The sequence below is a fragment of the Solea senegalensis genome, linkage group LG1, assembly GCF_019176455.1.
Source record: "Solea senegalensis isolate Sse05_10M linkage group LG1, IFAPA_SoseM_1, whole genome shotgun sequence".
NCBI lineage: Eukaryota > Metazoa > Chordata > Actinopteri > Pleuronectiformes > Soleidae > Solea > Solea senegalensis.
The window spans coordinates 30,271,009-30,330,163 of record NC_058021.1 but is presented as its reverse complement, the minus strand read 5'-3'; the positions used below and the strand labels follow the sequence as shown (position 1 = coordinate 30,330,163).

General features: G+C 41.3%; 4 protein-coding genes and 1 long non-coding RNA gene across 7 annotated transcripts; 1 reads left to right on the top strand and 4 right to left on the bottom strand.

The window, feature by feature from the left end:
* Positions 1 to 2,840: 2,840 nt before the first annotated feature.
* bdh1 (3-hydroxybutyrate dehydrogenase, type 1) lies at positions 2,841 to 7,619 on the bottom strand. The gene is made up of 5 exons (XM_044040128.1): positions 7,174 to 7,619; positions 6,361 to 6,471; positions 5,660 to 5,801; positions 5,419 to 5,571; positions 2,841 to 4,600 (listed from the first exon to the last, which is right to left on the bottom strand). Exons 1-5 carry the CDS (start codon positions 7,384 to 7,386, stop codon positions 4,134 to 4,136), a joined length of 1,086 nt encoding a protein of 361 aa, XP_043896063.1. The 5' UTR covers positions 7,387 to 7,619; the 3' UTR covers positions 2,841 to 4,133.
* Positions 7,620 to 8,441: 822 nt separating this feature from the next.
* On the bottom strand, positions 8,442 to 18,791 carry gyg1b (glycogenin 1b). Of its 2 annotated transcripts, XM_044047112.1 has the most exons (8): positions 18,687 to 18,791; positions 16,304 to 16,439; positions 16,054 to 16,228; positions 15,809 to 15,971; positions 11,403 to 11,529; positions 9,732 to 9,948; positions 9,463 to 9,504; positions 8,442 to 9,243 (listed from the first exon to the last, which is right to left on the bottom strand). In XM_044047112.1, exons 1-8 carry the CDS (start codon positions 18,691 to 18,693, stop codon positions 9,058 to 9,060), a joined length of 1,053 nt encoding a protein of 350 aa, XP_043903047.1. In that variant the 5' UTR covers positions 18,694 to 18,791; the 3' UTR covers positions 8,442 to 9,057. The 2 variants fall into 2 exon arrangements, with proteins under 2 accessions (XP_043903047.1, XP_043903054.1); XM_044047119.1 differs by lacking the exon at positions 9,463 to 9,504 and having other exon boundaries at positions 18,687 to 18,789.
* LOC122782680 lies at positions 16,225 to 20,514 on the top strand. Its single transcript, XR_006361947.1, has 3 exons — positions 16,225 to 16,283; positions 16,761 to 16,952; positions 20,438 to 20,514. It is a non-coding gene; the product is annotated as an uncharacterized LOC122782680 (long non-coding RNA).
* A 311-nt stretch (positions 20,515 to 20,825) lies between these two features.
* On the bottom strand, positions 20,826 to 26,735 carry cpb1 (carboxypeptidase B1 (tissue)). The gene is made up of 11 exons (XM_044050600.1): positions 26,651 to 26,735; positions 25,184 to 25,259; positions 24,776 to 24,900; positions 24,591 to 24,690; positions 24,403 to 24,504; positions 24,196 to 24,300; positions 23,998 to 24,108; positions 23,794 to 23,884; positions 23,161 to 23,363; positions 21,382 to 21,466; positions 20,826 to 21,199 (listed from the first exon to the last, which is right to left on the bottom strand). Exons 1-11 carry the CDS (start codon positions 26,707 to 26,709, stop codon positions 21,012 to 21,014), a joined length of 1,245 nt encoding a protein of 414 aa, XP_043906535.1. The 5' UTR covers positions 26,710 to 26,735; the 3' UTR covers positions 20,826 to 21,011.
* Positions 26,736 to 27,010: 275 nt separating this feature from the next.
* Positions 27,011 to 33,396, bottom strand: agtr1b (angiotensin II receptor, type 1b). 2 transcript variants are annotated; one of them, XM_044032617.1, is made up of 2 exons: positions 33,300 to 33,396; positions 27,011 to 29,062 (listed from the first exon to the last, which is right to left on the bottom strand). In XM_044032617.1, the coding sequence occupies exon 2, from the start codon at positions 28,937 to 28,939 to the stop codon at positions 27,848 to 27,850; it is 1,092 nt and encodes a 363-aa protein (XP_043888552.1). In that variant the 5' UTR covers positions 28,940 to 29,062; positions 33,300 to 33,396; the 3' UTR covers positions 27,011 to 27,847. The 2 variants fall into 2 exon arrangements, with proteins under 2 accessions (XP_043888552.1, XP_043888469.1); XM_044032534.1 differs by lacking the exon at positions 33,300 to 33,396 and adding an exon at positions 32,735 to 32,939.
* Between the last annotated feature and the right edge of the window lie 25,759 nt (positions 33,397 to 59,155).

Sequence of the window (59,155 nt, the reverse complement as noted above, 5' to 3'; positions counted from 1 at the left end):
GATCACAATGTCTGCGATGATGAGTTCTCCAGCTGGGGCCAGTTGGACCCAAGTACAGTGAAAGTAAGAGAGGGGGGGAAAGGGAGGGGAGAGAGGGATTTCACAGAGGAGGAATGGAAAAAAAAAAAAAGTGAATCAGGATCCAGGGAGGAGGCTTGGAGAATCTGTTCCACAGGATAAGAATATCTGGATTATTGCTCCCAGTCAGATTCGGGTGGGGGAGAATGAGCGGAGGCCAACTTTGGACGTTTTAATCAAAGCGTTCAAGAGACACTGGGTGTTTTCTCTCTCTCTCTCTCTTCATTCCCTCAGGTGATTGACAGAGCGATTAATACAACGAACGCTGTGGGGATGGACGACGACGCGCGTTTTCTGTCATTAAGTCACTTTTCAGTTTCATTTGCGGCAACTTTTCACATCCACAGCACGAGTAGTTTTTCTATATTAGAACATTCCGAGGTGAGAGCACGTGCGAGGACTGAACACATTTCTAAAACTATATATATATATATATATACATGTATGCCTTTCTAAGTGAAAATCACGTGATTGTTTTTCATATAACTTGAGTGATTTTCAGTCATTTAAGGTCACGCGTTACTTTTATTTCCAACATATTTGTGCCTGTTTTCCCACTTAAGTTTCCCAATATCTAACCCGCCGTGTTGCCAGATAAGTATTTAAAATTAGTTAAAGAATTCACGTCATGTATTTCACTCTTTCCCCCGCCCCTGGTATCGGTGCCATATTGCTGACACGTCGTGCAAAGATAGTATTTAGCGATCCACTGCTGTCAGCAATTGATTTTTATTTATTATTTTTGTTGTTGTGTGTCTGTCTGTGTGTCTGTGTCTGTGTGTGTGTGTGTGTGTGTGTGCGTGTGTGTGTGTGTGTGTGTGTGAAAATCCCCTCCTCTTGGCTTCTGTTTCTGCACTAAAATGACAAACGCCAACACAGTGTGAAGGATTTAGGACGAGGAGACGTTAATGTGCCTTCACAGCTCTCCGTCAACCAAAGGTTCCTTTTTTTTTCTCCATTTTTCACCTTTCACCTTTTCTTATCCGATTCTTCCCACTTGTCACCGCCTCGTGCTCTTTAGTTATAGCTTTTTGCATGTGGAGTCTGACCGGCGAGTGAATGTGTGCGACATTTTGTTTTGTCTCGACGTCCAAAACCCCCCCGTTAGCTGACGACTGTGTTGTAGTTTCAAGTGACCTTATCATAGATGAAAACTTCATGTACGGAATAAAAAAAAAAATACTTAACCCCGGGTGTAACCATGGCCTAAATCTCATGTTATTGGAAGAAATTGCTTTTCTTCTGCAGTTTAGCCACTTAAATAACTGAAGAAATGTGTTAAAAATAAAGTCAAGTATAAAGTGAAGGCCCGCATGAGCAGAGCCTTCTGCTGTACAGGCATGGTTTTAGATTTAACGTCAGTTGTGATGGATGTTATTGAGAGACTGATTCATTTCTTGATGATACTGAGGACAAGTGACCTTGTGCTTTTCCTGTCTTTGTTTGTTTGTCTCGTTTTGAAGCTTCAGTGCTTTTGTTTTTTTCTGTCTTTCTTCTGTGCTGCTTCCACGTTTCTTTGGGTGTTTCTTTGTCTCACCGAGCTTCCTTCTTCGTATGTGACGGTGTGACAGAGTGAAGGAGGACAGACGGGTGAAATGTTTTTGAAAAAAGTGACGGGATCCGATGCCACGGAACGATCAAGGCAGTGCTGTGAAAACGAGGGAGAAAAAAAAAAAAGCAAACAATGTATAATGTCATGCTCTTAATTACTGTTCTTATGGCGGCGACGATGTGTTCAGGTGTAATAATTTTAGGAGAGTTTATTATAGAGTGTTCAAAAAAAAAAGACGTAATAAAGCCACATAAAAATGACGATGTCTGCTGTTTTTATGGATCATCTCAAGTCGGCTTCTTTCAATCATAACATGACAAGACGAGGGCCACAAGGCGTGCAGTGGCTAGCATTATTGCCTCACAGCAAGAAAGTCACCAGGGTGGAGTTTGCACGTTCTCCACACATGGAGAGGTTAATCGGACACTTCTGAACTGTCTGTCGTAGTTTTTTTGTCTCTTTGTTTGCCCAGTGATGGACCTGGATGACCTGTCCCAGGGTGTCCCCTGCTTCTTGTCCTACATGTCAGCTGGGACTGTCTCTAGTTCCCCTTCAACCCTCACAGATCACTGTTGCCTCAGAACAAGTGTGTGTCTAGGTTTTCTCCAGCTCCCTCAATTGGACACTCTAAATTGACCGTGAGAGTGGGTGGTTGTTTGTCTATGTATGTGGCTGGGGGTGTCCCCAGCTTTTTGTCCTCTGTCACCTGTTACTGTCTCTGATTCCCCTTCAATCCACCCTCATGGATCACTGTTGCCTTGCCTAGTTTTTGGGGAATTTGGTCAAAGCTTTAGACGATGAGTGAAAAGATGACATGGAAAATGGCTAATGTAAGTGATTTCAGCAAGGGTCAGGTTGTGACGGTTAGGCGTTTCAGGGAAGGAACTACTTTAAGTCGTCCAAACGCTTCCGTAGCTCAATCTGCTTAAAGGTTAATGCTGGTTCTGATGCGGAGCCAAGTCATAAAGGTCAGAGTTATGTCACTGTGGTGCCTTTTAATATGGGAGGATATTGTCGTTCTGTAATCACCTGCAGGTTGATTTTGTTCTGGAAAACAGCTCAAGGTTTAGAGGTGTTTGAATGATGCTTCAGCACCACCCAGTGGCCAAAATGCCTCATTACATCACAGATGACACATTTGCTCACTTTATTTAAAATCATTTGTAGCAAAAAAAAACAAGAAACGACACTGATTATATCATTTTCCAAATAAAACACTTTTCATACACATTATTGCTCATACAAAACAACAACAAAAATGCTCATTAATCACTTCAATCAAACCCACTGTGGGAGTAATGCGAAGCGTGTGGGACAAAGTGTGATTGTGTTGCTGTTGCGCAACATTGACGGTGAGTCGAGCCAAATCTCACCACAGACTTACAGTAACTGACCTCAGTTTGTTCCGGAGGCTGTCACAACAGAACAGCGGGGGGGGAGGGGGCAGTTTCTGTCGAGCTCTGGTCCTCGTGCCAGTGTGGGGGGCCCCAGAAGATTCCCATGTTCCCATGAGGCAACATAAAAACACACGTTTTTAAAAAGTATAATGTCGCAGCAAATTTTAAAGACAAGGAGTGAATACTACTATAAAATGAGTGTCTGTAAGATGTAGAAAAGTGCAGCAGTTATGTTTTTTGCAAAAGTTTTAAGGCTTTATCAGTGAATTTCAAGTGCTGAGGAAAGATGTTGCAGAGTCTTATGTTTCTGTGAAGTGCGACGCACGTACACAACTCTGCAAACGTCTGCTTGTTTTTATGTCCGTCGGATTCTCTGATCGTGGACATTTGGATTGGAACGATGTGACGGAAAGTCGTCAACGAGTTTAACTCGCACGGCATGTCCTGACATCATAGACCCTCTTTCACAGCAGATATTTGTTGACATGATATCGCGGGAGAACCAGGGCTGTCGTGCTATTGTTGGAGTGTAAAGTTAGGTCTCACGTTCACCACTAGAAATGTGTGTTTTCAGTGTTTTTCTGAAGGTGTTAATGATAAGAAATAATTATAACATATGGTCACTCTAGTGTTGTAACATTCGGGGGATGAATATGACCTTGTTCCGTGTCATTAACCGTGTTCTTGCTCTCCCTAGTGTGTATCTTTCATTCCTGACTCTTCTCTCTGTCCTCATCTTGCAGGATCCAGGTCCATTTTCATTATTATTATTATTATTAATAATAACAGTAGCAGTAGTGGTATTGCTAATGTAGTATTATGATCGCCTGTGTGTCTAAATGACATTGTAGTACTTTAACATGTCATAACTGATTCAGAAGTGTTGTGTCTAAACCTATAACTTGTTATGACTCTACATATATCTGCTTCTTGTCTCTTTTTTTCTGTCTTTCACTTTCTCCCCCTCATTTTTCCTTTCACCGCAACCGGTCAAGGCAGATGGCCGCACGTCTTTGAGTCTGGTTCTGGCAGAGATTTCGTCCTGTTAAAATGACAGTGTGGAAAAGGAGAATCTAACGTGAGGAAAAGCTCCTCCTTTTTGTTTTTTAGAAGTAGAGCAGGTCAGATATGGCGGCGGGCAGGTGGGTCATCAGTTGCGCTCTGATCCACCAGTGTGGCTCTGTGGGGTTGTAGCGCGTGTAAGGGCGTTTGGACATAATGGCGTCGGTGATGTCATCCACAACGGGGCCCACGTCCTTACCGCCGCTGTTGCAGAAAGAACGCATCTGAGCCATGTGATGCTCAAAGTGTGCTTTCCCATAATCCTCCTTCACAGACGCGGGCGCCTCGTTCCACAGCTTGTTGGTCTCACTGGCCACAAATTCACGCGTCATGATGCCTGTGGCCATGATGAAGTTTCCCGGCTCGATGATGGACACCTTCACTCCCCAGGTCTTCATCTCGTAGCGCAGGCAGTCGGAGAAAGCTTCCAAGCCGTATTCGGACACGCAGTAAGCCGAGCGCATCACGTTTCCCATCCTCCCGTACAAGCTGACCATGTTCACGACGCGACCTGTGGACACAAGAACCAGGTTTGATCCATATTAAATGCCAGTTTTAAAGAATGCATATTTTTATCAGGTTAGAAAAATGAATGTCTGTAAGTTTTAAATGAATACGGTTAGTGAGTGTATAGTAGTTCATATTTTGATGGTATTATGTAGTAAGGCTCCATTTTGTTTTTAAATCTGTAGCACAGGAAATATTGAACTAAGGATTTAACGACAATTACAGTTTGGCTCATTTTCATTTGAATGACAATATTTATTTTAGTATCTAAAATGGTTCATTTGACACAACTTTGCGGTTTATGGAATATTGCACCTCCTGCGATTTGAACATTTAGATTACTTGTTTAGTTCTAATTAAAAAATGAAGTAAAATGAAGTAGCTTCAAAAACTTCCAGGTCCATAAATCAACAGTCTTAAAAAAACACCCACAAAGTTTTATTCATATTCTAATACTAATACTCATAAACTACCAGTCACTTCTTTGTATTATTATTATTGTTTTTATTATTATTATTATTATTATTATTATTGTTATTATTAATAATAATATTTATCATTTAAATTGTCGCCTAAACACATAATTTACAATATATTATGTTTCTGTTTAAACACAAATAAATGAATTAGAATCATTTAAAGTATAAAAACCATTACAGGGCAAGACTGTTAGCATTCCTCACTGAAATCATGGGACACAACTTATTGGATTTCTCCCTACCAGGAATTCTAACTATGTTAATAATCCACATATATATATAAAGGTATGATAAACTTCTCCAGTGTTTAATCTACAGTGCAGACACAGATACAGCTGCTGACCTTTGGCTCTGCGGATTAAAGGCAGCACAGCTTTGGTGACCCTGATGGTGCCCCACAGGTTGACCTCTGACACCTGCTTGTAGGTGTCCAGGGAGGTGAACTCCACTTCCCCGAAGGTCGACACGCCGGCGTTGTTCACCACGGCCCACAGACCTGAGTCACAGACGGGAGGAGAGGATCGAGTGTGTGAGTGATCCTCAGGTTTTTAGCTGAGGCAGTGTTGCTGTTGTTGTTGTTTTACCTCTTTCAGAGTCCTGGAGGTTTTCTTGAACATATTCGACGGCCTGGTTCACCTGCTCCTCGCTGCGGACGTCCAGCTGCACCACCTTCATTCGATCTGAATGAAACTCTTCCAGCTCCTTTGCACCTTCTCCACCTTCGTCCTGCAGGAACGACAGAACGTCACACCTGTGGTACGGTATATTTTTTTCGAAGGTCTTACCACTTATGGATCAAATATTTGACGGATCTTTTTGTTTTCTATATTGTACGTGTTATTTTAAGTGTCAAAAAGAGATTTTTGAGGACTTCCTGGGTAAATAAATGAATGATGAAGACGTGGTGTCGCTTGCGTTGTCTCACTGCAAGCTCGTCGCTGTTTCGGATCCTGTTTTCGACTAAGGGCTTTTCTGTCTGAGGGAATGTTTGTTTGTCTCTGTGTGTTTGCCCTGTGATGAACTGACAACGTCCAGACTAGTGTACCCAACCCTTTGTCCCTATGTCAGCTGGGACTGGCTCCAGCTCCCCCCACATCCCTCATGCAGAGGATAAAGCAGTAGAACACATGTCAAAAATGTGACTTTAAATCTGTCCCTGTACGCCTCAAATTAAACCTGAGAATGTGGGGGAGATATATATATATATATATATATATATATACTGTATACGGTGTAAATTAGAACCTGCAATACAGCACGTGTGTTCAATTATTCAAACCGTTACCTTTAAAAGACACCCAGCGAAGACGGTGAAGCCCAGACTGTGCAAATGTTTGGCGAGTGCATGTCCAAACCCACTGTCGCAGCCTGTAATAAACACAGCTTTCCCGTTCACCTGCACAGAGGAGCAACAAATACATTTACTTTAGCTCATGAAAAACACACATTAAAAACAGATACAATCGTATAGAGAGAGTATGCATTAGGTTATGCCCTTTGAATAGAACAGAAAGTCAGGAAGTAAGTAGAAGGTTTATAAAAAGCACAATGTAACCTTTTAAAGTAATATTCATGAGGCATATATTCCCCTATAAGTGTATATATCCACACAAGTTGTGGGGGACATAGTGATCACAAATTAATAACTTAAAATACTATAGTAATGTTCGTTGAAGGCAGAATATCAACTGATTTTAGATTATTGCAGGAGCGGTTTAGTCCACTCTCACATTTTACATATTTCTTGTGACGTATCATACGTCACGTATGAGTCTCCAGATTAAGTCTGATGTCATGTTCCAGCTTTACTGTTATATTATGAAGTTGTTTCTTTGATTTTAGATCTTACAGTTAAGTCAAATACTGTTAAATTCCCACTGTTTGTCCTCCCTGTGTCATTACAGCGTACTCTACACAGGTTAATGTCATGTGGACTAATAAGGACACAATTAATGACAAGGGATTGTAAGAATGTGGTTATTACGCAACATGTGGCCATGGTGTTGTAATACGTCCTAGTGAATGTGTTACATGTTTATTATATACAACAAAAACAATACTTCTCTAAAACATAAGTGCATGCAGATTTTGACGTTACCTCCACAAATCCTCTGGGAATTCTTGGTGTCGCGACAGACAGCACAAACGCCAAATAGAGCACGACTATGCACTCGGTGACGCTGCTCTCCGGTAAACCGAACATCCTCATCACGGAGTTCAGCAGCGCGGGGAGTCCGAAGCCCAGCAACAGCGTGAGCAACACGGAGAAAGACACGAGCAGAGCCGCTCGGAGCGTGGACACCGAGGCCATGTTGACGGCGGTGTGCGTTTACATTCCTGGCGAACGGAGCTGTCACATTATCCGCTCTGAGGTCACGGCCAAATACGCCCACTCCTAGCACACGTTATTAAAAAATAAATAAATAAATAAATAAAAGTAAGTGAGTGAGTCCTTTAGCGTTCTTCCCTTCACAAACATGTAATAGTAACGTTTCCAAACTGTCACGTAAAACCTCTCTAAGCTTATATTTAATAAAAATGAATAAAAGTTGAATAAAAGTAGTCGTTTCGTTTCCCGGAAGTAAGTGGTTCTCTTATAGGGACGAGACCGGAAATACACACCAGGGTACCGTCTTGGCAGAAACCCCTTTACTAGATTTTAGATCAAATACAGTAAATTAAACAGAAACTATGAACTATAAATATATCCTTGTACGAGCAGGCGATTAACTGCATTATTTTTCCACTATCTTCAGTAATCACACTTTTTTATCGGACTGGAAAAGTTCTTAATATGAATATTGACATGGAAAATGAGGGCACATATATTTAACAGTGATATTTGCATTAGCGTGGAAGCAGTCCCGGCAGCCCCCCCTTGTGGTTGCTGGAAACCCTGCAAAATGTATGTATGTATGAGTAACTTAAGTATCATATAAACTATAGTTTTTATTTGTCCACATAATTAGAGTTATAATGTATTAATGTAGTTGCTAATACATTATTTTAAAGGACATTTTAAGAAGAGTTAGGGTTGCACCACAAATGCAGCCATTTCCTCTTCAAATGATAACTTACTGACGGCCCCTATTTTACTATGAAAAACTGAATATCAGTCATGATTGGAAGAACAAACTCAAACAAACATTCATGCCTTGGTCCATCAATTTGAATATTATCTGTTTAAACAGATATTTCCCACCTGACAAATTAGGTAAACACTAGGGAAACGTTGTAGAAAACCCTGTATCGCTAACAAAAAGGGACTGGATATGTATGCATGTTAAATGCAAGGCTCAAAATCTAAAAACCCAGTGTTGCGCACACACAAACAAAATGAAGTGAAGAAAAGTCAGCTGAGCAAAACTTTTTCCATGTTTTTAATATACTACTATTGCAAGAATGTTTAAAAACCTAGTAACTCACTGAAAAACTCCAGTCAAGGCAGTAGAGCGTGCAATAAACACCAAAGGCACTGAGGATTTAGTGTAAACTATGTGACCAAATGACGGCCTTTAGAAACACTGTAAACATGCTTTTTATACCCATGTTCAAACAGAGGCTGTTTAACTGCAAAGAAATGAAAACTTGTGAGAACACCACGCCAGTACTAGACGACTACTCAATCATAGAAAAAAGAAAAAAATAAGAATGTACATGTAAAGAGACTGCAGTGCTTACTATGACAAACGTGAGACCCGGCTGAGATTTCAAGAAAAACTGCAGTTTTTAAATGAAATTAACTCCTTTTTCGTAACTTTCACTCCCAGTGAAGCAGAACAGATACCCGTGCCACAGTAAAGCGACATTTAAACAGCACTAACACTGATGTATGGAGAGGATATCGCTGGTGAAGTGAGTCACCTCAGATGCGAAAACCAGTAGCGGAAAAGAGACAAAAACAAACATGTGGTGCATTTGTTTTAACTGCAAGTGCTCTGTTATTTTTTTTTTATTCTGCTTTCTTTCTTTCTTTCTTCATTTATTTTTTGAGAAAAGTATCAAGCTTTTTCTTGATATTGTCAAATGAGTCCACTCCCATGTAGTCCGCCTGACCTTGCTCCCATTTCTCCCGCCGCTCGTCCGACGTCAGCTTCTCCGTCGCCGCCACTTCCTCTTGTGCCTGCGCTTGTGCGTGCGCTTGTACGTGAGAGGAGGAGCTTTCAACCTAAGCCAAAATAGACAATCAAACACAACGATGAGCCAATAGCAGACACGGAAATACGGAAAAGCACTAAGAATCGCCATACATAGCGTTTTTCTAATAAATGGCCACAGCCAAACACAAGCAGAAGCTACTCTTTCTATTTTCTTTTTTCTAGACGAGTAGTAGGAGCACTAAACCAGGCGCCAACAAGCTAGAAAAAACAGACGATTATCTCCATACCTGTTTGCTCTCAGAAGTGACTGTGTCACCACTATACTGGGGCTTTTTGAGATGAATGGTGGGGAATAGAAAGTGGGTACATCATCCAGAAACAGAGCAGAATGAATGAAGGTGACAATGCAACACATTTATGAAAACAGTATTCCTTTTTTCTTTCAGACTCTCCCTCTCCAGGAGTCACCACAGCAGGTAAATCAACAAAAAGTGTCAAATAAATCCAAATAAAAGTCACAATTTGAACCGCAGCTTTCCGTTTGCTCCCCATTTACCTCCTCGCATCCTGAGTGGAACGGCTGGTCTCCGTACTCCTCGTGCATCATGGGTACGACAGCGGTGGAGTACAGGTTCCACCAGTCCAGGAGGAAGGTGGAATGCGTATCGGCCTCCTGCACACTTCCGGTCACCCGTTTGGTTTTGGGATCATACTTGTAACTCCACGGCTTGGTCTTCCCTAAGAAATGGACCACCTTGGCACTGCCACCATATCTGAAAGGAAAGGTATTTGTTTTATTAAATTACTACTTAATTGTGACTTGATCCATTCAATTCAAATGTGAAAACTGATTTTCTACAGCTTTGCTTGAGGACATATTCTATTCATTCTCTCCCTGACAGCTCCTTAAGAGTGAAACTGATCGCCCCCTGGTGGATGACTGTAGGATAAGTTGAATAAGCACAGCAATCTCCAGGTCAGTGGACATGCAAACTAAAAAGAAATACACAAGAAATGTAGTTTTTTTTTTCAAAGTCTCAATCAATCACCAAGTGTTTTGATTTGTCAAGACAGCTGAGAAGATGACATCACATGTGGGAGATTTGTTCAGTTGTGTAACGTTTATGTCTCATCGCTGATGTTTTCAAATCCAATTTAAAGTCTAAGCTTTTCCACCCCACCTTTAGTTTGACTGTATATACATTTTTAAAAGCGTTATTTCTACTCTTATAAAGCGACGAGAGCTATAACTGACGACTATTTTCATAATCGTTAGATTCATAAAATGTCGGAAAACGTTAAAAAAATGTGTTCAGTGTTTCCAAACCTGGAAATGATGTTTGTCAAATGTCTTGATTTGTCCACAAACAAACACAAATTGTTTTATGGAGCAAAGAAACAAAGAAAATATTCCCATTTTAAAAGGAGCTAAAACAATCAGAAATCCTGTTTCAATAATGAAAAAAAGCCTAAAACTGATTAAATCTATGAACAAAATAGTTGACAATTTATTGTTTCAGCTCTAAAAGCGACATGTAGACGCCGCAGGACTAGATAAAGAGTTAGATTGGGCGTATAAAGCATTTCAATACGGATGTTTTTAAATGTGCTATGTTGGGAAATTTAAAAGAGCTTTGACCCAAAATGTGTCTCCATGGGATTCTTCAAACATCAGCAGTGGTGTCGACACCAAAAACATTTTTATTACCCGTGTCATTCTGATCTGGTTGCCAAGAAATGCCCATTGATGAGGATTGTTTTCCGTGATGAGAGGTTTCAATGCAGAGAGACAGATACGGGGGAGAAAGGGCTGCGGGGGCTGGGGGGTTTAAGATGCAATGCACAATGACGAGGCTTAACATTTAAAAAAAAAAAGAAAAGAAAAAGCTCTTTAAATAAACGGGCTCTATTTTAAGGTTCGGCATCAGCTGTTCGCAAGCTCATGCTTGGACATCCGACCCAGAGACCAGGGCCTGCTGGGCTCAGCCCGCTGCAATCGCGCCGCTTGCCTCACTCGTAACCTAATGTCATGTCACGATGTCACTACATGTTCATGTGATCAGTGTCCGCTTACACCTTGGCTTTGTGTCCCCACACAACAGTCTTTGAGCCACACTCACCGGCAGCCCCGGCTGAAATCTAATAACCATGTTTAAAGTATCATAAAGATATTTTTATTTCTTTTTTTCCTGTAATAGACACGTGACCTTGGCAGACTAACACTTACTGTTTGAACGCCGGGAGGTAAGTGTAGATGGCTATGCTGCTGAGGTTGTAGATGAAGGGGAGGTGTTTCGAAATGTCAGCCGTGGCCCAGTCGCTAAAGAAGCCATTCAGAACACCTTGGTCTCCTCCTGCAACACAGACAAGTGAGAAAATATTGACATAAGCTTCTTTTAGACCAACCTCATCAGTCTTTACATAGATAAAAAAAAAAAAAAGAAAATTCCAGAAAAAAAAAGGTGTTTTGAGATTAAACTCAAAATGTCGAGGATTCACGTGTATTAGGACAGGTTTACAGAGTATCCAGGTTTCTACGCGGTCGGCAATGCCACTAAAACGAGAGAGACTTGACCGCTTCCTGTCGAGAAAGAGAGTTTCAGCAGGACAAAGACTCACGTTCACAACATCCCAACCACGTCTGACACAGACACAGTCTGGATTCAACTTCGGCAGCAACTTCGCTCCCTCTGACGCGAGACAAAACGTCGGAGATTAACGTGGAGAACGTGAATCTCCACGCGTTATTCCTACTTTATCCTCGTCATTCTTCATGCACAGCCCTGATACTCCCGTGGTAGTTCACAGCAATTGTCACAAATATTAAAAAAAATAAATAAATCTATATTTAGGGCAACGTTAAGCTCAGCACTGCAAAAGTGTAGGTTTGCAAATTAAGTGGAAAAGGTAGAGGAGAACGCTGGTGTAAACCGCTTATAAAAAGGACCTCAGTTTCCCCTGAGTTGAGAAATATCTTCATTCTTTTCTTTGTTACGTGCCCACCAGTGACACTTGGTCCTGTTAGCATAACTGTTAGCAAAGATGGCGGACCCTGTTTACATTCTGGGAATGAGGTCCCGTACCCCTACGAGTGGGTCTAAAAAGCGCAGAATTAGCGTTGCAGTTTCAAGGCTTGGGCCAAGTGTCACCTGTGGGCACGTAAAAAAAAAGAGAAAAGAATGAAGATTTTTTTCAAGAATTTTTCAAACAAAGCTAAATGCAAATTTGTGGTTTTCCTTTAACTATAAGTAAAAAATGAATAACCATCACTTAAAAGCCAAGAATATCATCACACTGTATCTGGTTTAACAGCAAGTGCCTGAAAGAGTCACAGTAAAAAGCCTCCATTATACTTCTAATGCTGAGCTGACACGTGTTTGTGTGTGTACTTCAAATACTGGCAGCTGAAAGTGACTGTCGCCTGCTCAAAGTGCTCTCAGTTGTGGTTACAAAGAGAATCTTATCCTTTTACTTTTTAACTCTCACTGAGCATAATGACAAGCAAAGTTGAATTACTTGTTTGCAATAGTATAAACGCGTTTAATAACACAGTGAGACGCGAGTATTTAAAATATTTTGTGTGTGTTAGTGACGTGAATAAACATTTCCCTCTGTGACAGCGCTCGCTTTCAAGTTTGTACTTGAGCTGCCTCCAGTGATAGAGCCCCACTCTCTCTGGCTGCTTATTGAAGCGGGGCAGAGCTCATCATGGAGGTGGATTATACAAACACAGACCTCAGGACAGTCTGTGGAGCGCAGGGTTGCACAAGTAGGTCAGTTATCCTCCGAGTGTGAAACCAAAACAGATCTGGACAAATATGTGGAGTTACATCATCGACACAACACCGTGTTTTAGAGGCGGGCAAACACCACAAACCCCTTCACAAGAGTACGTGTCTGTTCCAATGCTGAAGTTTTTTCTGGTCGCGCAGAGACCTTTTTGACAGACGCACGTCTCCTCACAGGCACAGCTCTGTGCTCCCCGCACGCCAGAGATGGCTGTAGTTTAAAATAACACACATAGCTGCACTTTGTGTACGGACATACACACCCCCCGCACGGATTTCACAACTTCATACGACGCAACCGTCTTCATTTTGAGGGTCCGAGAATGTGCGTCAGTGTAGTCGTCTTCAGTGAGGTTTCCACTGTGACCCGCAGAGAGAGACAAAGGAGTGCACGTGTGTGCGTCATGTGTTCCATACAGTAGATATGTTAAAAAAGGTCAAAGGTCATAGCATGTACAGCTATTTATATACACACACACAGCTTCACTCATTAGCATACCAGCGGGCTTACAGACGCGACACATAAAAACTTCATGGACCGTTATTGACAAAGAGAGCACACTTTCCTGGAAGGAGGACAATGATGTCTTGTGTGTGGATGTGACTAATGAAAAAACATTTTGGCACAAATGAGCTGGACGCTCGGCACTTGAAAGCGTTGTCCGTTATTCAGCAGACCAATTGGTCCCAACAGACTCTCTCGCTCCTATTCCACAGTACTTCAACACAAGTGAAAAAGGGCTTTTTGTCATTTAACACTTTTGAAAGATCCACAGCTACTCAAGCCGGACAAGAAGTTTACAGTTGTCTTCCTTTTTTGGGACGTTTGTTATGTCGGAAAAAAAACAAGTTTATTTAAGTGGCCATTAAATTCCACAAAGAACCATAGACACGTATGTCGCAGCGTATTCTAATTTCCTCCGTTATGAAGTCTATGGGAAAATATCACATTTGATTTATAACAAGTAAACAAGTAAACACTTACCTGAGGTGCTAATGGTCAAAATTTTGTAAACAATGCTTCCATATAGGAGGAAAAAAGATTTATGCCACATGTGATTGCACATCAGTGTGATTGACAACTGGTTACAGGCTCTGGAGGCTTCAAAATGGAAATTTTAGATTCTTATTGGCGAAAATCTGAAAATAATGCTTTTAAATGTTGCAACGATCAGACTTTCGTTTTTTGTAAATGATCGGAATTGAAACACCAGTTTCGATTGTGTTTGTTTATCACAAGAAGACGAGATTTGTTTGAGGAGGCTGCCGTGCAATTTCCGTTTTTTCGTCCATGGCACAGAAGTGATTTTGTTTTTGCTGACAAATCAACAGACTGCACTGTGTCAAGCTCCACACTGTAGGAATTGGAACTTCTGTGCTCGGTGCCCACAATAGGACGCAAAAACAACTGGGACAGTATATCCTGGGACAGACTATTCAGAGCGACATTCCGTGCATTTATAGAGCTCTCATCACTCAGGATCACTTTGGGTAGTCGGTGGTGATAATGGCGCTAGAATCTAAACGTCACATCAGATCCCAGGGCAAAGTCAAATTTTCTATACAGGGAGGCAATTGTGCAATTCTTAGACTTATGTAATCAGAAGCCTATAGAGGGTTCAACAGGTTCAACTACAGTAATACTGTCTCATGTCGACAGGATACTTTTGCAACGTTAAAATAAAAACACCAATATCCATATTCCAGAAACACTGCAGACTTTTCCTGGAAAGTCAGAAAACCCAAAGATCTTTTCAGCCGCTGATCCGAGAGCAGCGGTTTCAGGGGAGACCAGAACTCGAGTCGAGGAGGCCGAACAACAACCACAATTCAGTTACAGCAGAGTGTGTCTCACCGAGAGGAGAAGCAGAATGTCAGCCAGCGCTGCGAGCTAAACAGGCCCTCTCAAATTTAACTTCCACCCCACCCACCTGATCCAGCGAGAGCCCCCTGTGAATAACTCGGCAGAGCTCGACAGTCTGTGACAGGAGAGCCTTGTGTCCACACACTCTGGCCTCCACAAAGACTTCACTTACAGCTAAAAGATAAATAAGCTCAGTTGAGCGTCACGTTACCAAAAAAACCTAATATTAGAGAAGGCAAATCAAAGCCAAGGTGTTTGCGTACGAGCGGCAAGGAATAATGATCACGTCAAACTATGATGCGGTGAACCAGGAATTAGTCACATGCTGAATTCTTTCTGATACTGATTTGTTTTTAGGGATTGTGGATCTTAGTTTTTCCTTCTGCCAACATTCAACAAACAATTGGCTTATCCCTAGAAATGACTAACTAATTGTCTCTTAAGATTATGAAGAAGCCAGAAGCTTAGCTTAGTATACAACAGAAAACACAAGAATTTCTTTTTAAATCCACAGACAAGAACTAGTATGTTACACGTCACATCCTTTAAACAATGTGAAAAAGCATCAAGATTTGGCAGTAAATAAGTTAATTTCACAAAATGGCATCTTTGAAACACTTATTTTGTGCTCTCACAACCTAAAATGACATCAGTTATCCAACTAAAAGATCTAAAAACAAAAAAGACACATTATTATATACATTTATACCAAAGAAAATGTTAATTCCCCCAATTTCTTCCCAAGTTATGGCAGTGAATAAATACCAGCTATTTAAACATGGTAAACATTTGAACAAGATAAAGAAAGAGATTCACTCAGAGATAGCACAGGACAGGTTTCCCCCCCCCAGAATGCCACAGGCATGGAGGCCCGATAAAAGGCTCCGAGATAAACACTGCTCAATAAATAATATCAATGTCTTCTGATCGAAAGCAAATAAAACACTGTAAAACGTTAGAAAACGCTCCCTCCTCTCTTACCGTCAAAGCTGCCGTGTTCTGTACAGTACTGAAGCAGTTTGCCGTGAGTCTCCATGGAAGGACAAAAAACGAACACGCCGGAGTTAAAGCAGTCGGGCCAGCCAGGGTCGGGGGCGGCTGATAATTCTTCTCTGTCAAACAGTTCATCTATATTTGAAAGCACCTGAGATACAAGCAAACAACTTTTGAGAACAACAACAATAAGAAAGTTTATTCCCGCTAAAAAATAATAATATCTTTCTCACCAGCGTGTCTGCGTCCATGAACACACATTTGGAGTATTGCGTCAGCGTCCAGCAGTGGAGTTTGGTGAAGGTGACACCCAGGTCGGGCCTCTTCATCATGGACAGGTGTGCCGTGTCTCCACTGTCCAGCACGTCCACCACCCTCACCTCGTCATAGATGCTCTTCAGCAACGACCTGACGAGCACAACAACTCGGGTTCAGAAGCGTTCCAAAAAGCCACGAATGAAAAGTGAGATTGTTGTTTCTTACTTGCATGGCTCTGACACTTGTGGACCAATAAGCACCACCAGCTTCTTGGATGTGTTGTGGTTACGCAGGGACTTGCCCAAAACCATGGCACCTCGAGCATAGCTGTCGTTAGTAGCCAACGTCACAAAAGCCTGGTCTGAAAAAGGGACACAAACCAGGAGACACAAGTCAAACTTTGCATACTAATGTATGTGAAGATTAAGGGACATTATTTACTTTTCTTTGTCGTACAAAAACAAACATTTAGATCATTGGCAACTATGGTATTTAAGTTAAACAGAGGTATAATGTAAACTTCTGTCCACTAAGATCCATGGACACCACCATATATTGGTTCTCCAAGGGGTGAGGTAAAGGACACTGTTGCCAAATTTTGCACACAGAATCCCTAAAAAAGAAATTTTACCCATGTAAAAATAATCATTATTGGTCTCATTATTGTGAGTTGTATTCGCAGCGTGGCGCCTGCTCCGTACCACCACCTCTCATGGCAGGGAGGGGAAAAGTCGTCAGCTACCTGCCAACTCATGCTCCTGAACAATGACTCGCCTGTGAGAGGACGAAATAAATTGAAACGATGAAGTCAGTGTGGCAGCTGCGGCGGCTGTGTGCACTGTAGCATGTGAGCCAAACATGAGTCCCAACTGCGGTGAGTGTGTATCAACACCTTGGTAACGCCATTAAAGCAATAATAAGAAAGAAAAAGCAGCACAGGAGTCGGAGAGTGCAGTGCAGCATCAGCGAGGGAAAAGTTGCCGTCTCACTGCTTCCTCTCCTCACGCCCCCTTTTCGATTGGTGCAGCCCGTGGTGTAGTATTTATACAAGTAGCCTCCCATAAAACACATAAACTAAAAGACAGCGCTTCACAGTGAGAGGCATGCAATCCTCCGCCAAGGACGCACAGTTTCCCACAGCGTCCGATACACGCATCGAGATCATTAAGTTCAACCACACCACACAGATACGTCGACTTACATGAGATAATACTGATATTTTTTGCAGGGTAATGTTGAAAACTTCCCTATTGTAGTAAAGGTAAACCTGATATTTTCATGAAAGTCCACTTTTATTCACAGACTCTATAAGACTTGGGCGAAGCCTTTGGAGTTTGAAAAGTAAAGCCAAGGAAGTAATAAGCAGTTATCCACCAGGGGGCGACTCCTGGGTGCTTGTTGGAGAAAAAACAACAACAAAATGTCACTTGATTTATAACCTCACTGACATTTTCATGGAGTAAAATTGTCTCTGCGTGTCTTCTTTAATAGCAGAGAACGTCAATTTTGTCAATTCACGTTCCTCATTGTGTGATCAAATTGCAGATCATGGTCCATTCCTATGTGCTTTTACTATGAATTATGCTGCTCATAAAAACAGACAAACATTTAAAAGACACCAAGAGTAGTGACACACGCGTTCCCGTTAAAGAGAGTCGTCGCGACACAGTTAAAGAGTTCAGTCATGCAATCATGCAAAGGTTCAGGGACCTACATCGAGGTCAAAAGACAGTTTCAAATCATTTAACATGTCATGACATGACACATATGACTGGGGTCCTGTGTCAATAAGGCAAAGAGCATTTTCCTCCAATGGAACACACGTATGAAAAATGCACCTTCCACACCTACTTTACCTCATATAGTTCCTTTTTCAACTGGTGCTGCAGTATTTTTACATGTAGCCTCACATTAAAGGAGGAAAAAGTTGATAGAAACCAGTGCATGTTGCAATTATTACCGTCCATAATGACTGTGGGGTGATAAATTATGATAATAATATCATACAGAAGTCTCAACTCCAAAGTCCTGGGACAAACAGAGGTTTAAATCATTGACCACAAGGCTCAGAGGGTTATCTTTGTCTCCACACTGAAGCACAAAGAGTTAAAACAGAGTCTACAAGGTTGGTTTGTCTTAACGTTTAAGGTAATTGTGTCTGAAATTAACTACGTCAGAGATGCATGCAGTCACGTGGACAGCTTTTCTCTTTTAAATGTCCAAAATCAAAGTGGACGCTGACATCACGTCTGACATCATATCACTCCGCCAATCTAATTTCTCATTCACGCGTGTAAGATGCGCCGCATGATATAGTCCCCAGGTCTTAAAATAAATTAATTAACTTAGTTATCAATGACTGACAGAAACCAGTCTACAGATAAACATAATTCAACTACGTCCTGCTCATGTCACCCGGACAAGACAACTGATGTGCAACAAGTGCAGCCATTTTCACACTATTAACCCAACACTGACAAAAAGTCCGGGACACTTTTTCTACTTTGACAAACTCTGCAGTCAACACGTTAGAGCGCTCACTCACTCACTTACAAACCTCCGCGCAGCGTCAAGCTTCCACATGTTTCAATGTCAAAACGTAACGTACCAGCCATGACTGAAGAAGAACGAGTCGAAGCTACTTTGTAGCCCGAACTTGGAGACTCAGCGACTGAGTGTGCGGGGAAAGAAGGGCTGAGCAAATCTCCAGAGGTAGATTTATACCAGCGTGACAACAGCCAAACGCGGCGTCATGTGACGGTGTCTCCACACACCCACCTGCTCCCTGAGTGAGCCCCCCACGCCCCCCCACCCCTGTGTGTGGAAAAGACATTTTTAAAGGTCCAATGTGTGACATTTAATGACGTTTTCTTATCTAAAACTAAATAAACTACTCACAACTATGTTTGTGTGAGTGCATAATCTCTTAAAAATCACAACTATTTGGTTTCCGCAGGCTTTAATATCAGCGCTTTATGTGTACGTGAGGCAAGGGGCTTGCTTTGTGGAGGCTAGCTACATCTGTGGATTTAAGAAGAAGCTTTACCACATTTATTTGACTACTTTATATCAAAAATGATATGCTGTGAATATTTATTATTATTATTATTATTATTATTACTATTACTATTATTATTATAATAATTAGTATTATTATGTGAATCATATTCAAGGATAGTAACATTTGATTATGGAATGACATCACATGCCAGCGTCTCCATTTACTGAAATAGATTTATTTTATATATATATATATATATATATATATATATATATATATATATATATACATATGTTATTTCTCAAACTGGAATTATGGATAGTCATAATTCAGTTGCAGAAATCTGTATGGATTAACAATATCTGTAATGACAACCTACATGCACATACATTATGAATGGAAAACGTGATGCCATTTGGATATCTGACATTTATTTGACCAGTAATTATTAAATTACATTGTATATGTATCTATATTGCATAACCATTACAGTACAACAGGTCATGGAGTTCAACTATCTACATGTTTACATGTATAGTGTGATAGTGGCATTTGATACCTATACATAGTCAAAAACGTCACGATGAGTCAGATATAACTCAACAGTGCTGCCTTGACCTTTGACGCAACTGCCATGCAGTCTCTCCGCCCAGTGTCGTCTTCACCTGCAATGACGATGTGCCGCAGAAGTCACTCTGTGTTGCTGGAATGAGGGGGTACTGGAACATGTTTCCTCCCCAGTTTACATTTGGCATTTTGTCACCACCTGATGGAGCAAACGGCACACGGCAGCGGTGGGGAGGTGGCCTAACAGAGGCTGTAACCCTCTACTGTATTACACTACAGTGCTTTATTTTTAGCCGCCTCGGTGGAGCTCCTGAATAAATTCTCGGGGGCAAGTATAGTGTAGTGTTGCTTAATCTGGACACTGACCTAATACTTGAGAGAGGGGGATAAACCGTGCCCTACAGTTTTCATGTTCCACTCGAGTGTTCTTTAAAACACTGGTATGTGTGAGAGGATTTCTTTTAAAATTATTTTTTTTAAAACAGACTTCCATGCTTGCGCTGTCATCTTGTCATGTTTTGTCTTGTCTTCTTGTTCCTTTGTCAACCACACTCATGCTATGACTAGCTGTGAAAAATTATATGGCAATAAACCTATCCTTGATCCTTGACCCTTAATCCTTTAAAGGAAAAATTAAGAAATGATCAAATTTGGCAAAATTGCATTGGTCATTTCACTAAAAACAGACTCTGATGATTGTTTTTTTTCTGCCTTCTGCTTCACAACTCCGTGCCAGGGCAGTTAAACTCCCTACTGTTTCTTTGGCTCCTTTATTTTCTCCACTCAAGCAGATGCTTGGTGGAGTGGACGCGCTGCCAGGGAGAGCTCTGTGCTCGCCTCACACTGTGCTGCTGGACTGCAATCCTCAAAGAGCGATGCCCCCGCCCGTCCGACCTCCACCACTGGAACGGTGCCAGCTGAGCCAGAGGGATCACCGGGGTTCAAAGGCGGCGGTGCACTAAGATGGCGCATCCCTTTGTTTCTCCAAGCATGTATATCCTTTTAAAAATACATCAGAGCTCAACGGTTTATTTAGCCAAGATTGAAAACATAATACAAATGAAATGCAGCTGCAGTTTTCTGCCTTATCTTATTTGTATTCACTGTGTTTGTCATTTTGAGACTTAGTCCACCAGACACTGCGTCGCTGTATACACATAAAAAAATTGATTCAGCGTGTTGGGGATGGATCATTGATTTTATTGTTTGCACTCATCTTGACATTCTGTCAAGCACAGCGAGGAAACATGGCGGGTGGTGCCCGTATCCATGGATACGGGCTGGAGACGGCTGAGAGGTTGGATGGGGCTGGGGGGGCTGGTACAGAGGAGAGAGGAGTTGGCAGGGGTCCTGGCAGTGCGGCTCCTAATAGAGGTTCTTCTGCACGTAGGAGGCGATGTACTTGACGGCCAGCATGGTCTCCTCGCATGTGGGCTTGATCTGAGACTCGGGCAGCAGGAAGCCGTAACGACCAGTGTCGCGCAGCTCGAAGGTGTAGGAATATTTCACTCCCAGGTCGTAGGCCCAGTCGTCAGAGCCTCCGGCAGCAGGGTCTGAGGGCAAATAAACACACAGGGGATTATTCCAGAGTGGCGTATATTGGTGACTTTGGATGTTGTTTCATACAAATACTGGCTTTGTTTGCTAGAAATAGCTTTTGGTATCACTAACACAATATTAGAGATGGAAATAGATTCTTTTAGTACAATACAACTCCCCAAGGTCCCCAACTCACAGATGGTCGTAGCACCAGGTCCGCTGGTGTATCTGGTGCCGTACAGACTGCGGAGAGCAGCAGATGCTCCCTCAGCGACCCTCATCTACAGTGCAGACAGGAAACAAGAATCAAAGGTCGTCATTTAGCCTGTTTTTCACTGTATGAAATAACACATTCAAAGGGCCAACGTGTAACGTTCAGGAGGCTTTGTTGGCAGGAATTGAATATAAGTGTAGAATCGCTTTAAAATAAAAACGATTGGGTTTTTTGAAGCATAGGAAAATTGCCGTGGGAGTAATTACACAGCTCCTTATATGGACATCCTGGGGGTGTGTGTTTATAGGTCACATATTCAGGCTTTAAAACGTCTTATGTGTTGTTGAGTCAAAGTTTGTCTCAAAATGAATCGGTTTCATTCGAGAGGGGTAATATTTGGCAGATTATACTTCACCCAGTCATTTTTACTTTGTGGCATGCACTTAAAGGACGACTATAAGCCACAACATGATTTGTTGCACTTGCCAAAAAGCCATCGCAACTCCTACCTTGTTAATGTAAATATTTTTATGCCCTAAAATCACTTGATTTCAATCATGAGGCTAATATTTGGCAGATTATACCTCACCCAGTCCTTTGTACTTGCTGGAATACACTTAAAGGGCCAGTGCAACTCATAAAATGTGCATTCACGCTTGCCAAAAAGTGATTGCAGCTCCTACCTTGTGACTTTAAGGGTTAGGTTGTTATTTTGCCTCAAAATCACTTGATTTCATTCATGAGGCTAATATCTGTCAGATTATACCTCAACCAGTCCAGGGTACTTGTTTGAATAACTTTAAATTGCCAGTACAACCCATGAAATGCTCATTCGCACTTGCCATAAAGTGATTGCAGCTCCTACTTTGTGATGTTAAGTTTTCAGTTTTTACTGACATTACAGCAAATAGAAAAAAAAAAAAATCTATCAGAGAGAAGAGTTCCCACAGGAAATGAAACCCTCATGCAGGATGTGATATTTGTGGACGGCCTGATGAGTTACGGCTTCTCCCCAGAGCTCTTTTGTTCTGTGAAGTGTCAGGAGACAGCGTAAATTACAAGTGAGTAATAGGAATTAGAGAGAGAGAAGCAGAGACATGTGAGCTGCTCCAGTTAGTGTGAGAGCTGGAGTCGGGGTGTAAGTGTTAACTACACAGCCCCGTGGACACCCTGGTGAGAGGTAAAAGAGCCATGAGGAGGAGGTGTAAGAGCAGTAAGAGCACAGAGTAAATGATTTTGCAGGAGCTAAGTGAGACAAGAGTCACTTTGGAGTCTCTAAAATATCCGAATTATATAGTGAATATTTTTTCACTACAGCTGACCCGACGCACACCGTGCGCATGAAGCAGTTTGTCATCAATGCGTGCAGCCCAGATTTTGGAATCAGCATAAAGAACGCGTTGGGTACTCCAGGACCCTGACGCGAGAGTATACCAGGGTCCACATGCACGTACTTAAAGGCTTAAAATGGTTGAAAGTGCATCTATAGTTTTTCAAGAAATTTGAGAAAGATATTTCATTCACTGCAAAACAAAGGGAAACATTTGGAGTTCTTGTTGTTTATAGGTTATTATGCTATTATTTTACTGGTCCGGCCCACTTGAGATCCCATTGCGCTGTATGAACTAAAATGCGTTGTGACGCCCGAGCTGCGATCACAATATCGTGACACTTTATCATACTCGTACCCGGTTGCACCCTTTCACCGAAGCATGTGACACTGTTGTGGTGAATAGTGACGTGACAGTGAGTGAGACTTACCAGTTCACTGTGGTCGGCAGCCAGCTTATAGGTGTAGGAGTAGGGGAAGAGCAGCAGCTGGGAGTAGGAGTGGATGGTGATGTAGGCCTTGATGCTGGCCTTGTTGTTGCGGATGAAGTTGGCAACGTTCTTGGCCTCGATCTCAGACTCGGGCTTGTAGCCACAGAAGGTGTCGCTGCAGGGGTTGCTGGAGGCTCCCAGGGCTGAAATTGAAATTAAAATAGTTAAAAAAAAACCTGTCCTCTAGAGGTTAAATCTAATAACACAAAGCATGCACTAAAAACTCTGAGAGTTTAGTTTGTGAAATGTAAGCGTGGAAGGATCTTATGACAAATTCCACCGACTTTCATTTTGAAAAATGAAAGATGAAGACTCTCAGACATCTGAATAAAAGTTATATTCAGGATTTAGCTCCGGGCGACTGGACTTATTGAGTTATTTTGAAGAGATTTCACCTCTCATCCAAGAGGCTTCTTCAGTTCAGAACTGAATTTGCCTAAGGCCAACTCCTGACGTAAGATTACATTACAACAAACCATAAGATACAGATCTTTTTCTGCACTTCAATGCACCTTATTTCATGTAAGTGCACCCCACCCCTTTAAGATAAAAACGTGTATATGACACACTTACTGCACCAGCCGGCGTCAAAGTTCCTGTTGGGATCAGCTCCAATGCAGCTGGATCCAGTTTTCCTGGAACGGGTCTTTCTCCACATCCTGTTCTAAAATCCCCCAAGTTGATTATAAAAATAAAAATAAAAATATCAACATATTATTTACGGTAACAATAGAGATCTTGGCGTGACTCATTTTGAGGCTTTGAATTGCAACGTACGCTCTTGTGGGTGTAGTCGTAGCCGTCGATGTTGAAGACGGGCAGAACGTAGACGTCCATCTGGTCCAGCAGGCTGGTCATCTGTTGATCCTGGCCATAGGTGGACAAAGCCTGAGGAAGAAACCGCGTTGTCACCAATGGGGAACCTCCGCGTAAACGTTTGCCACGTTTATCCGTGTGTGTGTGTGTCCTCCTTACCTCCTTAACAAACCACTGGCAGAAAGCAGTAGAGATCCACTCTCTGGCGTGAATGCCACAGTCCATGAAGATGGCGGGCTTGGAGGAGGAGGACTTCTTACCAAGCTGTGGTTGTAAAAGGGGATCATAGTCAGATGTCTTTTTTTTTCTTTTTTTTTTTTACAACGAGATACAAACATACACAGGTTTTGAAGTCCTGGAATGTACCTTGAGAAGATTCATGGGGCGGCCCTCATAGGTGTTTCCAATCACCTGCCTACTAATGAGGTTAGAATTGGAGGAGGCAATAGAGTTGATCCAGGCCTGGATCTGGAATCAAAAGCAAGACAAATGAGAACAAATATAACAGAACAACAGCTTCTACAATTGTTAATAATACAAAATTTGCCTCATACTTTGTCCCAGCTGTTGTATTTAGTGTAGCTGTGAGCTCTGGGAGAAGGTCCAGTGTCTTCTTGGGCTTCAACAGCGGCCTGCACGTCCTCAATAAGAATCCTAGAGAGGTTTTAATTATCAAATGTGTAAGTGTAGGAAGTTTTTATTTGTGTTTATGTTTTGGATCTGGGGTTCTATGACGTACTCGTGCTCCATTTCACTCTGCTGCAGGAGGGTGTTCACCATATCCAGGTAGATGGCAGGCACACGGATGTCCACATCGATGTCAATAGTCACCAGCTCAGGGTTCTCGGGCCTCCAGAAGTCGACCTGCAGATGGCGCCAAAGTCAAACAATTAAACACATGGAAGCGTCATTCAGAGCCAAGAAATCCAAACACAGCATGTGATTCAGCAACTGAAATATAAGATTTAAAAATAATGATGATAATAATAATAATAATGATCTGAGCATTTATTTGATTCTCACGTCTGAACAGACAATTATCAGACCGTGCAGTGGGTCCAGTTTAGTTTCCGACACCATTAGCAAACCGGGGAAACCCCTGCAGTGAGTGAGGACAGGTGGAGTGTGACGGTGTGAAAGCAGATACCTCGATTTTCTGAGCCAGCTCCTTGATGAGGGTCACATGTTCATCAATCGCAGGCTTCAGACGGAAGACCTTCTGTCTGTAATGAGAAGAAGAAACACAAATATAGTACAATCGTAGGGCTGCAACGATTAATCGACTATAAATGATCTACTATTTTATAATCAGTTTGAATGTTTTCTTTCCTGACTTTTCAGCGTCTGAAATGTGATGTGTTTTGCTCCCAAAATCATGGAAATCCATGGAAACTGATTGTAAACAAAACCAATCAACATTTCCTGACACAAAACAAAATCGACATATTAATCGGTTACATCGGTTGCAGCCTTGTACAGGAGACACAGAATGGTGGTTCACATGACAGAGCGCAGTATCCTTACTATACCATTAAGATGCACTATAAAACAATTGTATTTTATATGGATCTGTAGGTTGTCTGTCAACCAGAGGAGGAAAATGCATATGCTGATTTTTACTATCAAGGCCTTGTTAGGTAAACTACCGAATGAATGTTTCTAGCCCCTTATCATTATCATTTTTTTTTTTAAACACGGCTCACCTGAGAACTGAAATGCAGATGCAAAAACAGTTTTTATGGCTTGAAAAAACTCATGATAGATCATTTCAGTGTTTTGCACGTTTCTTCCAGGCAGCTCATTCCGTGGTGCGTAGACAGCAGTTTTACTGGAATTAAGTCAGAATTTGGTAAAACTGTGCTTTCTACACAACACAGACGTGGAATGAGCTGCAAAACATCATTTCACGACAGACACTTTTTTTCACACCTTTTAAACACATACAAAGGCATTTCATGGACTGTCATGCAAAAAACATGTTGTTTTACATAAGCGGTGTGATATTTATCTTTTTTTTAATTCTCTTTTAATGACCTCCTTTTAACTAATAACTGAAATTGTCTCATTTCTGTAACTATGTGTACTATCTATTCTGCTAACTTGACCTTGAATGAATGAATGAATTAAAAAAACTTTAAGTGCAAAAGACTGAAATTAACATTGTGACTTTTTTCAAGCCATAAAACCTGTTTTTGTATCTGCATTTCAGCTTTCAGGGGAGCCATGTTGCTAAGCAGTAGTTTATATTTAGTAATGAGTTAAAATGCTGTCATATTTTAAACTGATTGGAGATAAAAACTGATTCTCACAACTGCTCTTTTAACAATTAACAGTGCAAATTTTCTTTTTTTTCTGCCTTTCACTTCTTTCACTTTTTTTTGTTAGATACCTGTTTTATATTTGTCTGCCTAGTATCTATCTATCTATCTATCTATCTATCTGTTATAACAGTTAAAATTCATAAAAAAAAATTGTGCTAAGGTTTATATGAAGCAGGCAATAAGACACACTATGCCTTAAATCAGCCCTGCAGGCTTGATTCTTACACTCATGGTGCCTCACATAAGTGAAATTCTCCCCTTTTTCCTTCCTTAACAAAAGATTCAAAGTTTACCCCTCGAAGCTGTCGGCCAGGGCCACAGCCACCAATCCAAAGAGCAGGAGAAGCTTCATGTTGCCAGTGAGGCTGGTGTCGCGGCTGGACCTCACTTATAACCCCTGACCTGCTGCACGTCAGCCAATCCCCGCCTGGGATTCAGCAGACGTGTCGTGCATCCTCCCTGTGTTGTGCGCCTTCTATTTTTACATGCAGCGCGAAGGAGCATGATACACAGTCAATCATTAACGCATGCGGGGACGTACATTTGGGGACTATAGCCACTTGATTTTTTACTCTCTATGTTTGACGCCATACGTTGAATGGGGCTATCTGGTGAGTCACAACACAAGAAGTGATAAAAGAAATCCAGGAGTGTAGATTTTCCCTTACGCTTTATTCATAGTTTTTCATATATTCACAGACTGTACACTTAAATTGTAGAAAAAAAGAAATTATCAACATGTTTAAATACCACAAACACAGCCACCATATAGATATTTGACAATGATCACCCAGCAAGGACGTGTTTGTGTGCCACCCTTATTTATACAGTGTGTTACTCGGAGACATGAAAACAGCATCACGGTCAGTTAGATATGTACGTAGAACACTTATTATACACTTTCCCACACAGAACACGGTCGTTTGACAGTACGATGTCATATATATATAACTCACTACTTTCCATCGTCAAATACGAATATAAATTTACATCGTGTTTTTTTTTTTAGGTACACATTTCCAATTGTTCCTTTATAAAGTGGCGGCAAGTACATGCTTCGTTGTTGAGGTTGTTGTTTTTTGACTTGCTGACCACTCGCTCAGTTATTAAAAGACATGCAAAGCACAAAAGATGGGTAATCAATACACAATATATCACTGCACTATCCTTCAGGTATAATCATGCAGCACATGCATGTATATCTTGTATTTATAGATTTAAATAATTGGGGAAATCCATTATTTCTATGATTCCTTCCTGTTGTTTATTTCATCTCGAGTGTATAAGGTACTTGACTCACAACTGGACATGGACACAACTTTACAGACATTCTCTATAGTTCAGTGCTTGGTAATACAGTTGGGGATTAAAAAAAAAGAAAAAAAAAAAGCATGGAATGTCTCCATCCCTGGACTCTTCAACCACAAAGCAGAGGAACAGAGAGAGGGAAAGATAGAGGGGGATCTTGTACTGTCTTTGTCTTCTCTTTGTCATTTAATGTCAGAGGAGGCCTTATTTTTGGATGTAAGACTCAGCGCCTCTGAGGCGTGGAAGGACAGGGCGCTCATCTTGGAGCTGATGCTCGGGTGAGGCCCGGGGTGGCCACTTGGTGAGCAGCGCAGCAGCCGCAGCAAGTTCTTGCGAAAGTTGTGCCCCACGAAGCCGTACACGATGGGGTTAACGCAACTGTTGAAGTAGGCGATGCAGATGGTGAAGGGCATGGCGGTGTCGATGATCTCCTCGATGGCACAGTTCCTCACCGTCCACATCTGGGTGAGCACCTCCATGAAGTGGAACACCTGGTGGGGCACCCAGCACAGGAAGAAGGCCAGGACAGCTGCTGCTAGCATGCGCAGCACCTCGTCGTCGCGGCAGCGTGTGCTTTTCTGGATGTGCCGCGCGCCCACTAGGGCTCGGCCAATGAGGCAGTAGCAGGTGATGATGATGATGAAGGGCACGAGGAAGCCCAGCAAGCTCTTCATGAGGCTGATGGCCACCAGGAGCTCCTTCAACATCTTGGTGTTGATGTTGTTTGAGTGCAGGATGCCGCACACCGTGGTGTTGGGTTTGTTGATGTTGTGGACGTCTCTGGTCAGTGCTGTGGGCACGCTGAGGACAAAGGCGAAAAGCCAGATCACGACACAGGTGATGCGCGCGTACACCACCGTGCGGAACCTGCGTGACTGCACCGGGTGCACGATGGCGAGGTATCGGTCGATGCTGAGCGCTGTGAGGAAGAAGATGCTGGTGTAGAGGTTAAAGATGACCAGGCCCGCGCTGGCCTTGCACAAGAATCCTCCAAAGGGCCAGTAATAGCCTGTGGCGGCGAAGGTCGCCCACATGGGCAGAGTGATGAGGAAGGTGAGGTCAGAGATGGCGAGATTGAGGACAAAAATGTTGGCCACCGTCTTGAGCTTCATGTAACAGTAAATGACAGCCACCACCATGCTGTTGCCGACAATGCCGATGACAAAGTTGCAGCCGTAGACGATGGGTATCAGGGTGAAGATGAATTCATAGCGTCCAGACATGCCACAGTCCAAATCTATCCCGCCCGTCGCTCCTGATGTTATATTCTGCATTATTTTTTTTTTGCCTTTTTTTTAGTGCCAGATCCTGGGACTTTCTTTCAAACAGAGGGCCCTGTCAGCGGGGTGCATCTGTGGTGACTGATACAGGCCTTGGGGCGAGGACCTCAGCGAGTCCTATAAAAGAAACACAACAAAAATGTCACAGGCAGACTCTGAGAGGAGCAGTCGTTACCGCTGGCACGGCCCATAAACGCTAATCCACACGAGCGCCAATGAAAGTGCTCACCCTACACCAGCTCATTAAAGACCTGCACATTAAAGCCATCCCGACGCTTTATGTTATTTCTGTAAAATAAGACGCCATGAACAACAGATGTTGTATGTTATTCAATATTCCCAAAAATGTGCTTTGAAGCATCATTATTCAGACGGCCATTTTCTTTAAATCGCCTCGCAGCTAATGAACGGCAACAGTAAAAAGTGCACAGTGTTTATCAAGTGGCACCGTCCATCTGCGTGGACCGTCAGCAAAAACCAAGAACGAGCGCATTTATGCCTTGCGTTATGACCTGTGTTAATGAAGACTGCATGGCAAAGTGCGAGCTTGGATAACAGACCCATTAAAACGCTGAGGTAGTGAGGGAGCGGGGAGGGAAGTGAAAAAAGAGCGGGTTGAGGCTCCAGTCACTGTAAAAGACATGTCACGTTCCAAACCCTTGGTGTGCAGAAATACATTGTACCCAGCATGAGAACTTCTAATCAGTACACACCTAAACAAACAGGACAGCAGGGATTCGGCTCTGTGGAAACTTTGCTCTGTGAGAAAATAAAACCTGCGTGCTGCGGAAAATTTGCCCCGGGGTGAGTTTTTTTTTTTTTTGCTTCATTTGTATATGAGCCGAGTGTGAAATGGGGGGGAAAAAAAGAAAGAAATTCTCCCTTTTGTTTGGAGATTTTATGTCCAATAAATCAAGCTTAGTGTTCATCGTTAGCGGGGCTGATGTAATAATATTAGCATAAGCCTCATGTATAATATTGTGATGTAGTGTGGCTACAAAGAGCGTTTCTCTTAGCTTCTCCCTTTAGGGGTCGCCACAGCGGATTAAAACGCTTTTTTTGTTACTAATTACATGAAAATTAAAAGATTTTGTTTGCAGTTGCACAGCAGCCAGACGACAGCAGGAAGTGTCAGCAATCAACCTCTGATTTTAGGAGCTTAGAAATGGAAAAATATGGCAAAAACATAATAAATTGCCAGTTTTAAATGAAAGTTATAAAACAGAAATCCTGATTACAACTCTGCCTAAGCTCAACTGGTTTGTTGCCACAAGATGGCATCATAGAGTCAATGTGCCACTCTCCTTCCAGTGCAGCAACACCATGACGTAACCCTAGTCAGGACATACAGTACTGTGTATTTATTTAGAACATATTGGAAAGTTTCTTTTGAAGCAAACCTTCCCTGTCTCTATTTCCGCTGCCCTCCGGTCGGTGGTAAAATAGTCTGAGGCCTTTGCAGGAGAACTATTTCATCTCCCATTCCAACATCTGATTTGGTTTCAGTGGACGAATGGAAAAAACAACTCTCACTGCATTAAAGCAACAACTCTATCCGTTGCAGATGTGTGTGTGGCTTGTTGAAAGACGTGCGCAAACACTATCATGAAATATCTCTGAGGGTTTCCTACACAGATCAAATCCACTTGTAGTAAAATCACCAACACAGGTGTCACTACTTAGGTAGGGAGCTGCAAATTTAAACTCTGCAGGTCTTGTTCTCAGTCTGAGGATTTACAGCTGTTTAAGATAATCTCTCCGTAGCTCAGAAGATGTCTGGTGACCACAAATGGAAATATTATGGCAGAAAATTGACAACGTACTGTAGGCCTTTCACAGTGATTGGAAAAGCTTGGCATTTAAAGCGCCAGTATTTTTCCATGAGGGAGACACTCAAGGCAACGTGGACGTGTGGGGTTGAGTGAATATAAACAAAGCTGAGAAGTTATTGCTGCCTATATGTGTAAGTGAGGCCCCTAATAAAAAGAGAGAGATGGCGCAGGCCGTAGGTAACTTAGAGTGAGCTACTCTAGACTCTCGTGGTGAGATATGGCACATAACCGAGTGGCAGCCATAAAGCCTGAGCAACCACAAACAGGAAGGTGACTTCACAAGGTCCGAGAAACAAGCTGCATCCTCAAGACAATGGACAGTGAGGTCCTCCACTGATTTGCAAACACAATAGTACAGCGACTTGTGTGCTCTGCGTCGCAGTGGCCGACTCCTGACTGACAACGCAGTGGCAGCATACCGTTCTACCGTTCTAATCCGACGCAGGTTATTTTAACACTGTCTGTTCGGGGGATCAAAGGAGTTTCTAAAGTTAAAAGTCACCGCGTGGACAAAAGTTCCCCTCAACAGAGCTATCTACAGCCTGAGCACCTGACATGAGCACCACCATCTGGCTGCGCAGAGAGAGACAGACAGAGAGAGACAGACAGAGAGAGAGAGAGTCTCACTAAAATGTCTGCTTGATGGAGTTAATGATTTATATCAGCCCATTATAAAGTGAGGTTCACCTTACTGGGAACACGCCGCCTCATGATCATTTACTCATTTAGGCCTTTGGGTCAACAGAGCGTTCGGCAGCAGCTGGTGCTTCCCATTGTTGTAAAGTCGAGCTTTAGTTTCCTGTACTTTCTAACAGGTTACAGGGCAACACACGTCTGCAGATATTACTCCTGGATATGAAATGTGATGTTTATCTAATGGTGTGAAGAAGCACCTTCACGTGTAGCCTCCCACATCTCACTCACTCGTGTCTCAACATACAGGGAGTCACTTCTGCCGAGGAGGTTTTGGAGTAGGGAACTTGACCGACAGCAACCTCACTGACTTCTGAAGACACTTCCTAAGTAAAGTCGTACCATGCAATACAGAAATTGTGCATTGTCTCGGACAGAATAGGATCAGAGTGCAGGGTGACAGTGTCCTGCAGGAGAAGAGCTGATGGAAAACAGTGGCTTCAGACATCATGTCTGCATTCTCCTGTTTACGAAAACCCCTTTTTCATGTGTCCTGCACAATTAAACAGCACAAACATCTGCACGTGACGTGAACTCTATCTCCCCCCTCTACTCCCTCATTTCCTGTGATTTATTTTAGAGAACGTGGCCTCCTGCACTTGGATTTACAAGAGCAACAATCACAATAACAGAAGCATAACTGATTAAAGTTGAGTCATTTCCACTCGCTTGTTGCAGCTCCTGACAGGATACTATAGGAGAATATCTATATATAATCACTCTTTGCTTAAACAGTAACAGCAGAGGTAAGGATTAAAGTTCACCTTATGTCATCTCTTTTTCTCCAGTTACTCTTTACCGTTATTCTTCAACCATTGTCCTGTCAGTTTTCCATAATGTGAGGATTTCTGAGGAGCGCAGGGCGACTGTTTACCAGGAAGAGGACCCACTTATTCAAAGGGGAGACCTGGTATGTTGGAGTAAACTATGGCACAGGCTCCATCTCTCTGTCTCTCTTTATAAAGTGTCCTTTAATTTGCTTCACATTGTCTCCCCCACACGCGCAGTTATACAGTAGTCTGTTTTAAAAGCTCTGTGTTAAACACACACAGGACGTTCACATGGACAAGTTGAACACACAGCAACAACAGGTGGCAGAGAGGGAGAGAGAGAAATAAGTGAGTGAAAACATTCAACATTGTCATTTGGTTCCTTTGGCATCCAATCAGGGGTTAAAGCAAAGTCAATAATTCTTCATAAAGGAATATTGTTAACTAAACTCTTCAGTTAAATCCCTGAGAACGAGATAACGAGCGAGTCTTACCTGTGGCGCTGAGCTAAGAGGCTGCTGATGCTTTTTCGGAGCAGGATGGTCAGATAGAGAGCGCGATGGAGAGAGCGAGAGAGAGAGAGAAGGGGGGAGAGACCACCACTGCAGTGTGCCAGTGACTGCCTCTGATTTAACTTAACTGGTGGAGCGAGACGAGCAGGAATACCGTCTGACACACAAACACACTCACACACCCCCTTACTCTACTTCTCCCTCTCTCTCTTTCTCTCTGACACACACACACATACACACAGACAACAATAATGAATGAATTATACTGGAGGGAGTCAGCCACGCATTGTCCTAGCCCAACACTCTTTGGCGAACAGCCTGTGCACACACAAACTCACTCAAGATCTTACACAATAGCACATCTCCTCCTCCTCCTCCGCTCCCCGAGCAACATCCCTCCTCTGCCTCTCTTAATGTCTGCTTTTAATCAAACACTTTCTCTTACATATGAAATTTATTGCCGCCTCTTGACAGGTGAAAGCTGATTAAACCTTGTGCGAAACCTTGGCCTCCTGCAGGATCTTCTGAGGGCGTTTAATTAACTCACCTGTACACACAATCTTCAAGTTTACTTTATTGTCTCGGACCACCTCTGTTCCTCCACTACGGTATCATTTCTCATGATAACGTGACCGCTCGATGCCTGTGCCTTGTCTTCTGCAGTCAGAGCATGAAAGGCAGAGCCAGGCTCTGATTGTGATTTGACATGTCGACACACTATATTAATAGCTGCCACAAGCTCACCCTTGGCTTGGAGCAGGATGTATTAGGGGCTACCAGGGGGGGAAAATGGCGGGGCGGAGCAAGTCGGGTTACTGCTTTTCTTCCACTGTGTTCTAAGCTTCCTGAGAATATTTCCCATTTTCCAGGGTGTAATTCAGATGTCACTCATTTGTCAACCTTTTTTTCTTTTTTTTTGTCAAATAGATGGTGAATATTGCCCGGGAGTGAGTGAGGGCCGACGCCGCTGGCAACTCCCCACAGTCGAGCTGGCTTTGTCCAGGCTCTTTAAGTGTGACTGATGCACTTCGCGGTGAATGTGACTGGTAAAATGGCACTAAAAAGAATAACTTAAAGTACAATTTGATTGGTACAAAACGGGAGAGGCGTGTCAGACCTGCACACTTTGGGATAGTTTAAAACCAGCTGTTATATTATATTATTCTATTTTTATAAATGGCAAACATCAATCAAACACAGTTTAGAGCTTAACTATATGTCTCTCACTATTCTTTTCTCCCAAATCGAGGTTCGTAACGAGTGTTGAGAAGTGGGTCACATCCTCACCTCTCCTCCGCAGTCTATTGCAGCTGTCATGGAGATGGATAGTGATGGATGAGGCGGGTGAAGCTGTCATCCCCTAAATGCCCTGAGTTTCAGTGTCCGCACTGTTGACGGCGAAGAAAGCCATCACCTAGGATAAAGACAAATGAGGAAAGAAAGGAAAAACAAACACTTTGGTCTAAGTGGAGGTCCTGTTTGGTGGCTTTTGCTCAGTCAGGTGTGACTAAGACATTTGAGAATGATCACATTTAACAAACTGTCTATGGTTCAGAGCCTCCTGGAGGTCACATGGAGTCAAAAGGCAACAGGTACAAAGATGTTTTGAAAAACAAAACAAACCACATGCTCTTCGGTCTTTATACGTGTCATTTTTCAGGAGGGGCAGGTTGTGAGGGAGAGTAACTCACTTAACACAGCAACAGAGCCATTTACACCTCCAGGGGATTATGATCCTGCTCCATTATGTCTTCAGTTACTGCGCATGATAAGAATCATCCATTAGGCAAACGTTTTCTGATTGCATATCCTGTCGCAGCAATGGAAATCTGTACAGCATCAGATCATCTGCGTGGTCTTGCTTTTCGCTGCCGCGAGAATTATCAACAGTGTGTATCTGACCCGCGAGACCTTTCAGGAAGTGAGGAGAGAGTTTTGTATCGCGCTTCAAATCTCCGTCGTCCACTGGACAAATAGCTCTCGGTGGGGACAGGATGTTGTTGCGACATCAACATTGATTCACACTCCTCGACTACAAGCTGAAACACATGTTGGTGATTTAAAAATAAAGAGAACATTCGGTGGTATGGAAACGTCCTAAGGGACCGTATCTTTTCAAAATGAATAGGTGGTGCTTATTTCGTCTTACAAACTATAACTCCATGTCCTGACACTGAACTCCATAATTCACTCACAAAAACACACTGATAGTTATTCCAAGAATATGTCTAAATTTATGTTGAGTAACATTTTGCAATATGATGCAGAATCCAAGGAATGGGATCGTTTGTCAACTTTTGGGTAATATATCACTTCTGGCCAGAAAAGAGGACGAGGCCTAATCTCAAGTGCTCGTACCCTGGAGCTGTGATAGTGCGTGATGTTCTGGCTAATCACATCACTCTAACAAGATTAGTTGTGTTATCACTTAAGCCGTTGCAGAATGAAATGATGAGTGAGGTAATTACTGGTAGCACACAGCACCGCAGGAAAGGATGCGCCTTGTGTAAGAGAACAAACACAGGCGATCAAATGCCAAACCGACGCAGCAACACCTGCTGAAGAAAGACAATACTGTGCGAGGTTTGGACACCAAAGCTTCCACTGTGAGCTGCTGTGTCATAGTAACACCTCTATAAATATATTTGACATGTTTACAGGTTAGTGCCGCACGTTTCCCCATCTAAAACCCACATGTGTGAATCCACGGCATTTTTAAATAGTAGCAAGGGGCCAAGCTGAACTTAATAAAGTTAAAAAAATGATGGGATGGGAAAATGTTTTTTTCCCTCACTCACATGTTGCTCATTAGTTTCAGAGTTCAACTTTACCCAAACTGACAGTCCTCACAAAACAAATCCCTCCCAATAGTTGACAGTGAACTTGAAAGCAACACTGACTTACTATTTTGGGTTTTCTTAATGAGAAATTATTCTCGTTCAATCCTCACTGCTCCCTAATCAAATGCACATGGTTGCTTTTTATGGTGGTCCACGTGTGGACACTCTGAATCTTCGTAGCAGGAGAAGCAGAGACATGAAGCATGGCCCTGTTCCAGCGAATTGGTACGAAACAATTCACAGCGTTATTGGATACACCTGCATTTGACATGTTATATTATACGCAGAAGGAATGCGTCTGTTCAACATTACCTTTTAAGGTACTGCCAAAAATTTTTGATTGATCCGCAGGGATTTTGTTTCCCCCTTTCAGAAAAACACATGCTGGCTCTGTGAATCAAATGTAAGGACAACAAAGAGCGACACAAACAGGCTCCAAGCTGAGGAATGAGTGTATGTTGATATGTGATTATCAAATAATGCTGTGAGGCTTGTTTGTTTACACAGAGCTCGATAATGTTCCTTGAACGCACCACAGGAAAAGAGGCGGGCAATTTAAACTCCACTTCCGGTCCGCGCGCGATGGCAGCAGCGGTTGTTGTAACATAATGCTAACTCACCTGGCACCTGTTGTATCACCACAGTTTCTGCAAGTAACAGCTATGTTTGACACTTTTCCTCGTCTTTCTTCCTCTGGTCTTCTGAAACGCCCTCAGCAGATTACAACCTGAACTTCTATCCAGAAGATGGACTATTCTGCACCTGCTGCTTCAGGAGGTTTGCTGTGATGCCCCCCAGAGTTTGCTAACATGCTAACATGCTATCACTGCGTCACATGGACAAGGTAGGAGCTGGTTGCTGCTTTGCTAAAGTGTGGGTCAAGTGTTAATGTGTTTTTTTGTGTGTGGACTAGTTTGTATATTATTTAAGTTTATAATTTGCAAAGCAAAAAAATACTTAAATGCTTGAGTAATAAATACTCAAACTCACACTTAAATGCCATTCACTGTAACAGTTGAGGTACAGAAATCTTGTGAGGCATAATAATAATACCACTACTAAAAGCAATACTTAAACAATTACATTAATTACATTACATTTAAAAAAAAAATTGTTGGCTTCTAATACAGTCCCAAAATAAACCACTAGGGTTTAAATTAGTTTGACCACTTATTGCAATAAGGACACATCTGCTCCCCAGGTTTGTTATTTTGAATGACACAAGAGATTTAGCTCATTATTGTAGTTAAAGTGGAAATGCCAATTCTGTGAACTGTATGTGGTGTTTGTTCACATGTATCCATGTCGTGTCATTTTGCTACAGAACTATAAACTACCTACAGTATGTCGGACATCTTAGTGCCTAAAAATCATTAAGAAATGATGAATATATAACATTCATCAATATCTATATAGATGAATAACTTAAGTCATATTGTTGTACAATTGAACACATGTTCTTCAGTTACTGTTTTGTTTATGACAGATATTCATCAGGGTAACCAAGTCGTTCAGTTGCTTTAGTTAACACTTTAACCAACGTTCATCCGGCTATAAAGGCTATAAAATAAACAATAAAAGGATGATTTTTTTTTCTTACATTACTGGACTCCATCAAAACACCTTTTTTTATTGTTAAATGGATGCTCATTACCTGAATGCCTTGTAAGATGAAACAAACATCCGTCTGTACAGAGCTAATTTCTGAGCTCTTGACAGGCCTAAATATCCATCACTACATAAATCATCCCGCGATGGCCCATAAAGGACCCGTCCAATGTGACTTTAACAAGCGTTTTATTTTCTCAGCGTGCTGCATAGGTGTCAAGGACAACTCCAGCACCATCCCTCTGGTGCAGTCAAGGCTGCAAAAATATTTACTGCATCACACACATTGAATGAACCTGCCTTGTTAGTGTTGCTGCACACATCAGCCCGACTAAAGAACTGTACTTATGTGGGAGGTGGAAAGGAACATGGGCAAAGAGTAATTTAAAAGAAAACATGTTTTGTCACATGAGCAATGTTTGTTTTTTTATTTCCTAGTTGGTTCTGTGAGGAACATGTGTACCACTTGCAAGCACGCTTGTTTTGGACTGACCTTTTGTCCAATTGACTTTCAATTCCTTTCCGACATCACGGAAATCTCTGACCCCTGAGGTTGACCCTGGCGATGTAAAATTATATGGCTGTCACAATCCTCTTGATCGGAGCAAAAGAACAGATATGTCAAAGACAAATCTTTTACACAAACAGGAAACGTCCAAGAGATTGCAAGGGAAAGTGGTGGGAAGGCCTCTAACAGGCCTCTAAGAGTCACATTGTTATGGTCTGAGCTCCCCAAGGTTGCCTTTTCACTTGTACACACAGGGAGGGATGGGAAAATACTGGGGAGGGGTGGGGGGGTACTGAATGGAGGCTTGCTGGTTTTAGTGTAACCTCTTCCATTTAGCATGTTGTTAGATCTGTTGAAGATTAAAAAAAGACATTTGTACCAAACCTTAGAGTACTGGTCCTGTACGGTTTATCGGCTATATATATGGCATTTGGATTTAATAAGACAGAGAGCTGTCATGCAGATTTGTTTTGCATCAGATGTGTAATCTATTGAGTCAAAGGTGCATTAGACTTAAGATAATGGAGGAAGTGGCAGTGTTGCCTTCAAGGCAGAAGTTAGTGCAGCGTTCAAGCTTTTATTCTGCTTATTAAAGCAATTTGTTATTACGTTCAGGCACAGTTTCCGGAAGTATGTAAACAATTAAATTTGCTTTTATGTTAGTTCATTCTAATAGTCTCTTATGTATGTCTTTCAAATGAGTTCCATTGCTAATATTATATAAACTTTCCTTAGTATGTCTCCATATGAGGTTATGTTCATTATGTTCAAAATGAACACTTTTGTTTGTTTTTGTGTGCGTGCGTGCCTGTGTACCTGCATGTGTACATGTGTGCCTAAAGACAGCAAAGTTTCACTCAGACAATGGCCCACTGGGGGTCTGGAACCAGTTCTTATCCTCGGCCAGACTTTCCTTGTATAAATAATGTGTGAACAGCATTGAGTTTTCTTTCTCACCCATGACACGCTCTTGTAAAACATCTATGACTCAGCAGCAGATGATTACAGAGGATGACATTTTAAACTATATTCAACTGAAATGAGTTTTTTTACACTTTTAAGAAGCACTTGTGCATCAAACATATGCATGTACTGTATCCCAGCTTGTGTCCACTGTCCTTTTTAAAACACCCACTGTTTCTCTCCGGGGCTGCTGGGGAATTTGGGCTCAGCTGAGTCAACAGCCTTGGGGCCCTGCAGACCGTGTAAACACCCGCGTCCTCCGGGAAGAGGGTGACTTGCACCATGCTGGTGATGTTTTGTCATGTCCTCAGCTCTGTAGTAACAAACAGAATAGTCTTTGACAAACGTGTTTGGAGAAAATGGCTCCTCCGTCTCGGAGAACCTGTCACATAAGAAATATGTTTATTTCTTATGTGACAGGTTCTCTGAGACGCTTTGTTCATTGAAACGCGATTTTTTATTTTGCTGCGTATAATGCGCTGAAAACCAATTTTGCTAAACTTTGAAAACAACATTGAAGAAACAACAACTTTTATAAAGAATTTTAGTGTGGAACGCACAGATTTATGAAATTAAATGAATTTTTCTCGTGAAATTTAGTAAGATGAACGTCTGTGGCTCAGGAGGTAGAGCAGATTGTCCATTAACCACATGGTCTGTAGATCATCGGCTCCTTCAGTTTGAGAAAGATGTCCATATAACCATTTATATACCATTACACGCAATTAATCTGTCCTGTCCAGATGTGATCATCCACTTTAGGATGAATTCATTCCTTCTGGATGGAGATACAGGCTCCCCACAGCAAGAAATTATATAAATTTACTGTCGGTCACAACTGATTTATACAATTCTTGGCTGAACTGCTGTAATTGCACTATTGACAGTACATGAAATTTGATGGGGATCAAATTTCAAATTTCTCCTTGAGGGACAGTAAAGCGCTGAACTGAACCAAAATGTCCTGTCTGAGACGAAAAAACTTTGGAGAAACTCTGATACCACGACAAGTAATTTCATATTTATTTACTGATATATAAGTTTCTTAAAATGAAAAACGTTTAAGAAACTGAGTTGTCACTGCACTCCGATACATGTTGGATCTTGTGAACTTGTCCTGTTGGATTAACCTTTCTACCTCAGGGTCAGATCTAAGAGTCAAAAAGAGAACACGTATCCTCATGAGTCCATGAGAAATTTCATAATGTCTGTTAAAGTCTAGTGATAGACATTAGCATTTTGCCTTATAAGGAAACTATTTTATAATTTTACAGCATTGTTTGCTTTCTTACTCTCTGTATGGTAGTTAACTCAATAGGTCTCGTATTTATGGCACATTTCCCTGTAATTCACATCACTCCACTGTCCCCTGTGTGTTTTTGAAGCCATAGCCAGTAAATAACCATGGTTGAATTTAAATACAAATACATCGGTGTATAACTGTGGCATAATTCTTCGTCTGGCTGTACTTCTGACATTTTAAACAAACAACAACATACAGTTTATCCGTAAAATCGGTCTCTAGATGGTCCGAACCCACGTCTTTCAGTCATCTCCTTGTTCGTCATCAGATTTCTGCAAGTTTATTGCATTTTCTGGGATGTTGAGTTCATTTGACCTAAAGAAAGCAACAGGTCAAGCACTTCCAGCCAGCAGTCTTCATCCCTCCAGTCTTGTTTTGTGCACTCATCTGCAGATAAAAGCACATTTGTGGATATAGTATGTGTGCTCAGTCATGTAACATCCCATCCTTTGAGGGAGATTTAGAGTTTGCAGTTTGGTACATTTTGTCTGCCTTCCTATTCCTGGCCTTTTCTGCTGAGGGGTCCTGCTGGAGCAATTTGTTTTGGCTGTGTCTTACAGGAGTGCCAATTAGAGGAAAGCACAAAGGTCTCGTAATCAGTCCTTGGAAAAGAGAAACTCATTTAATTTTCTAATTTTGTTTTTTCCGATGCTGCTTTTAATTTGGAGACCCGGCAGATGAGGCGAAATCACTGTAGCTTCTGTAATGTGAATCACTCAGCATGGGAAATTTTCAGTAGGGATGAGAACAGACTGTTCAGAGATTTAGTTCAAATTCTGCATTGGGAGCACAAATCCCTGGAGATGAACATTTTGTCCATTTACATCATTGCTATTGAACTTTTTTTTTCCCTTTTGAACTTGAAATGCATTCAATTATTATATATTTGTGAGGGATGGGAACTTAGGGAATATGATTTGTGTCAATATTTTCAAACAACAATTTTTAAGAAGCAAATTAAATATTGATTTAATCGTTCAAAAATATTGTATTTTATTGTTTGAAAATACAGTTCTTTGCGCTCCCTCACTTATTCTTTGTGCTCCCTTATTTGTCCTTTGCGCTGTGGTTTAGGGCCTTAGGAAGCTGCCTGCTGATTGGCTACTGAGTTTTGGAGTTACAGCTCTATGGACTGGAAGTCGCCATAGGCTTGGAATCGCTGTCCGTCTGGAACTCATTCCCCAAGTTTTCCCCGTCGACATCCGACAAAAGAATTGTAAGTATCTAGCGTTTGTCAGATTATAAACGTTAGGTACTTACAATTATTTTGTTGGATGTCCACGGGGAACGAGTTCCAGGCAAACAGCGACTCCAAGCCTGTGACTAAAATTCAGTAGCCAATCAACAGGCAGCTTCCCAAGGCCCGCCCACAAATAAAAAACCACGGCGCAGAGAACAAGTGTATTTTCAAAAAATAAAATATAATATTTTTGAATGATTAAAGCGATATTTCATTTGCTTATTTTAAAAGTGTTTACTTCGTGAAAAGTGTTGTTTGAAAATACTGACACAAGTCTAATTCTGTAGGAATTGGTAAAGTGATAAATCAGTATCGGTTGATAGTGGAATATTGGGGATGGGATGAAACCACTTTTTTGTGTCCAACACGATATGTATATATATATATGTGTATATATATATATATGTTTAAATATATATGTATATATATATTTAAACATATAAATATTTTATTGTTTGAAAATACAGTTCTTTATATATGTATATACATATATATGTGTGTATATATATATATATGTGTATATACATGTATATATGTGTGGCTATTCCAATATGCTCATGTTCCTTATGGGATTACTGGGCTATGACAAGACATTTCACAGTCATCATCTTTAAAAATAGAGATGTCTGATTTATTACAGTAACAAATATTAGAGCTTAGACTCGTGGTTCCCAAACTTTTTCTGCCAGGTCCCCTTGGAGAGATGGAAAAAAAGCATCTCAAGCCACAGAGTCTCTGGTTAAATTTACTAAAAACAAATCCTCACAAACACACTCACATATATATGTATATAATACATATAAAAACACTCTCATTTTAGGAATTGCTAAAGTTAATATTTTGTCAAAGAAATAAGTATAAAAAGTAGCTTTATTGCAATTTTTCTCAGCCTTCTTTGCACACATTTACGCAATAGAATTCCATCTTTTATGGATTTTATTGGGAATAAGTGCAGGATGAGTCATCTGAATATTATGTATCATTCAGTGGAAAAAGGCAATGTGCTCAAGAGTGTTTTTCAAAGTGTTTCTTAAAGAAAACTGGAAACCGAACATTTGATACAGGGATGGAGATGAGGCATTATTTGAGTCTTGTCTTTAAATGGTAAAATTAATACATAACATCCAAGGCTTTTTTTTAACGTTCAGTCACAAAATGAAAGGGGTAAAATATTGCACTCTGAAAGAACACAATACACGCAATGTTTGTATAAGTAAAGCTCTTTTTCGATGTCAAGCATGTTGAGTATGTTCCCTTCTGTCAATGAACAACTTGGCCAAAGTTTTAGGAACCAGGCCAAGGAATTCCCCAACTGGAGCCAAAACAGCCAAGTGTGTTTTCAGTGGTGACATTTTCTCCCAACTACAAATACATCATGGTAACAGAATTCAAAGAAGAATATAAAAACATGGGGAAATATGGATAATATACTTGTTTAATTAATAACTGCCAAGTATTCCTCTACATCCTTGTATTTCAGAAGTTCAATTTGTTCAGTGTTAACCTTAGGCTTTCTCTAATTATCCAAATATTGTTTTATCTGCATATACCATTGACCTCCGTCATAATAACCCTAGCCCAGTAGCTCCAGAAGAGAAATATTTGCTTTAATACTGTATGCTGTTATCGTGGATGGGAATCTGAGGCTCCTAAATTGGTTAGAAGAAGCATACTTTGCGATTATCAGGGGAAAATAACAGAGGCTTTTAGCTGCCCCATGGGTGCTCACTGTGTTTCTGAGGTCAGTTAACCCCTGCTGAGAGAGCTGGAGTAGATAGCGGGGTGGGGGGGAGCAGGGCCAGAGGAAATAACACAGCAGCGGGGTATCTCGTGCCTATTAGCATATATAGTATAACAAAGTGAGGAACACAAGACAAAAACACTGATGCACCAATTTTTCCCAAGAATGTGTGGGTTGATGTTTTTACCCTTGAGTTGCAAGAGTGGTTATAGTTTGAATCATATGTTCTCAGTAGGGATGTGCTTTGTTTCCCTAGATTTAATAATATACTGTACCTCTCATGTTCTCAGGCCTTTGCATTCTCATACGCGCATGTGCTCAGTTTGACTCCTCGCACTCCTCGCGATTAAATTCATAAGTAATTGGGCATCTTATTTTCTGCCTCTACCGTATTGTGCGTGTCATTATGGTGTTTAGCAGGGGTAACCATGTGACTTGACATTCAGGGTCAAGTTTCACAGCACTCCCACTCGTGTCTGCACGGAGGGAGAGGAGGCAACTGGCCACGAGGCAGCTCCTAATGAAGTCTCTTCCTGGGAGCTCTGTAAATATTTTCATCCTCTCCCTCGGCCTGTTGATAGACTAATTCCACTTTGCTAATTAATCACAGAGAAGGGGAGAGAGGGAGAGAAAGAGGCCGTGACGGGAGGAACTGGATAAGTGGACACTTGGCTGTTGTTGGAAACGGTCCACATCAAAACCCTGTGTGCAAGTCAGTCATCTGGCCTCAACTCAGACACTTGTATGACGAGTAAAAATAGCCTTTGTGTTCCACAGTCCATGGTGGCAGCGCATTTATTGTGATGGCCATTCATTGTTTGAGTTAGAGCTGGAACAATTCCTCGATTAATCGACTATCAAAATAGTTGGTAATCGATTAATCGGTTTGAAGCTTTTTTCATTATTAAAACAGGATTTATGATTGTTTTAGCTTCTTAAATGTGAATATTTTCTGGTTTCGTTGCTCCACATAACAAAGAAATCATTGAAAGTGAATCATTTTGGTTTGGACAAATCAACATTTGAGAACGTTGTCATTTCCAGGTTTGACAAACGCTGATCAACATTTTGTAACGTTTTCTGACATTTTATGGACCAAACGATTACTCGATTAATCATGAAAATAATCGACAGATTAATCGATTATGAAAATAATCTTTAGTTGCAGCTCTAGTTTGTGTCAAGGTGGCAGAATAGAGTGGTTCAAGCTTTAGAGGCTTCTCAGATTCTTTCGGTTTTATAGTAAATTTCAATATGGCAGTCCATTTATATCCGATATTTTATAGACTTAATAGAACATTTATCAAGGAAATAAGTTATAACAAACTGAATATTTTTACCATCTATATAGAATATAGACTTACTGGAATATATCTTAAATAATTCATCTTTATTCAACATTGAACAGATTAGTATGGCTTAAATTTTGCTAAGTAGGTTGTGACTTTGAAGGACAGGTGAACATTTTAGTAAATATTTTGTTAGTTCATGGGATAGTTGGGTGAAAAATTCAATATCAAATCAAACTTTATTTGTATAGATACATGAACCTCAAGACATTTTATACAACATGGCAGAGACCATACAACCTTATAGGCCATATAGATTATTACCATATCTATGTATAATTGAGCATACATTTTCATTTTATGTTCAGATTAAATTCAGCTGCATTGAAGTAGTAAAAAAGCCTGGAAAATGAAACATTTCCATAAATCAGCGTCGCTCATGGATTTGTAACTGATAATTGTGACCTCATACCTCAGATTTTCCGTTTAACCACATACCTTATAGGACTGTTGCCTCAGTAATTATGGTTAGGAAAGTAATCTTTGAGAGCTTTGCATTTCCATCATCTCACTTCGGTCGTGTCTCAGCCGCATCAGAGTTTGTTTTACACCCTGGCACATTCTCACACAGTAACTGGTTTTTAAGGTCACAATCAGGTTTCCCCTACAAAATGACATTTTTTTAAATTGAAATATCTGAAAAAACAAGCAATTGAAAAAATTATCACCATAAAAAGCTGCTTTTATCTACACATGGGGGAGTACAAATCTCTATTTGGTAAGTTTTGTTTTCATTAATTAAGATGAATTCCTCTTATCTGCACCTAGATAAGTGTTTAAAAAAAGGCATTGGACCATATTATTCCTACATTTTTATTGCTAAAGATAAACCACAATCACTCAAAGTATTGAAATAACATGCCGACTTTGTCATGAATATATATTTATATACTCCCGACTCATCTCTGGATGGCACATACTGTAAATACACACTCGTACACATAATCTGTCTTTGGCAGGTGAGGTGCACGCATCGTGCCGAGGAAACTGCAGAATCTTCTTCCAAACCTTTTTTTTTGTGGAGCTAAACCCCCTTCACAGTCATCCTGGTTATTTAAAAAGCATTACTCACTGATGGCAGTAATACTGATTGATGAGGTTGAGTTTCCACATACATGAGGCGACTTAGAGCCGCACCACACATGGATACAATTTGGGTCTTCATCATACCTGAAGGCAGGCAACTGCTCATCTTCTTTTCAAACTTTCCAGCCTCTTCTACAAGCCATAATTTATTTAAGGATAAAACCTGGTTGTATGAATTGTAGTTTTTCTACAAAAGCTGATTTAACTCAGCCATTTCGGACCACCATGTTTTTTACAATAGCCCACAATTGACAAACTATACATATTTCAGTTTTGATGCTGGACAGGTGAAGTTGAAGGATATTCAGCTGCATTATGCAACTTAACCAGTACATGTTGCTAAATTTTACACGCTGAATCATTAAGAGCATTTAAAAGCCTTGAAAAGGTGCAAACAAGTGTCTCATCTTCAGCGTGTAAAACCCCAAATTTGACGTTAATTGGGTGCACTTGTTCGTACAAGTGCATACTAAACAGACGTCACGCTTAATAGGTTTTCAGAAACCTGTCCATCATGTTTATTTAATCACTCTTGATGGGCTTTGGGTGATGCAGGGAGATATTGCTTTCAGAGCTAGCGCAGCGAAAATCAGGTTAGCGCTTACACCGAATGTGGAGGAGGCCTGCAAATCTGGCCCTTGTTCCATTTCCCCTGGCTGCATTACCCACTTCTAACAAAGTTACCGCACACTTCTCATTTTTCATTGGATTAAAAGGGCTATATAGATTTGGACATGAGACATGGTGGTACATCAATCCCCAAGTGCATCTGCCCTACGTTCAGATTGTCTCACACACACACACACACACACACATATACACATACACACACACCTCTTTATCTCTCATGAGCTTCATCACTTTTACCTAATATCTTGGTTTAGTGGCTGCTCATTAGCCTTTTTGTCTATGTCTCCTGCTTGATCACATTTGGAAAGGACAACCGTGCTAATAATCATGACTCAAACCCATTAACCACAACAAGAAGGCAGACAATAGAAAGTATACAGCCACTGATGACTATATTGATGATTTTTCTTGTGTTGTTTTTGTAGTTCTTATGTGAGCTTGTGTGGGTCGAGGAAACGCGGTCGCTGTGTGCTGTTGTGACTGTGGAATGAGTTACTGTCGGAAATGTACCGAGTGATGGGTGATTAAATCATGTTGTCCCCACTGATGGTGGAAAGCCAATAGCTGAACTCTTTGACATAAATTTATGCAGGCTTTTCTTCATTTCATTCTTTCCCAACCCAATTTTTTTCTCAGTTACTTAACAATTTCACTCAAGGAATTTTCCTCCATTTTACGTTCATTGCCAGCCCCTCGCCCATTTTGACACCATTATATAATTCCTTGTGGGGGAGGCAAGATTTCACAATAGAAAATAAGAAAAAGGGGCCAAAACTGAGCTTCAGAGCTTATGTGTCAAGCTACATTTGTGTCACCTTGACATTTTTCAGAGTTGTTGCACACAATGGATGCTTTACATTCTGGCAAAGCTAAATTCTGTTATTCTCCACGGCTCATTTCCTTTACTGTACATCTGTTTCATGTTATGCATTATATAAGTCACTCTCCTTTGGGCAAATTACTTACAAAACCCCCTCAATAAGTGAGTTCAAGTGACATTTGAGGCACATCTTCCAATATTTTCCTCACCTTTTTAACACTTTTCACAGGTTTTGTTATCTCAACCTCCCCGTTTAGTCAAGGACATGTGTTAACTGTTCATGAGAAATGGGTTTCCCCCTCGCGGAAAAACCGTTGGACTCCCTTTGGTTTTCAAGGTTCTGCTTGTTTGAAAGAGGATGTTTTCCATTCCTGTTTCTCAGAAGGGTTACGGAATGCAATTTGCACAAAAGGAAAGTTGAGATTTACTGCTTGTGTTTCCAGCAGGTTGCGTGACTGACAGACGGATTGCAGAAAAGTCTCAAGTTTTGAGTGTGGCGATGAGATGAGGATCAGTTGTTGTAATTCAGGAATCTCTTCGCAAGCAGAGTTTAATTTTAGCTTGACGTGTTCCTGATCCACCTGACATTGCAACATTACAATAATGTAAGAGCTTTTGATCGTGACGGATTTACATGATCGTTTAATTAGAGTTTGAATTTAGGAGCATAACAAATGAGGAGGGAAGAAGGAAAGGAAGCAAGGAAGGGAGGTATAAAGGGAGGAAAAACATTTAGGAAAGGGAGTTTTTACAAACAGAGATAGGGATCATGGAGCTGAACTATAATTTGATGAGAGGAATTAGGAAAGGGCTAAAAAAAATAATTAACAAAGACCTTTAGGAATTGAAGAGGGCGGATGAGGGAAGTATTTGGGAGTTAAATGAAAAAAGGAATTCATTTGGGAAGGAACACCTCATATCATTATTCTCTTTGTACTCTTTGAATGCCACTGGGTTTGTCTCATACTTTATTAATGGATTGTTTAAATACAACTAATTACTTACAATAATAGACATTATTGGGCTATTCCCGGGGTCACTTTGTCATAGCTTTGGGCTAAATATTTAAAACCACGGCATCGAAAAATGTCACACTGTTTCTATCATAGCTTTTTCGTCATGATATGGAAGTATACCTTATAGACAAGAGCCAGTGACGCCATCTGTTGATCTCTGTTGATCATCTCAAGGCCCATTTTTTTGTCTGGCACATGAAAGGGCCATACTGTTTTTGTAAAGAGGCTTTACATCCATTAAGCCCACTCATGTGGAGCCCACTGACACACAGAGAGACAAAGGCGTCACCAGGCAGGTTGTTAACTGAGTAACCAGACTGTGCTGATGTCACGGCAGAGGATGTATACCGAGCAGCTCGTCACCAGGAAAACAGTGTTCCAGGAGAAAGCAGATTCTGTGCTGTTTTATAGGTGACCAGTGGATGACCTCAGTTATAGTTGGCACTTTGTACTTCCCCCTGATAGCATTTGTAATTTTCCACATTGTTTAGCTTTATTTGGGTTAACTGCTGCTATGAAGAAAGATAGATTTTTATATGGTGTATGTTTTTCCTTTTTATGTCCCGTCGCATGAGTCACACAGCTTGTTTGAGAAACTGTATTTTATTTAAATCTTTTTGTACATGTTTTTCTGCCAAAGTATGAACCATTTTCCACTCATATCACCTCTTTCTCATCCATGTCTCAACTCTGCCCCATAGTGGATGCATGACTGAACAGCTAAGAGCCACATAAGTTTAAAGCTTACACTGCTCTGATTCAATATTTTTCAAGTTAATGCAAGTTAGCATTAGATAACCTTCTTTCCATAGCTATTTCCATTTAAAAGTGAATAAAAATACCCTCCATCATTTTACAATGGTTGTTATCCAGAAGTATTTCAGTGTAAAACATTTTAAATGTAAACAAAAAAATAAATACACATATGAACTTAAAGGATAGTTGTTTTTAAGATCACTTATCTTCCTCATTCTCCCAAATCTGAAAAATCATATTAAACAGTTCTTCTCACAAGGGATTTATGTTAAAGTGAAGACATCACAGCAGCTTGTTACTGAATTTGGGAGCAAGGCAGTTATGGGATTTTAAGATTTGAGTTGGATGGCTGCCACCTTGTGGTCTGCAATCTCTATTACACAAAAGCAACCATTCAGAGAGAGGTAATTTTTACAGAGAAAAGAAATGGCAGTGAATTGTGCTAATGTCACTAATTTATTAACCTTTAGGCTTTTATTTAATAGTTTGGTAAAGGCTGTGCAGAATACTCGAGACATTTGATCTGATGTCAATCAGATGTTTTGTGATTAGAGATGAGATTGGATGTTTTCATCAATCTATTCCCTATTTCATGCACTCTTTGTCTTTATTGTGTTTTATTCTATCGATGTGTCTCTTTTATTGTAGTTGTTTATACATGTTCTACTGCAGTGAAACATGGGTTTGTATCCCACATTGTTCACAGTTTTCTACTACTACTACTACTACACACACAGATACATACATTAAGCTACTTTTTTCTTTCCTTTACTGCTTCATGAAATCTGTGACTAATTCTTGAATTGATTGTGACACTCAAATGATGACCCCCTTTTTATGCATGCAGTATAAGGTGCTCAGCAGTAAAAGAGCAGCTAAATCACTGGAAGTGCACACAGTGATGATAATAAACATTGAGTTTGACCACACAACTGGAGTTCAATTGATGCGCCGTGGCATGCAGTTAGCGGCTGAATGTTTGCAAGTCCCGTGGTGAGAAGTTAGGGATGCTAACTCTCTCTGCCTGCACACCAAGCACATCAACCAGCTAGCCTTGGGCAAAAGAAGTGAAACATGCTGCAGTGTTTGAGTCAGTTTGCATCCCTAATGTCAGAACAAAACGGTAGCCCCGGCGGTAACGCTCAACGCTTTACTTGTTTATTTATTTCAGTATTTTTGCCCCCTTCTAATCTCCTGTTCCCGAATTAATTACTCAATTAGCATAGTAAATTAGCGAAACAATTATGATGCATGGAAAACTTCCAGCACACACCATAACAGCCGGTCTGGATACATTTAGTGAAGTGAGGAAGAAGAAAAAAAAAAAAACCCATGCAGGCAGGGTGGCTCACAAAGTAAAAGAGACTTTGTAGTGAAATAAAACATTTTAACGAACAGTCCTGCCCAATGAAATGTGATATCCTCCTCTCTGTGTGAGAAGTAATAAAAATAGCTGTACACGTTTATTAGCAATGTATAAAAGTAGCAAGGAATTAATTCTTCGTGCATCTTAAGGGGTTGCATGGAGTGCACCAAAAAAAATGAAGTGCTTCCCTCTCTCTAACCCACTCACACACTTGCGCAGTGATGCTGGAGGTGTCAGAAGGTGAAGCCAACAAAACGTATGGGGATGAAGATGGTTTTTGATTTTTATGTGTACAGTAAATGCATTGTATGCGGTTTAAAACATAAATCAGCCGTCAGGACGCCACACAGCGGCACGTCGGTGTAAAATCCTACATCTCAGCCTTTTTAGGTTTCACCAGAGCAGTGGGAGAAGTGGCCTTGTGACATCTACACGACTGGATGACAGTGCAGCCACACACTTGAAACAAAAATGCTGTTTTAGCAAAAAAAGGAGAATGTTTACTGTATGTTTTAATATATTAACTAGTTTGAAAGGTTTTGGCCACTAAAGAATTACTGCAGGTTTTGTCTAGGAAGAATCGCAGTGTTTATGTAAATGTGATCTAGAGCTGAAACAATTACTCGATTATTAATCGATCACTAAATTAATCGTCAACTATTTTGATAATCGATTAATCGGTTTGAAGCTTTTGTCACTACTACTATAACAACATTTCTGATCGTTTCAGCTTCTTAAATGTGAATATTTTCTGGTTTCTTTGCTCCACATAACAAAGAAATCATTCAAAACTGAATCATTTTGGTATGAGGACAAAAACAAGACAATATCATGATTTCTAGGTTTGACAAACACTGATCAATATTTTTCAACATATTTTTCAACATTTTTTGCACCACACCTTCTTCTGCACCGCATCAGTGACGACGTGCTGTAATGGTGGTGGGATGGACTAACCCTCCGTATGCATGTTTTCCTTTAGACTCCTTTATTGTGTAGGAAGTTGAATCCCCCAAATCATCTATCGCAGCAGATCTCATTGTTCGGCTCTTCTGCAACTCATGAAGTGTCATCATGACTACCTTTTTTCTTTTACTGTGCCCAAAAAATAGCCATAACTTCCTACTTGAATGTACAAGGCCTCGATACACTGAATTGTTTGTCTCTTACAGACATTTTATTTTCCACTTTTGACTTCCCATATTTCCAGGTTCCTGATTTCTCTGTATTGTTGGCCTTGGTCCAATCTCAGAACTGAGACTCTACCCCCACCGTCTTTCACCACAGAGCATTTACTTTGTATCACAGCCTGTATGTTCAGTTGTTGTTGCTGTTTCTTTGTTTGCCATAGTTGGAAGACATGCACAGATTGCACCAGCCTCTGGGCACTACAGGCACCTTTTTAAGTGACGTGGTGAGGAAATCAAAGTCTCACTCTTAGTGTCAGGATGGTTGTTTGTGAATGCCTTGTGTATGATCCAAACTGTTGTGTGTGTGTGTGTGTGTGTGTGTGTTATGGAATGGCTTAATTGAATGCATCTTTCCTATTTATATTGTGGTGTTTCCATTAGTCTTGTAGCGGGACACAAGCACTCGTGGACACAGGAATGGCAGATCTATATTCAGAGATAATTTACATTACATATTATGTACGGTTAGGTTTTTCAGGCAGTGAGAAGGAGAACTCATGATCCTCGATTAGTTCCACTCGCGAAAAATGAATACGATTGTGGATTCAGTGTCAAGAGCGGATTAGACAAATTACTTGGGCAGTTATGAAAGAGGGTTTTACGAGTCTGTGAGCTTCAGGCAGGTGAGATATGGTGGCGTCACAAATTTCCACTGGCATGATCCCAGTGGCACAAGTTCCTTGTGAATATCACATACCTCATTACGCTCCACTCAGTTTAGGTTCAATGTGTAATTAGTTTAATGAGTGTTGTCCACCGAGAGTACTGTGGAGGGACGCGTCTCCTAAGCTAATGTATTTGCATGACAATATGAGAAGTGAGCAGATTGCACATCATAGTCTTAACAGTAGGCTACTCTCCTATGTGTAATAAACCATCAAAAAAGTCACTGATGGTTGGAGTGGACTAACATAACATACTCGACAGCTCTCGCCTTTTTAATTGCTTTACTTTATTTGGCAAATATCTGCTTTAATTCATCCAAATGTGGTTTTTTTTCTCTTTCCCCCTCCTCCTTTCATTTATCTTTTCCAAGGCTGATACAATCTGTTCAGTCTTGTCATGTAAATAAAAGCTGCATCTTGAATAGGGGGAATTAAATTCAAAGTATCCCACTGGCTGCCTGGCAGCTACTTCAAATGGCTGAAACAAGAGTCTCTGTTGCACTTTCACTGTTGTCGTTTCGCTCGAGAGTTTAAAGCCACTGCGGGGACAAAACAGAGTTCAGTGGAAGTCCGAGGACGAAGTCAAGGGAGGGACGGCACCGCAAGGTTTTTGAAGAAGCAAGTGAATTCAAGTGTTAAGTGTGTCTCAATCTGCACATACTGGTGTAATTAAATGTTTTCAAAGGCTTTTGTGCACTAACATGGGACGTGACTGACAGTGGCATACCTTTACATTCATGCACAGACGGCAAAAAGAACAAAAAAAAAACCTCAATTAAAAATGACTACAAACAGTCTTCCTGTTGGTAAGAGACAGCCTGTTACACTTTAATTCAAAACCCATCTATCTCACTAAACTGTGTTTTTCGCCCGAGATTGCAAATTCTCCTTTCTTCCTTTTTTTTTTTTTTTGTCGGCGAGGAAAGTCGGCAGTCGGAACGTCACCAGTCTTCGCCTGTCAAGGCTGTCACAGCTGGACTCCGCTTGTGAGTTGATTAAAATAGGAGAGTCCACAGCTAATTAAAAAGCTCTTCCCTTTTAATGCGAGAGTGTTAAATAAAGGAGCGGGAGAGGGGATATAAACAGCCTCCTGACAGATCGTTCATTTGCACAAACTCCAGGCTCCCTGTTGGCCTGAGCGGAGTGTTGATTTGGGGTGGAAATGTGGTGTCAGAGGTCACGGCGACACATTGCCAGCCTTTTTTAATTGAGTGTCCATCGTTTTATCTACAGTGCGTAAAAAAGTTTTATTCTGTGATTTCATCGTAGGTTTTTGACATTGTAATATTCTTTTTATGTTATTGTTTCCTCTAACCACAGTGAAGATGGGAAAAGAGGTAAAAACCAGCCGTCTGCATTTCCTCTCCTGGCTCTAAGGGCAGGTAAAGTCTTCAGCCCGAGTTTTGCCGTCACTTTTACGAGCGACCCCCACCACTGCTGCCGCTGGTTAGAGCTTCCCCTAGAGGTGGAGATGATGGGGTGGGCGGGGAGGGGCAGGTAGGGAATGTTTTCCAGTTTAAAGTTACTGTATTCTTGGACCTTGGTCTTAGTTTATACTTGACTCGCTCCCTCCCGCGCTGTGAGAATGAGCATCAAGTGTTGTTCTAATGACTGCTGGGCCATCTTGGAAGGAAATTGCTACGATTATGCTTCACTTTTTCTGTTTCCTAAGCCATATTTCATGACACTACATTCTCCAAATTAGTGACATGTCATAGAAAGGAATATGATGTATGTCTTAGTAGGCTGCAAACTTTTTGAACTCCCAAGTGCCACTATAGTCACCCATGAGGTTGCAAGTAAGTGGTGGAACTTGAATGTTAGGATCATTATTCAGTACAGTGCTGTTTTTTTCTAATTTTCCATTCCTCAGGTGTCGTAGAGATTACTTTGCTCTGACACTGACGAAGAGTGATTTCTGCTGCGATAACGGTTAAAAAGCTCCTTTTACGTTTGTTCAAATAGAAGACATGATTCAAAAATAGAACGTTTTTCCAGTATATTGCGTCTTCCAGGTCATAATGGTCTGCACGAGACATGCCACGTTGCACATGTAGGTGTGGGGTGACAGGATTCCTGCTAGCAGGCTAAACAAAAAGATAAATAAACAATAGACTGAATGAAAAAAATGGGTAGAACAAGCATTACCCAGTGACAATTTGAACAGTGAAATATTTTCAAGCCGTAAATCCTGTCCAGTCATTACAGCAACAAAGGCGCGCAAGGAAGGAAATATTGTTTTGAACGAAAGAAGAAGCGGACAACTCGACCGGCCCGCAGTTGCATAAATAAAACCGGCTTCACATAACAGTGGTCCTTGAGAGCTTTTGTGTGGCCGTCGAGTTTTATGATCCTAATTCTTTCGCATATATTGCCAACATAAATATGGCACTTCACCGTGGGATGCTCCGCGGAGGGTCGTTAAGACCAAGGCACGTCAGCAACAGGTTCGCATACACAACTTTTACTGCAGGCCCTGTGAATTTTTCCCATCAGTGACTTCTCGGCATGTTTGGATGTGAGTGGAGGCTGCACACTCTGTGTCCTTTTCAAGAAACCTGGATTTCTACTGCTGATGGGAGATGAATGAAGGTTCAACGTGGGGTAGTAGTTTTGTCATTTTGAAATTTGAGCAGTTACCTCAAAGACACTGATATGAGAGAAATGCCTTCACTCAACCTGAAGAACTGACACCACAAATAAGTGTTTCTCATATTAAGTGTTGTAGTGATCTAAAGTGGGTGCATTTTGATGTTTAACCATCTTTTTCAAACAAATCATACAGCTAGAAATTTTACATATTCGATAGAAGACAGGAAGACAGATTGTCACTCAGTACTATAAACAAGAAATATTGTGTCATGTAATGTTTGGGGGGGAAAAAAAAGATTAATATTCCACTTTATCCAGTATATTTAAGATCTTTGAGAAGACGGAATATGAAAACCTGGAAGGCTTTGATGCACAACAGGAAAAAAGCAGTTGACTATATCATCGTAACCCTTTGGCAACAACACTGTGGTGGGTGATTCAGAAACATGTGCTGCCATTTTATCATGCCGAGGGCCAAGTTTTGCAGCCTTAAACACCCCGCCAAGGCTTGATAAATCTGGCTTGAAAAACCTCATTTGCAGAGAGTTCGGCATCTGCAACAATATTTATCTTCTTCCCTGTCCAAGGGTAATGGGTTAGACAGGATGGATGAGGGCATAGTCCTCTTGCCTTCAGGTGCAGGGATCTCACAGAGGACCCGTACACAGGCTGCTTATGACGAAGCAAAAGGAAACACATCAACTCCCTCAGTAAACATATCACCATGGTTGAACAATTGGCTATTAGCATAATTAGCCAGCCTGATCTTAGACTTTTTTGCGTGTGTGTGTGTGCCCTATTTTTGCTGTTGTTCCACAGCAATTAAACCCATCTAATTTCAAGAAGAACAAACATTCTTTGGTGGCTGGGGGAAAGCTTCGGGGCGCACAAACTTCAGGAAAAATAAAGTCCTCGGTGACACCCCAGTCTCGTCTGATGATGTTTGCTAATTATGCAGCCAGGCACTTCCTGGGAAAACACAAAGTAATAGGCGAGGGTGTGTGCCTGAAGCTTATCAAGAAACAATCAGGCAACTCTGTCCGGATATGGCCTTTTGTCTCTCGTACGGAAAAGATGAAGGACGGGGGACGATAAACAGGAAATCTAAAGGTCAATTTCAAGTGAAGGACTCTGTCTCAGATATAATTAACCTCTTGATTTAGGACGCACTGTCTCGTAAGTAAACTGGCAATTAGTTTATTTGGCTATCATGTGATAGTAATGACTCTCATTAGCATGGTGTGACCTATCCGCTGCCTTCCAGACTCTTTACTCGTTTTTTTCGTCTTGTAAAACTAGCCTCTGATGACTTCCGATGTCTTCCCAATGATTGAACACTTGAGTCCAATGTAAAATATTGCTGTGAAGTCTGAACGTCTCATCTTTTTTTTTTTTTTTCCTACCAATCTCATTTGCTGCCTGTCACTGTGCCTTATCTCCAGAAAGAGGGAGGTCGAACTTTCTTTGTTCGGAAACACTTGAGCAATCACGTACTTTCCAAATTAGCTCCCCCGATTCTTCTGTTCTTCGCACCGAGCAAGACATCAACCCCGGGAACTTCCCTTGTGAAGTTTGTAAACAAAGTTGGATGGACAACAATCAGGAGCAAAATGTCTTCACACTATCAGGTCTGAGTTGGAGTTAACGAGGCAGTGCATAAAGGGAAACGTGGAGAACATGGACTCTGAGACTGTAAGCCAGGAAACCACAGGGTAGTAAGATGTGTGAAATGGTTTTCCCTCTGCCGCCCCGCTCAGCGAGGGCCACAGATGTAAAAATGTGGCCTGTTTTACAGCAGACTGACTTTATTGGTGAATTCTGATATAAATGGCAGTGGCGATTGCCTTACTTGGAGCTGACACACATTTATTAAGCTTGATAAGCTTTTATACCTTTTGCTCTCGTTTTTTTTGCGACCTTGGGCATGAATTGGTGTCTGTCCCGCTAAATGACATGAGCCAACCTATTAGACTTGCGATGATTAATAGGATTATACATATTTAAATTACTAAACACTGTATACACAGTTGAAAACCCTACTCAAAGCATAGACGTAACATAAAAGTCATACACTGAAAAACAAAAGCTCTTTGCTGTGTGTTTGTGTAATACATCACCGAATGCTTTAGGCTGACAAGCTGCAATTAACCGTGGATTGAGAAGACATTTATAAGCATTTCATATCTCATTAAATACATTTATTTTGCACAAAAGGGGTTTTTGTTTCCAAAGAGACAAATGATAATTTAAAAGTTGAAGTTGTGGAAGATTAGATAAATAGGGAAATAAGAAAAATAATGTGAGGAAATGGATAAATGTGAACATTGCATTTGTATTAATCATGTAGAGACACATCATAATGGAAGATACACCCTTGGTATCAGTGTAAAATACATGCGGATTTCCTATGAGACAGAAAAATGGTCTCGATCCACTGTTACTGTCAGTACTCATCCCCCTTTTTAAAGTCCACATTGCCCGTGTTCTCTCTGAAACAGTCATTTTATGTGGAATACAAATGCAGCTGTGGAGAAAACAGCTGGACGAGGAACAGTGGTGGCACATAACTGGTGCTAAAGTTAATGTCAGTGTTACTAAGCATTCAGGATTACGGCCTCAGACCCTGTCCCCTAGCAACAGTGAAATAACAGTCATAACACTTAAAAGGGCTACCAGTCTCTGTTGAAAGACCTCTATCATCAAATCATAACCTCACTGACAAGTCCCCAAAGAGAGCATGTCTTGTACGATATGAGGATGTGGAGATTTCCGACATGACCTCTCTCGGTACAGAACCTGATGAGGAACTGCGTTAATTATTTAAATTGCATGCAACTTAATTGCTGTTTTGAGTCAAGGAAGGCCAGAAAAGGGATAAATTGCTTCTGAGATACCCTCAGGCTGAGTCACTCAGGCTCAAAGAGGCCCAATCATTTCAAAAATGGTGAGGAGACTACAGACAATGACAATACAGTGTCTACTGCATATATACAGAGGACGCACAAACTAAATCTGTCCGTAACAAATCCCAAAACAAAGAAGTTCCACCTTGTACTGCTTACAATGGCAAAAACAGTTTTGAGGCTCTGTAACAGAATAAGGAATAAAGATCTGATTGGAAGCAGTCAGTCCAAAGGGAAAAAAAGAAAAAGAAATGGTGTCTCTGTGTTTAGAATATCCTGCTCAGGCATGTTTGCGTTGGCTCCAGCGCGGTGTCCAAATCATCATCTCCTCAAACATCAAAGACGTCTGGCTTCAGCTGCGATGTTTATCTGTGACTGAGTCTTGAAAAAACCCCAGCCAACAATAGTGTTTTCTCACCACCTCGGAGTCCCACGCTCGTCCGACTATGCCGCGAAAAACGGTCAATATCGCAGGGTTCATAGCTAGTGCAGCCATTAAGCATTTCTGCTGTGAGCAGGCTATGTCAACTGTGTCTTAGGAAAACTTTAAAGCCTCCCCTCCATAACTACTCCGAGCAAAGGGAGAGGAGAAGAACTTCCTCATGTTTGCGTCCAACTATGTTTCCAGATGTGCCAGGGGTCAGGGGTTAAAGATAAAAGTACCAGGATGTGGCGTACCCCGTCTCGAAAACTGGCTTTGCAGTGTGTGCATTCCTCACTGGAGGGGGGCGATGAGCAGAGCGCCTTGTGTTTCTTCTCTCCACCGCTCCCAGTGAGCGGCCTCATTTTGCGGCGGTGAATTATGACACCACAACTTTCATGCCTGCTACTTTGGCAATGTTTACCAGAGACACCGAGGCAAAAAAATACCAGGCGCGTTAAATGTTGTGGGCGAAAAAACAAGCGGGGAAGTTGTTTTTCGGCAGGAGCAGAGGTTTAAGACGTGTCTCTGACCATCTCCCCATGGAGTCACTGGAAGTGTTAAAATATTCCATTTCTTTTTCTTTTTTTTTTGCAGAGCAAATTGAATCATTTAGCAACACCCCTTTTGATTAGAAATTTAAAAGACGGAACTTGCACGTGCATGTAGGCCAAGCGCAGAGTGAGGTTTGACTGATCACTGCGAGCGAGGGAGCGGCCTTTCCACCCCCTGCCTGGTGCTGAGCAGCAATAGAGACATCACAAGTTGCCTATAAGAGTCTATCATGTCAAATGAAGGATGTCTCCCAGAAATTGGGCTAATTTCACCCAAAAAAAAAAAAAAAAACGCTAATACGATTTATTTCAAGTGTGTCAGAGGCTTAATAAGTGTGGAAATTGGCCTGTCATATAAGACCTGAGAGTGGTGGTAAATTGTGTGATTACAGTCGCAAAGCCTTATTGTTTCTTTACATATCGTAATCTGCTAAATGAAAAACGGACCGAACAACTTCATTACAATTCCCCCCAAAAAAGTGGATAACATTAATATGATGGAGTTATTGTGGTATTACGGTTATAATGAGCTTTGGAGGATGTGCTAAAGATTACATGTCCCTTGAGATGGCTTCTTTTATTGTTAGGCCTTGAATGTTGGCCCTGAAAAAATTGTTTTATTCCCCCCCAGCCTTTGACACACTGGTCCTGCAGAAGCATGGCTACACTACCCCCACTTATTACAACCACAAAGAAATAGGGGTAATCATAAAATAGGTTTATGAAAATGTATGAACTTTAAGATTAGATTTGAGGGTTCTTTTAAAGGTTTACTATAGTTTTGAGACTGTTATAGGGCACCTAGGAGGTGAAGTAGTATAGGTTGTCTAGTTATGGGAGTCTGACGTGCTG

Excerpts from the sequence above, each read along its gene's own strand:
- bdh1 (XM_044040128.1), bottom strand. The coding sequence starts at position 7,386 with ATGGCCTCGGTGTCCACGCTCCGAGCGGCTCTGCTCGTGTCTTTCTCC. Across the intron at positions 5,802-6,360 it reads TCGCTGGGTGTCTTTTAAAG|GACGAAGGTGGAGAAGGTGC; the intron begins GTAACGGTTTGA and ends TCGTTCCTGCAG. Across the intron at positions 5,572-5,659 it reads CCTCCAGGACTCTGAAAGAG|GTCTGTGGGCCGTGGTGAAC; the intron begins GTAAAACAACAA and ends TCTGTGACTCAG.
- gyg1b (XM_044047112.1), bottom strand. Across the intron at positions 16,229-16,303 it reads CAAGTGTCAGAGCCATGCAA|GTCGTTGCTGAAGAGCATCT; the intron begins GTAAGAAACAAC and ends TGTGCTCGTCAG. Across the intron at positions 9,244-9,462 it reads TCACTTCTGAGAGCAAACAG|GTTGAAAGCTCCTCCTCTCA; the intron begins GTATGGAGATAA and ends ATTTTGGCTTAG.
- agtr1b (XM_044032617.1), bottom strand. The coding sequence starts at position 28,939 with ATGCAGAATATAACATCAGGAGCGACGGGCGGGATAGATTTGGACTGT.
- cpb1 (XM_044050600.1), bottom strand. The coding sequence starts at position 26,709 with ATGAAGCTTCTCCTGCTCTTTGGATTGGTGGCTGTGGCCCTGGCCGAC. Across the intron at positions 25,260-26,650 it reads CTGGCCGACAGCTTCGAGGG|ACAGAAGGTCTTCCGTCTGA; the intron begins GTAAACTTTGAA and ends TTCTCATTACAG. Across the intron at positions 21,200-21,381 it reads ACCTGGTGCTACGACCATCT|ACCCTGCTGCCGGAGGCTCT; the intron begins GTGAGTTGGGGA and ends ATTTGCCCTCAG.